A 56,693-nucleotide genomic window follows, 5' to 3' on the forward strand; every position below is an offset into this window, starting at 1 on the left:
AGAGAATAGTGCAACAATGAATGAGTGGAAGCCCAAAATCTCTGTAAATGTTTATGAAAATTAATAAAATATAATTATAGAAAAAAAAATTTCAAAATGTAGATCTCCGGCATTAGCCACACTATAAGCATACGCATGCAATCATAATCCAGACCAAGAGGTATTAGTTCATCAGCAATCCAAGAATATTCCTAGTGACCTCTTCCCTGCACTGTCTTAAGATTAACCCATCTCCGAACTCCTAAGACCATAAATTATTTTCCTCATCTTGAATTTGATTTAAGTGGAATCATATGGTATGCACATTTCTCTTGTCTTTCTGACATCTATGCTGTTTCCCATAAAGCCGCAGTACACTGATTTTCTTTGCTGCCTAGTATTCCTATGTGACAGTTGATAGACATATTTGCTGTTTCCTTTCTGGGGCTGTTATAAATAAGAACATTCTTATTTGATCCTCGCGTTAGATGCATTCCTCTTTGGCTCAGACCGAGGGGTTACATTTCTGAATCATAGTAGGTGCATGTCTCAGTAGATAGTGCCTAACCTGTTTTCCAAAGAGTTCTATCAATTTCCAGTCTCCTCTGTTCCTTAGCAACACTTGGTATTATTAGTCTTTCATTTTGGGTAAGTGTGATGGGTATGAGGGAGCCCTGGTGGCATGTTGGTTAAAGGGCTTAGCTGTAAATAGAAAGGTCACTGGTTCCATCACATCAGCTGCTCCTTGGGAAGAAAGATGGAGCAGTCTGTTTCCATAAAGATCAGTCTATTTCCATGGAGATCACAGCCTTGGAAACCCTATAAGACAAGCTTACTCTGTCCTGTCTCTCTAAAGTACCAAAGAGCAATGATGTCAGTCTGGAGACTAAGGTGCACCTGATACATGCCATGGTCTTTATAATCACTTGCTATGCATCAGAGAGCTGGACAGTGACTAGGGGTGATAGGAGAATTGATGCCTTTGAGCTGTGGTGTTGGAGAAGAGTATTGACTATCCCAGGGCCTGCTAAGAGAACGAACAAATTCATCCTGGAGAGGGTGAAGCCAGGCTGGTCTTTGGAGGCAAGGATTTTGAAGCTTTGTCTTACATACTTTAGACATGTTGCAAGGAGAGACCAATCCTTGGAGAGGGACATCATGCTTGGGAGGGTGGAGGGACAGAGCAGGAAAGGAAAACCCTTGATGAGATAAATTGATTCAGTGTCTGGGGTAATGGAGGTAGGTGTGTCAGAGACAATAAGATTGGCACCAGATAGAGCAGGATTTAGGGCTGTTGTACTTAGTGTTGCTAGGAGTTGCAGGCAACTCGATGGCATATGACAACAACAACAACAACAACAACAACGCTGTCCTGTTAGGTTGCTGTTTGTCAGAATGGACTTGATTCCACAACTGTTTTATGATTGGTGTATTTTAATACCTCCTAATGTATATGTCTTTTATTAATGAAGTTATTTCTTATTAATGAAATTGATTATGGTTTTTGGCAATTTAAATATTATATATGTCAATTCAATTCCATTCCAATTCTCTCACCCATTTTTCTACTGGAATGTCTATTTAGAATTCTTTTTTATTACCTTTCGAGTCTATATAAGTTACAAAGATCTTGCTTTTTTCATGCTACCTTTTAGGAGAAGAATTTTCATGTACTCTAATTCATTAATATTTTCTTTTTAAAATAAGTTTTTGTGTATATTTTTAAAATCAGGTTAAGGAAGTTTCCTTTTAATTCTCATTCCTAAAATTTGTATCAAACTGTTGACCTTAGGAGATTCTTTTTTGAGTGTTCTTTTTTCAGATGTGAAGCCAGTTGTGAATTGCTGATATAAATCTAATTTAGTGTTACGTATTGTCCTTTTTAATATATTGCTTAATTCAATTTTGCTGACATTTACATACAGCTAGATTCTGTTTCTCAATATTTTTTATAATTTTTTCTTTGTATTAATGAGATTGATCTAAAGCACTAATTTTGTACAATGTTTTTGAAAAATTTTGGTACTTGTCAAAGAACCAAGTGAAATTAGCTAGGGGGTATGTCCTCTTTTTTTTTTCTCTTGAATAGTCTGTGGAAGATTGAAATAACTCTTCTAAATATTTGATAAAAGTTATTGGCTAAACCATTATACCTAGAGTTTTCTGTGTGTAGAAAGAATATTTCAGATTCAATTTCTTTAGTACTTAACTGAGTGTACAAAATTTTTATTTCTTATTGTGCCACTTGGGAAATAAATAGTGGGAAATTTGGAAGTTTGGTAAGTTTGGAAGTATTTCTAGAATTTGGTCCATTCATCAAAAATTTAATTTTTTTTTGCATAATTAGTCAGATAATTTTGTTATTGTCTAATATTTGTAAGATCAGTGACAATGCCTTTTTATTTGTTTTTTTTATTTTTTATTGAGTTTGTTTGGTTTTGGTGTACCATTGAATCAGATCTGACTGGCACAAGAGGAGATTGCCCCTCCTTCAGGAGAGCATCTGGTGGATTTGAACTGTTTGCCTTCAGGATTGCAGCACAGCTTCTTGCCCCTAGACCACCAGAACTCTCTTTTTTATTGATATTTTAATGAAAGTTTATGAAGAACTTGATTTCCATTAATTCATTGTTGCACATTTTCCTCCCTGCCTCCTCAACCCCCCAGTTTGCTTTTCTCTTTGGAAAAAAAAATATTTCATTGTTATACAGTGTGTCCCCCCTCCCAGTCCACTTTACTATGCAGCTCTTATTCTGGACTCTTGTCATGCCAATAATACCTAATCATATATTCCTTTTATATAGTTCTCTATCTCGTCTGTTTAAATGCCATGTACATTATTTAGCCTCTCTTCCTTAATTTACCCCCAACCACCATGTCAGTCCTGTTTTATAACAGTGGTATTATGCAGTATTTGACCTTTTATGACTGAGATATTTCACTCAACATAATGTCTTCCAGGGTCACCCATTTTGTATAATATTTCATTAGTTCCTTGTTTTTCAATGCAGCATAGTATTCCATTGTGTGAATATACCACAGCTTCTCTATCCACTCATTTGTTGATGGGCATTTGTGTTGTTTCCAGCTTTTTGCTATTATGAACAAAGCAGCAATAAACATGGGTGTGCATATATCTGCTTGGAATTTCTGGGTCAAATAGTACTACTATTTGCAACTTTCTGAGAAAGCGCCATACAGCCTTCCATAGTGGTTGCACCACTTTACATTCCCACCAACAGTGAATAAGAGTTCCAGTTTCTCCACAACCTTGCCAGCATTTGCTGTTTGCTGCTGTGTTGAGTTTTGCTATTCTTAATGGGGTGAGCTGATATCTCATAGTTGTTTTGAGTTGCATCTCTCTTAGAGCTAGGGATTGTGAACATTTCTTCATGTGTTTGTTCACCATCTGAATCTTTTCTTTGGTGAAGTATAATTTCTGTTATTTTTCATCTTTGGTGAGGTATAATTTTTGTTATTTTTCATTTATGTTGTTGTTGTTAAGTGCCGTCGAGTCGCAGGCGACTCATAGCGACCCTATAAAGGAGAGTCCTCGACGCTTGGTTGCCTTTCATCCTTTATCCAGGTTCATAGGGTTTCTGGAGCCAAGCTGTTAAGGAAGTGGATGCCACCCCTGCTTCCAAGCTTGTTTTAATCGGGGAGCTCCACAACAACAACAACATTTTTTTTAATATTTTCTTTAAATTTATTTTATTTCATTATTTTTTGTGTGTACCGTCAAATCAGATCTGACTGTACAAGAGAAGATTGTTCCTCCTTCTCCAGCAGAGCATCTGGTGGATTTGAACCGCGCACCTCTGAGACTCTAGTTGCAGCTTCTTGCCACTAGGCCACCAGAGCTCACCAACAACAACATTTTCATTTATATTTTCTCTGAATCTCTTAGTCTCATTAGGGATTTATCATTGATATTAGACATAAATGATAATGATTTTGTTGACTATTGTGTGTTGATTATCTGTGAATTTCTTCTCTGTCTTTTTTTAATGATCTCCTCTCTTCTACGTTCTTTGGGTTTAAATTCATCTTGGTGGCCTAGTGAGAAGGAGTCGTGCTGCCAACCCAAAGACAAACAGTTCAAATCCACTAGTTACTGTACAGGATAAAGATGGTCAGTCTCCTCCCACGCAGTTTCCTGCCTCTTAAACCTGCCACAGCGTCAACTATGAGATGGTTCCAACTTGAAGGCACGCAGCAACTTCCTTTCCCAGCTGCCTCAGATTCATGTACTTTTAAGTCTTTCATCCTTTCTTTGTAGAAGTGAAAATAGATCATCGGGGGTATTTTTTCATTCATTTGGAATATGTGGCCAAAGAAAATTTTTGGTAGAGAACCAGGTGGCTAAAGACCACGTTATCCCATTTTAGAGTTAGCATAAAATGAAGTACATCCTGGACATGTATGTGGACAGAACAGGGCAGGTTGGTGTTTTGGTCAGCCACCTTACGTATCATTTCCATGAGTCAGAAATATGTGGCCCATGGACTGAGTTTGTTGACCGATGGTCTATTTTTGTCTGTCCCCAAGTTAAAAATTATTTTTACCTTTTTTAAAATAGGTTGTTAAAACAGAACCAAAATCCCTAAGAAGACTGTGTGACTCGGGTTTGCAGATCCCTGATTTGTACTAATGTTTAAATGATACTCATGTGATCAGGCAGTACCATGATAAATTTCAGATAATGGTCACTTTCCCGCACCAGGAGTCAAAAGGGCTTTCTAGTGCCACTTCTTCACCCTACACATCATCAGATTCATCCTTATTTCTCTTTACATGTATCTGTAGTGTTTCATTTTTTTTTTTGTGTTAAGGGCAGTAGTCTCTTTCTATCACTTGACATGTATTTGCTCTCTCCAAGTATTTCTTTCTCCTTGATCTTTCATGGGGCTTAATTTAAAAGTTGAAGGGGCTCTGGTACCAGCCTCCTGGCATCTTTGAGCATCAGCCCAGCCATGTGCTTTCCAGACTCACTTTTCTTTTCCTCATCCTTGCCAGGACTTTTGGCAGGATCCGTACCATGGAACATAGAAGCCAAACACCCAGTGATTTTTTCCCCCCAAAAAAAACCTTTTTCATTGAAAATTTGAGGTATGTTAGATCTGTGGATGCTAGAGTTTAAAATTCTAGACTAGAATTCCTAAGGAATGTATCCCTATCCTAACCATTGTTGCTCTAATATTGACCAATTCTGTTTTATTAGGGGAGAAAAACTGTATCTTGTGTTATTTCTTAACATGGTTTTGGGCACAGAAAGAATGATATCATAGGTAGCATACAACTTCTGACGTTAATCAGCCCAGCTGGTATCTGAGTCATTCTTTTCCATACTGTCATTAAGATTTGACTTGGATAATGTCATGGGGAATAGTAATCAACAATCCAATCTTTGTAATGTTTTCTTTATTTAGTTGTTTTTGTCATTGCTATAGGCTATCAAGTCAGAACTGATTCATAGCTAACACTCCAGTGGGTTTTCAGAAGCTGTGAATCACCTGGGAAGAGACTACCCATCTTTCTCTTGAGAAGCAACTGGTGGATTTGAACTGCTTATGTTTGGGTTGGAAGTTCAACTCCTTTACCCATTAGGCCACTGGAGCTAAAGGAAAGCAACAGGATTCCTAAGGTCCTCTCTGCACTCAAGATTTGTTCAGCTTATGGGTGCCATTCATATTGGTGAATATTGAATGGCTTGCATACCAATTGTTAGATAAGTCTGAGTATTATGCATGTTACAGAGTCTCTCTTCAACTGTGCAATCTAGTATAGTAAGGTTAAGCCAATCATGAAGGCTCTTTGATGCTTTTAGTAACTCTGGTAATGAAACTTGGCATTGTGGACCCCAGAAAGAAAAACAAAAATCAAGAAGGCTTCGTTCTTCGTCACTGGCAAAACAATATTGAGGTCCAAGTGTGGTAACAGGAGAATTAACGATTAACACTTTTCTTTTGCAAATGCAAGTATGTCATAGAGAGTCCTCTTTTCATAGTGTGTTTCATATTCTTTGAGTCTTTATCCTTTAGTCCCAGACGTGGGCTGAAATACAGAGCTAAGTAGGGATTACAGCAGAGGGTTACTCAGTCAGGTGCAGTGTGAGCAAACTTGCCAGCTTGAATGGGCTCGTTTGTAAATAGAGGTTTCTACTTCTTCAACTGAAATAATTTGAAATATGATTTGGGTCCAAAATAAAAATAAGAGCCACCTGTGAGGAACCAAACAGTTGTTTAGTGTGTTTGCCAAAAGTAGTTGAACATTTTGAAGATTATTCATTCTTTCCAAGTCTATTTCTTTAGCATCACATTAATTAAAAATCCAAGTGACTGCAGGAGGGAAATAGACCATAGTGCTTGTTGTACTATCCAAACTTTTACAAAGTTTACCCTGCGTGGTGCAGCCCACCCGTCCACATACATTAATTAGATGCTCCGGCATATCACTAAGCGTGAGTTGAATCTGAGGGGGGTGTGTATCCGCCTCTGGAACAGAGAGTTATCAGACAGCCAGTACCAGCCGCAGGAGCAATTTGTTTTGGAGGTAACAGAATTTCCTGTGTATAACTTTGTCTGTGTGCTTCTAGACTGCTACGTGGCAAAAAACTCTCAATAAATCTTCCCTTGATCCGTCCCCATGAGGTTGCACGGTATCCACTTGAGACCTGAAAACCAAGAGCCTGGGATCACTGTTGACTCCTTTCATTTGGCAAAGCGTTCTGTCATCCCCAGTTAACAGCTCCAATTAGAAATAATCCCGCCACCTCTTCAGCAGAGCCTCTCCGTGGGGGAGCTAAATCGTGCAGGGGTGAACATCCTGGGGAGTGAAAATGACCAATCATGATTCTTCAGCAATTAACAGCAGCATCAGATTCTCTTCCATTCATTATTGTGGTTTCAGCATCTTAAATAGCCATTCTTTTTTCTCATATTTGTCAGGCTTTTCCACTGATCTTCATCTTCAAGTACTTGATATGCTCTGGGTTTTAAAAATCTCCATGTGTGTCTGGATTGTTGAGGTTTTGATCAGGATGTAACTTCAAGACCAGTTTCCTGAAATCGTGTGCTGTTTCTCTTCAGATTGCAGTTTTGGATGTTGTTCTTGTTACTAGGTGCTGTTGAGTCGATTATGACTCACAGCGACCTTGAGAACAACAGATCTGAACTGTCCTGTCCTGTGCCACCCTGACCATCCTAGAGATATTTAAGCCCATTGTTGTATTAACTATGTCAGTTCATCTGGTTGAGGGTCTTTCCTTCACTCACTCTCCATCTTCCCAAGGAATAGCCTCTCCTAACAATATTCCCAAAGTATGTGAGACAAGGCTTTGTTATGTTTGCCCCCAAGGAGCATTCTGGCTGCATTTTTCCGAGACCTAGCTGTTTGTTCTTTTGGCAGTCCTTGAGATATTCAGTGCTCTTCTCCAGCCACAGCTCAAAGGCATCAGTTCTTCCATCATCTTTATTCATTGTCTAGATTTCACATAGCAAGTAGTTTGAAAAGACCATGGCCTGAATCGGGCACACTTCAAACTGACATCATTAGTCCTCAGTAATTTGGAGAGGTCCCCGATTACAGACTCCCAGTGCGGTACATTTCCTGATCTCCTGACTACTGATACCAAGAGTATTGATTGTGGATCTAAGTAGAATGAAATCATTGACAATTTCAGTCTTTTCTCCATCTATCATGATGTTACGTAGCGGTAAAGAGTTAACACCGCCAACCCAAAACAGGAAGTTCAAGTCCACTAGATGATGAAACAACTAAATGCTATGAAAAGTGTGGCTACAGATACCAGTCAGCTGAGAATCAGTATAAAATCATTACAAAACTAAAAAAATATTAGAATAATACACAGTAGACTGTATTTTACAATTTTTATAGATATTCAGTGTTCTTCTCCAGCCACAGCTCAAAGGCACCAGTTCTTCTGTTATCTTTATTCTTTGTCTAGATTTTTCCGATATTTCCTTATCGCCTCCTTGAGCTTTTGTTTCTGTTTTTGCATTTACTTTTCATTGCATTCTGTTGCATGAAACAGTTTTAAAGATTTTTTTCCCTGTTTCTTAACTTATTATTCTAAATTAGATATATCCAGATAGCTGGTGGAATTGGACAACTGGCTAAAGAATAACATTTTAAAATATCTAGGTTTTGCTTTCTCTCCAGAAATGTGGGTAAATGTCTCAATTAAGAGTCACTTTACCAAGACACTGTGTGAGGGAGCTCTGGTGGCCTACTGGTAAGAAACTGCACTGCAATCCAAAGGCACATGGTTTGAATCCACCAGCTGCTCCACAGAACAAGGATGGCCAGTCTCCTCTCATGTGATGTGCTGACTCTGAAAACCCACTGGAGGGTCAGCTGTGGGTCTGTTCCAACTCAGTGGGAAAGTGCAACAACCCTGGCAATGAGTGTGGGGCTTTGGCGAGGCTCTGTGCAAATGTTGATTCCTTTCGTCACTCTGAGTTTAGAACAGTCAGCTTTTTACTCTTCACCGTCAATGAGCAATAGTTAATAACCAACCAATAATGGCTCCAGTGTCGGGGGCTTTGCAAGCACAAATGAGAAATTATTACAATCCCATTGATTAAATCAGCCATTCGCTGGTTCTTGACAGTTTGGTGTGTTGGAGCTGCCGTTACACAGCAAAGAACCGATTCCCAGTGAAACAGTGTATTGTAGGTGACCCTATTTCGCTGGCCGAGCATGAGGTAATATAGACTGTGATTTCAAGTAGGTGAAAACTTCTTGAGGAAAACTGGTCATGTGGAGTTATGGCTTCCTGCCTTTGCTCCTTGTGAAAGGAGGCTGTGTTCTTGCTGGGAACACAGAGGTGTTCATTCTCAGCAGAACAACCCCTGGGGAACAACTGGCACTGTGCATTGTTTTGGGGGGAAAAGAAATGAATTCTTCTATGATATCGTAGAATACATTTTTATTTAAAAAATAATTAAGGGGTAATAGAGCACTTGAGCAACTTTTGATGGGTGTAACAATTGCCACTTAATTATATAAATAAGACTGAAGAGACAAACAGAGTGTTACGTGTATGTTGACCATGGTAAAAATTTGAGAAAAACCAATTGGATGTGACAGACTTGGGGCAGAAATGACCTGTCACACATGTGGAATGCCGCATTTCTTTTGTGTCTGGACTAAGTTTTACTAGAAAGAGACTACCCAGCTGCTTCATGATGAGGAAGTTACTAGTGTCCTTTCTCCCTCGTCAGGCTTCTAAGAATCCCCGTGTTAGGGAAGCCCTTGTTCAGGTTCAGAATGCTATATTTGGGGAGAGCCCACCTCATCTTGTGCTCGGCAGTGGAGAGCTGCAGATACTGGAGACAGCCATTCATCTGGGACGTTACCAGGCACTGCTAGTAAATGTTTTAGTTTCATAATTTTTTGTTGATACTTCTATTTCTCTCATTGGATTACATTGTTTAGAAAATATCTTTGTAGTTTCTTGGATAGAAGGTAGAATCCCAAAGATCAGAGGAAGATGCTTGAGAGAGAAGCCAGAGTTGACACAGAAGAATGTGGTCTCAGGATTGGAGGGAGACTCATCAACAACCTGCACTATGCAGCTGACACCATCTCACTCGCTATGAGTAGGGCTTGAAACACTTCCTGCAGAAGATCAAAGACTACATATCACCTTCAATATAGATTACATCTCATCGTAACATCAAGAAAACAAATTTTCACCACTAGACTGATAGGCAACATCAGGATATATGGAGAGAAGATTAAAACTGTCGATGAATTCATCTTACTTGGATCCATAGTCAACACACTTGGTACCAGCAGTCAAAAAAATAAAAATAAAAATTCCATTGGGAAAATTTACTGTCAGAAAGCTCTCCAAAGTACTTAAGGGCAGTGATGTCAGTTTAAAGACTAAGGTGCACCTAAGCCAAGCCATGGTCCTCTCAGTTGCTTGTTACGCATCTGAAATGTGGACAGTGACTAAGGATGACAGAAGAATAATAAATGCCTATGAATTGTGGTATTGGAGAAGAGGATTGAATAACCCATGGACTGCCAAGAGAACAAGCATATCTACCCTAGAGAGAGTGAAATCATGATGCTCCTTTGGAGGCAAGGATGGTGAAACTTTGACCCATATATGTTGGGCAAGTTGTTAGGAGGGCAAGTTCTTATAAAAGGACATCATGCTTGGAAGGGTGGAGGGTCTGCGTAAGAGAGGAAGTCCCTAAACAAAACAGATTGACATGGTGACTGTAAGAAGGGGCTGAAGTGTGTCAGAGATGGTGAGGGTGTGTGTCAGAGATGGTAAGGATGGCACAGGACAGGGAGGGTTCAGAGCAGTTGTTCACGGGGTTACTAAGAGTTGTACTCAATTCAACAACACCTAACAACAGCGCCTCTATTTTCACAGCCAGCGGCATAGCATTTTTAAATCAAAGTTAATCTCTCAGTCTTTCTCTCTCAGCTCTACTTCTCCTCCTCTCACCCTACCCCTCCCATTTCCCTGCTCTGGTAGCATAGTGTTTTATGTTTCAGATGGCTAACCAATAAATAGGTCAGTGGTTTGAATCTACCAGTCACTCTGTGGGAGGATGGTCAGCTCCTTCTGTAAAGATTTACAGCATCAGACAGGCAGTGAAGGATCACCAGAGGTTGGAATCTCCTCAGGAAAGACGGGTTGGTGCCATACATACACTGGGCTCACCTCTATACGCTAGGATAATCTCTCCGTCCCCAAACCCTAATTTAATCTCACCTGCAAAGTCCAGTGTAAGGAAACATGTGCAGAGTTTTCAGAAATTAGAATGTGAGTATCTTTAGGTCCTACCACAGATAGGGATTTTTGGTGTGTGTTTCTTAGAATATCATTGCCTTTTTCCCCCCAACAGTTGCCTTTTTTCCACGTTAAAAGCAAGTTCTCCTTCAAAGAGAAAGCATGGCTTCTCAGACTTTTCACCTCCTGTATTACTCAGGTATAAATGTAATACACTTAAGGGAGCTCTGGTGGCCTAGTGGCAAGAAGCTGCTCTGCAATTCCAGAGGTACACGGTTCGAATCCACCAGATGCTCTGCTGGAGAAGGAGGGGCAATCTCCTCCTGTACCAGTCAGATCTGATTTGACGGTACACTCACCAAAAATAATAAAATTTTTTTTAAATGTAACACACTTGTACTCATTTTAAGTCTTACTGGATCACCAAAATTCTGTGTCATTGGGCATCATGGGTGCTCTGCATGAAAGAAGCTACAAGGAACAGCCACAGATTACTCTGATTGCTCTTGTCCCTTCTGTTCATGTGTGCACACCACCGTTCCAATGGATCTTGCGTTGTTGTTGTTGTTGCTGTTATGTGCCATCGAGTCGCTTGCAACTCATAGCGACCCCATGTACAACAGCCCTAAACCCTGCTCTATCCTGTGCCAATCGCATTGCCTCTGACACATCCATCCCGATTACCCCAGTCACTGGATCAATCCACCTCATAGAGGGTCTTCCCCTCCTGCGCTGTCCCTCTACTCTACCAAGCATGATGTCCCTCTCCAAGGACCTGTCTCTCCTTACAACATATCCAAAACACAAACTCAAAGATAAACTCCAAGATGGTAAAAACAGAGGCTTAAGCCAAGCCTGGAGACCCTGTACATACAGCATCCCCATAAAGCTGGCTCTGACCTGTGGCCAGGTGGGTTCTTGCTGGGTATCTATGCTAGAAAAGAAAATTAAAGGTAGAAAAATTGCTGCAGTTCAAACAGTGCTGGACTAGTCAACTCTCCCTCCCCTTTTTATTATGACTTCAGTGAAACTTTATAAAAGTAGTTGGGTTTGCGTTCAACCACTCGTGCGTGTTTTGTTTATGCCGTTAACGAGAATACACACGGTAACTCCGCTCTTCTCACGTCCTCCTTCGGATTCTCGTTTTTGTGAATCCTTTCGCTCCTGCCCTTTCCTGCTTCCTGAGTGTTATCCCTGAGCAGATGCTCCCCTGGGACTTTTTCTGGCTTCGTTTCTCTGTAACGCAGCAGGCTCAGAACGCTGCACCGTGGTCTCACCAGTTAGAAGTCTTGCAAACAGGAAATCAGGACACAGTTCCTGTGTTATCGAGAGCTGCTATAGCAGACATACTATAGGTGGGTGGCTTTGACAGACAGAAGTGAACTTTCTCATAGTTTAGGAGGCTAGACATTTCTCCTTATTTCCTTGGGGAGCACATGTGGTACAACAGCTGTATTTCCCCCAATCTGTGGTTGCTCGCTCAATTTCTTCCTTTTTATATCTCAAAAGAGATTGGGTTAAGACACATCCTACACTGAGACTTGCTTGTCATTAAACTTGTCATTAACCCAAAACAACCATGAGGTAGCATCTCATCCCAGTCAGAATAGCAAAATTCAACAGAACAGCAAACATCAAATGCTGGTGAGGTTGTGGAGCAACTGGAACCCTTATTCCCTGTTAGTCGAAGTGTAAAATGGTGCAACCACTATGGAAAGCAGTATGGCACTTGCAAATAGAAATACCATTTGACCCAGAAATTCCATTACTGGGAATTTACCCTAAATAAACCATAACTGCCACCCAAGCAAATAGATGCACACCCATGTTTATTGCTCCTTTGTTCACAATAGTAAAGAGTTGGAAACAACCAAAGTGCCCATCAACAAGCGAATGGATAAAGAGACTGTGGTATATTCACACAATATAATATTATACAAACTGGGTGACCTTGGGAGACATTATACTGAGTGAAATATCTCAGTCACAAAAAGACAAATGTGGCATAGGGCCACTGTTACAAAACAGGATGGACACGGGGGCTCGGGGAAACTAAGAAAAGAGATCTTATTTTAAAAAAGTCTTATTCTCATTGTGAACTATATCTAAAAGTAAGACTTAAGAGTCACATTATGATTCTTTCAAAGTCAAACTCTCCCCAGTTACCGCTGGGGATCTGTCCACTGCCTGATATGACCTTGTCTTACTGTCACTGCTTAATAAATATTGGTCAGGAGCTTGGCTGGTTGTGGTATCTACATTTCCTTCAGTCCAATCTTCTCTAAATTGAAATGTCTCTCTCCAGCACACCACCTGTGCCTTCCTCTGAATATCAGGTTACATTCACTCAAGAGATGAAGGTAGGATGGAGAGAGAAAGTGACACTGCCTCCGGACACTTCTATTTAGTGACATGGCTAATTGGAGAGCTTTATGTGAGGGACTTGTGTGGCTCTGGTAACCCAGTGGGTAAGGAGTTGCACTGCCAACCCAAAGGCAGGCAGTTCAGATCCGCAAGCTGCTATGAGGGAGAAAGACAGGCAGTGTCTTCCCATGTGACTTATACCCTCTGAAGAGCTTCTGGAGGGTCAACCATGAGTTGATTCAGATGCGTAACAGTGTGGTTGCCTTTTGTTCACTTTTATGTTCTCTGATAGCTCTCAGACTACGGGTCTAATGAGCTTCCTTCCCCCTCTTCCCTTCCAGATGAGGCTGAGGCGCATATTGATTATGAAGAGAATTTCCCCGATGACCGATCGGTGTCATTCAGAGAGCTCATGGAGGATTCCCGGACCGAGGCAGACGTGGACAGCCGCCGGGGAGAAGCCGCTGTGGAGGCCCCCATGCAGGACCGGCTGGTCTCCATCTCCATGGAGAGCGGAAAGAAAGCCTTTGTCCCAACCATGGGCTTGTCCAGTGCTGTGAGCACTGTCCCCACCGACTTGACAGGATCGTGGCCAAAGAGGAAGTTCTTGTTCCAGTTCCCCACAGAGACCATCCACGAGGCCGAGTTGGAAGAGGAGGTGGACGATGACACCAAAAAGCAGCCTCCTGCTGGAGACAAGCACAGTGATGGGGAGCTGGGTCTGGGTGACCTGGAAACCCAGGTGGTCTACGGCAGCACGGAGGACCCCTCATCTGTAGGTAAGAACGACAGCAAGGCTGGGGAGCCCGTGGTGAGCAGCAGTGACGAGTCCTGGCTGGATGGCTACCCTGTGACTGACGGGGCCTTGGCGAAGATGGAGGCAGAAGAGACAGAGGATGGAGACAAGGGAGATGGGTCAGTGGGCCTGGATGAGGGTGTCCTGCTTCCGCCAGACCAGCCCGTTCTTGTGGAGGTCAAGAAGCCCAAGAGCACCATCTTCACGCCAAGTGGTGATATAACCATGGCCTATGGTTCAGTGCTTCCAACTCAAACGTTACACGGGGAAGCTTTGACTCTCAGACCCATGAATGTGTCCAAGACTGAGGCCTCCAGCAAGGATGGTGGTGATGTGACCACCTCAACTGTACCTTGGAGATTTGCCACAGACACGTCTCCCGAGGCCACCATACACCTTGAACCTACCGACTCTACCTTGGACCCAGTAACCACCACTGTCCAACAGAAGCCTCACCTTGTCCCCACGTCTACCACGGTGGTCACCCAGCCAGCCACAGAAACCACTGCTTCTGACGTCCAGGACAGCTTCCCATACCTGCTGTCTGAGGACTTCTTGGGACAGGAAGGCCCAGAACCGGGTGCAGGGGAGAAGCTCCATCCGAGCCTGGAGCCATGCGTGGGGGACGAGTGTCCCAACTACAGCAGAGGACCTGTGATCGCCACCATTGTCACCGTCCTGTGCCTGCTACTGCTCCTGACCACTGTGGGGGCCGTGTGGGGCTACCGTAGATGCCAGCATAAGAGCTCTGTGTACAAACTGAACGTTGGCCAGCGGCAGACTGGGCACTACCACCAGCAGATCGAGATGGAGAAGGTCTAGCCAGCGTTGGAAAGTGCCGTCCCAAAGCCGCTTGGGTGGAAGACCAGATAGACCATGACACGTCACACTGACAACCACATCATGGAACACGTGGAGCGGAGCACATTTTTCTTTTTCTGCCCCCTCCCGTCTTTGTCTTACACTGAGAATCTCTCCAGAAGAACCAGGCAGCGCAGGAAGGCTGTCATCACACAGCTGGTGACTCCACGGCCATTCTGCCCTGGGATTTATTGAATGACTCCCAGACCCATGCTTGGGCCTTCATTCCAGCAGGAGGTCAAAGCGACTTCTGTTTTCTCATAATGATGATTATCTTTTTCTTTTTTTAAAAAAAAAAAATTAATTACCTGCGCTGAGTTTTTAAAAGTGTGATAAACTGAGCAAAATCTGAAAGGAATGTTATTTAAGAGACAGATGGTTCTTTATTTAGAGTTGGGTGTGGATAAGTGATGGGTTGTTTTCTTTTCAAATTTGTGGTGTAGCTGAGAGCAAGTGAGCGGAGACACAGTCGGACGCATCCAGGCTTCTTTTTACGTTTCCCCACCAAGACTGCAAAGACTGGAAGAATGATGTTTTGTTGGGGGCAGGTGAGGAATGAAGAGACCCACATCCACCTCTGTTCCCTCCGTCGTGTGGGACAGCCCACTGCTTTTTAGAAACCAGGTTAGCTTTGTACAAATAGGCCCCATTTCCTCTCGGAAGCGGTGGCCTCCTTGTCCTTGACCAGCCTGTGCCTAGGAGTGTCTTGACATTTTTGCCAGGAGCAACAAAAGTCAGTCCTTGGTTTTCTCTCTCAAAATTAACCATTTCTCTGGACTCCAGTAAGAGGGAATGGCATGGGAGAAAAATTTGGAGAGGGCCAAAGACTTGACTATCAAGCCCGGCTTCCTACTTGATGGAAAAGCAGGGGGTCTGATAAGAACAGGATGTGTTCTGTGCTCTTGTGTTATTTACTCTAGTTTGGAAAGTGGGAGCTCTGTGGAAAGGGGTCTGTCCACATGAATGAGGCACCTGCTGTATACAGTCTACATTACCTTATGGTGACCCAGCAGATTGTAACATGAGTGTCAGAGTGTGCTCCCCAGTCCAGCAGTATCAACATCACTGAGGCCTTGTTGGCGATGTAAATTATGGAGTAAATTATGCCCCAGACTCATGAAGCAGAGTCCTGCTCTGTGACCAGTCCCTCCAGGTATTCAGATGCACACTCGGGTTCGAGAACAATGGCTTATGAGACCCTAAGAGTGAGCTTTGATGCAAACTGAAGATGTAGAAACACAGAAGGTGAGTAAGAACCCATAGTTTGCTGTTCTGTGCCATCAAGCATAGGTTTGTGTGCCCAAGTCAGCATTAGTCACTGCCCAAATGCCATCTCCACTGGTCTCCTGCATGTTGGCACAGAAATAAAATATGGCAGAGCCTTTCAGTATGAGTCATTGTCGAAATAGTTTTCCATGGTAAAAAGAGATGAGGGCAATTTATTTATTTCAAGGAGTCCTAGGTCTTTGTGTAGCATGAGAGAAATCCTGATTTTCTTTTTTTCTAACCATAAGCGAAAAGATTTCTCACAACTTACTTGAGGCACTTTTTTGGGGTGCAGGTATTGGGCTGCTTAGTTCTAGAGTTAGTAGAACATAATCAGAGTCCTTTGTCGACATAACTGGGCAAAACAATGGCCCGAGGCACCAACTGGACAACCCACAAGTCAGATGAAATCGAGGGCAGTGAGAAGAAACCGCTTTCTGCATGGAGCCAAAGCAAAACACAAGGGACTACAGAACAAAAGGCAGCTTCTGTTATCTATTTATAAATTAGGTCCTTTTCTAACCTAACTTTTCTATTTTAATTGTATAAAATAACCTCTCTCTCAACAATGGGATTGTGTCCATCACACACTTGTAATAACCCTGCAACACTGAATTTATACAAATCTTGTAAATGGGTAATATTACTATAAATGCATTATTAATACGGTTGCAGCAAACATATTAACCCGTGTAAATGTGTTGTTTTGTAGACCTAGACTGCAAAATAACCCAACACATCACTGTGTAAGTGTTCACTGATTTGGTGTCACCTAAATTAATGCAGCAGCATCTGCAAGTGCACGTCGAAGAGGAATAAAGGCCCTGCTGGCCGAGATGTCTGTCCCTCTGCTTTAAGACTGGTCAGCAGTCCATGCTCATGCCAGTTGGGAGGGTTCCATTAATGCAAAGCTTCCGAGGTATTTAAAATAAAGAATTCTTTCAAATAAACCGTTGCTAAATGTATTTTATTTTTACCTTACATTGCCTTGATTTAGGAAGGAAAACTCTTTGCAGATCTTGAGAATTATGTTTGAATACTTCCTGCTTCTAAGTCTCTCAACCAAGGGACCTCCTGCTGCAGATCTTCAGAGACGTCTAGAGAACTCCTGGGAGCCTGAGGCCCCATCTCCTTTCCTCCCTCTTCCTCACTCTGCTAGAAGCAGCCTCTCTTCTCACCCCACTAGGGGCCACTCCACTACAGGCAAGCGCCTCAAGCCTGCAGCTCAAGATGTGGTCCTTAGGCATCTCCGGACGGCTTGTTAGAAAGGCAGCCTCTCGGGCCCCACCCAAGAGAGGCTGTATCTCAGTTGCCATTTAACAAGATGTCCAAGTGGTTGATATGCATGAGAAAGCTTAAGAAATATTGGCCTTATGGAGCTCGGGGGTGGGGGTGGGGGGCTAGTGGCAAGAAGCTGCACTGCAATCCCAGAGATATGCCGTTCGAATCCACCAGATGCTCTGCTGGAGAAGGACTGGCAATCTCCTGTACCAGTCAGATCTGATTTGACGGTAAGCACGGTGTTGTTGTTAAGTGCCGTCGAGTCGCAGGTGACTCATAATGACGCTATGAAGGAGAGCCCTCGACGCTGTAAGCACATTAAGTAGTATTTTTTAAACATTTATTATTTTGTGTGTGTGTACCGTCAAATCAGATCTGACTGGTACAGGAGGAGAGTGTCCCTCCATCTTCAGCAGAGCATCTGGTGGATTCATGTAATAATTTTTTTTAAGAGAGAGAGAGAAAAAAAAAAAGAAAAAGAAGGAAAGAGAAAGAAAGAAGGAAGGAAGGAAGGAAAGAGAAAGAGAAAGAAAGAAGAGAAAGAAAGGAAGGAAAGAAAGAAGAAAGAAAGAAAGGAAGGAAAGAAAGAAAGAAAAAGAAAGAGAGAAAGGAAAGAAGGAAGGAAGGAAGGAAGGAAGGAAAGCAAGGCCTTAGACCAGAACTGATTGCCTACCATCTCTTAACTGGTGGGGCCCTCAAAGGAACCATTGAGGAGGGTTACAGGAAGGCACCGTCTACAGTGTGTGATGTAGACTGGGTACAGGGGACCATCATGGACAGTGCAGCTGGTAGGAAACCAGTGAGAATTTCAGGAACACCAAGGGCACTGCTGGCCAAGGAGAGTCCAGCTGTGGTCAGGAGGCAACAGGGATGGGAATGCCCGCACCTCCTGTCACCCTGCAGTCTCTTGCCTGCTCATCCTAGTATCTCAGTCTCTAAATCCAACCAGAACCCCGAGGGTTAAGCAGGCAGTGTAGATGCCGGCAGTCAGGCTCCTGGGGTACAGGGCAGGGCGGGGAATGATCTGAAGGGACAACAGGAGAAATCCAACCTGGAAACCATCAGTTCCAATCCCATCATCAGTTCCAATCCCATCCGCCTTATGTCCCCATTTACTTTCATGACCTTTGGAGGTTCATACATCTCAAACCACTCAATGGAGTAAATTACCCTTGTGCCCTCCCCAAACCCTCTTCACAGGTAAACCAGTCGACCAGCTGCTCAATGGTCATAACCAGGAAATGGCCCTTTGCCTATTGGGAGTGCTCTTACCTGAGAGATTACACCTACCCTAAGCCCCCTCATGCAGCCATGACTGGTAGACCATACATACAACAGGCCAGTATCTTGCCTCAAGGTACGTGTCATTGGCCCACCTCATGCCATGAAATCTGACTGAAATGTCTCTCAGCTGAGACCACATTTTTGGTGACTTGCATCGTAGCCCTTCTGTGATCACTCCATCGTGGCCACAAGGCTTCGCTTCAGGACATCTGGATGCCAGACACCCCATTCACACTCACTTGATCTCCGTGGGCTCCGTTCCTTCTCAACCCAAACTTTTTCCAGGGCGTCCTGCGGAATGCCTAGGCTGACATCAATACAACTCCATGTGTCCCCCGCCTCTTCTTCAAACAACTTCTGTTTGGGCTCTGTAACATGGGCCACTTAGTTTTTGTACTGACTGATGGTTCATTCTTTCCTCTCCTTGCTGTGACATGTAGACAACACAGCAGCCACTGGCAGTCAAGCCTGAAGATGCTTTGGGTCCTTTTTGAAATTGGTAAATATTGTGTCAGACCTTGACCTTGGCAGCAAGGGGCCAGCTCATCAGGCCCTAAACAAACCCTGAGCTCTAGATGTTTTCCATAGATGTATGAGAAATACAGGTGGGATCCCATAGCTCCTCTATGCAAGCCTTCCAGGGAGAGGAATGGGCTTCCTTTGCCTGGGAAGACCATATGGCTTGTAGGGACCACCCCGGCCTAAGTACTAAGATCCAAGAGTCCCTTTGTTAAGGATTTCTGTCTCACTAAGTGTCAGAAATTTCACACGTTTTGCAAAACATCAGGATGCATGCATATACTTAAATACACCCAGCTGATGGCAAGAGTTGTTATGTGCAATCGAATTCTTGCAACTCATAACGACACTATGTACAAGAGCCCTAAATGCTGCTCTATCCTGTGACAACCTCGCCATCTCTGACACATTCATTCCCACCACCCCAATCACAGAATTGATCCATCTCGAGGGTCTTCCTCTCCTGCGCCGTCCCTCCACTCTCCCAAACATGATGTCCCTCTCCAAGGACCAGTCCCTCCTTGCAACATAGGTCAGACAAAGCCTCAAAGTCCTTGACTCCAGGGAACATTCGGGCTTCACCTTCTCCAGGACAAGCCTGTTTGTTTTCCTAGCAGTCCACGGTATATTCAACACTCGTCTCCAGCACCACAGCTCAAAGGCATCAATTCTCTATCATCCCTAGTCACTGTCCAACTCTCTGATCATAACATGTAATTGCAAAGACTACAGCCTGGATCAGGCACACAGAAAGAGTAGAGAATAAACAAAATCAAGTTTTTAATACAGTTGAAAAAAAGAAAACTTGTTTTCAATCATTTTCCAGATTCCAGTTTGTCAGAACGAGGTTGTACATGCTGCCTTAATGCCAGGATTGAGGGGACAGGTGCGTGGGAGGAAAACATCGTTTAGCGTTTGGTCTAATACCAGTCCCTGGAAAAAGACGTCATGCTGGGAAAGGCGGAGGGCCAGAGAAAGAGAGGAAGTCCCTCAAGCAGCTGGACGGAGACGGTGACTGTAACAATGGGCTCCAGCTTGTCAGAGGTGGTGAGGCCGGCCCAGGACAGGGCAATGTTCAGGTCTATAGGTCAAAGCATTGATTTGGTAGCTGGGACCTAACACCTACCACCCTTGTTGTTGTTGTTGTTGTTGTTAAGTGCCGTCGAGTCACAGGCCACCACCCTTAATGGGGTGAAAACCCTGGAATCTATGTACCTATTGGCCACATTGGTTGATTCCTTGTGATTCCAAGAGGACACTGACCCGATTCCTTGCACACCGGGGTATCTGTTGGGAGGCAGTGTTGCTGGTGTCACCAAGTCTATTTGAATCTCCGGGGCCCCAGGAGCACAGAATGGAGCACAGTCTTCTGAAGGGGCGCTCTGGAAGTGGGGTCCTCAGGGAGCTGCACTGCTAACCTCCACTGCAGTGACTCGAACCCCCCAGCAGGTTCCTATAGTTTGGAGACCCAAGAGTCTGTTCCTACTAGAGGAAAGAGTCGTATAGGGCTTTCAAGGTGGTGACCTTTCAGAGCATATCACCAGGCCTCCCTTCTGAGATGCCCCTGGGGAGATTTGAACAACCAACCTTTGTACTATTAGTGGAGTACTTAGCCACCCAGACACTCCAACAGGCCAGGGTCAGGTGCTCAGACCTCCTTCCATGGCCAGTGTAGACGGAAAAGCGTTCCAGGGCGGCACATGACCACAGCTGCCCCTGAGTCCACTCCCAGGGCCAACCTGGGTCAGTCAAGGCGAGAGCATGAGGGTCAGAGCGTCCTGTGAGAGATGCCACCGGGAACAGGCATGGGGAACAGCCTTGCCCCTGGCTTCGGGCACAGGAAGTCCACTGCACAAAACCTTTGACTGCGGTTTATTTAAGGCTCCTTTCTCCTTCCTCCTCCCTGGTACATAGTTTAAACTCACCACACTAGGTCATTCAAGCGTAGAGTCACCAGAAAAAAGAAGTCGCTGTTTGGGGGATGGCACATGATCAAGAGTTCAGACAGCTGTGGTGAGAGTTACTGATGGGGTTTTCTCAGCCCCTCGCTACAAACTGTGCTGCAGTTCCTTGTTCAAACACTATTAAATGAAAATGTTTTCTCTGGCGCCGCGCCACCTTCTCCCCACAGTTTAAGTATTGATTTAAAAAAAAAAAAAGAAGTGAAGTCGCGTAGGTTTCCAGCTCACATTTTAAACTTAGAAACGTTATTTCCATCAATGTTGGCAAAAACTGTCCACTGTTGATCCCACTGGAAGTCATAATAAACGCTTTTCCACTGACAATCTAACAAGTTGTTTTCTGTTCCCCATCAGGTTTGGTTCAATAGCATTGCTGTGCTCTCCAGAGCTCCTTCAGGGAGGACTCCTGAACACACATGCTTCCCAAGGTGGCCTTGTGGCCAGGACTCCCAGTGGCACCCCCTTCCGGGCACCAGAGGTTGGTGGCAGTCGTTAAAAGGTTGGTCTTGTTTTTCAACAAAACAAAATCCACCAAACAACAGAAAGACCTTAGTGTTGGAAATACTGGGATGTGCTACACTTCACTCAATTCTAAAGTTTAAAAAAAGTCACTTGACGTGGAGTAAGAACCAACGCGTGGCTGGCCTTCCAGTAGATTTTCAGAGGCTGTAAATCGCACAGGAGGAGATTGTCCATCTTTCTGCCATGGATTCGAACCAACCACCATGGATGCCTAACGAACAAGCAGATCATGTCTCGGGAAGAGCGCAGCCAGTGTTCCCTGGAGGAAAGGATGGCGAAGCTTCGTCTCATACTTTGGAGTACGGCTGGGCAAGGCTACTCCTTGGAAAAGGTCATCATGCTGGGGAATGTGGGAGGTCAGTAACGGAGAGAGAGAGACCCCCAATGAGGGGGACTGACACAGTGACCTCAGCAATGTGCTCCGGTGTGTCAGACATGATGAGGACGGCACAGACTACAGCAGGATTCAGGAAAGCTGTTCACAGCGTCGCTTGGAGTAGCGCTGGACTTGATGGTACCCAGCCACCACCACCACCACCTTGGGGTTGCCAGTGCAATGCAGTCCCGTTCAAACACATGCATCTGTACATCAACAGTGGTCAGAGGGTGTGCTCCCCTCCCCTGATTTGGGGGTGTAGGGCAGCCTCCCTGGGACCAACCAGCCTGAGGAAACAGAGCAGCCAACATTGGGTGCCATTCAGGTGGTCTAAGGTCAAAGAGCACATCTGGAATCTTCCACAAAGCACACAAACCTGCTTGTTTTTTCAAAAGACAAGCCAGACTGATGTGGAACCTATGGAAGTTTAATCCAAGAATCTTCGAGGCTCTTCCAAGAAACACACTCCGAGGGGTGTTGGGTTGAAGTTGTTGAGTGCAGCCTGCAACTGAGGTTTCATGGCAGGTTTGCAACAGCGGCTCACTTTTTTTTTTTTAATAATTTTGGTTTTATTCTAAATTTTTTTTTAAAAAAAAAAGTATGATGGAATTACTTGGTTCCACAATCTGCATTGTACTAAAAACAGTGACCTCATCGTCACCAAGCTCTCCTCTCCAGTGGGAAGGTACTCTCCAATCTCCAGTGACAAAAAGATTTCTGAGAATGGGTGGGGGCTCTTCTCTGCCCCCCCCGTCTTCCCACATGCTCATGTGGAACACCATCACCCATAAAATTCAAAGACTCAAAGCAAGGGGGCCCCGTGTGACCCCTGCAGAGGACACAAGAGGAATAAGGATGTGGCCCATCCCGGGTCCCTGTGGGGTCTCCTTTCATTTCCTCAGGCAGCTGGGAGCTACGTGGTGTGTACAATCTACAGACTCGGGAATCTGAGGGCAGGACACCCACTCTCCGGGCTCCCCTCTATTTACCATGCTCCCTGTGGCCCTCTTCCCTACAGACTTCAAAGGAAATTTTGGGTGGAGTGCAGCGTGCGGTGAGGGAAAGTCCAGAACCTCACCTTGGGGGGGCCAGGCCACATTCCTAGCAGGAAGTCATGTCAGATCGGACTCAGGGCTGGGCGGCTGGAAGTGGGGCTGCTGTGAACATAAGCGTGCCATCACGAGGCCAAGAACAGCAGCAACTTCTCAGCCACACAGCCCCCTGGGAGCAGAGATTCTGCTTACGGGGCCAGACGCAAGCTGAGAGAACAGGATGGGTTATTATCCTGGGTCAGGGCCGAAGCAGAACCTGGGTAGGGACCATCTGTCCAGGTGGAAGGGTGCTCTCAAAAGGGGGTTAGGGAGGAGTATGAGGAGGGTGCATCTGCCTTCCCAGAAGGTGGAAGGAACAGTGTGGGGCGGGGGGGCTATAAAAGCAAAAATACATGAGACTTCCACCCCAATAAACACCGCACTAACCACCCAAAGCCCTTTTCTCCTTGGGGACTGCTCAAGGTCAAATGTTCATCTTCCCATGACAGCGGCGCCCGTCTCCCAGATCCCATGCCAGGCTTCTCCTGCCTCCGCCCCAAATAGACACAGTGTCTTTCTGGAGGATGAAATAAAGGTGAGCAAATCTCACGTTTGGCATCAGGACCCACATTTCCCCCGGGTTTCTCTGAGCTCAATGGCCGGTCCTTCTCCACCTTTCTAGCTGGTTTCTCATTTCCCAGAGAGCTCCAGAGCTCGGTCCTTGGCTTTTCTTGGGCTTCTCAATACACACACCTTGCTGGAGCTGCCTTATGGTTTTAAGTACCATTTACACACTGGTTCCAGGAGTGGGTACCATGGTGCTACTGCCCGATCCTCTCCAGCGCCAGACATGGGCACCCTCGCCATTCCACAGTGGACCGCAGTAACGTGCGTGGCGGCTGTCAACAACGCACAGCATCCACTCTGTAGAGAACAGCCCTCAGCTGACCAAATGATTTGCCTTCAGAGGTTTAACCTACCCACCCACCTACCCCCCCTGACATCCCAGGGTCTGTTCCTCGAAAGCTTCTCTCAGCCCACAATTATCGCCATGTGTAGCCTCAGGGTTTGCTAGGGAACATGACCTGAGAAAACTCAAAGGGGAAAAACACCCTTTCCTTTTTCAGTCAGAGCTTCTCATCCCAACCTGAGTGCCGGCCTTGCTTCCCGTTCCTTCCTCACCCACCTTTCCCCATCTTCACAGTGCCAGTACACGTCACCTCCATCCCTGAACTTATTCAGGCCAGAAAACTAGACTTCAGTGTTAGCGCTTCTCTTTCTCACAATCACCATATCCACTCTGTCAGCAGATTCTACTGGCTGTGTTGTCAAAGATGGACCTAGAATCTGGTCACTGCTCACAACCTACATTGTTACTGCACACAGGTCCATGCCAACAAGCCCTCCCTGCCTGCCCCTGACTGGAATCCCTGTGTACATGCTTACTCACAGTCTGTTTTTCCTAACACAGACGCCCAGGCAGAGAGAGAGAGAGATTCTTGTTAAATGTAAGTCCACCCGGGGACTCCTCTCCTCAAACCTCCTAGGGTTCCCACCCAAAGGTACCTCCCAGTCTACAGAGCAACTGAAAAAAAAAAAGTGGTGAAACCACTGTGAAACTGCTTCTTGGAGGTCAGGAAGTAGACATACGCCCAGGCGTACTCTGCTCAGTGGGGATTCAGTCCCTGCCAGGGATTATGTATTTGAAGAGGCTCCTTTTTGATAGGGAGCTCTGGTGGCCTGTGGATAGGAGGCTGCACTGCCAATGCAAAGGCATGTGGTTCAAACCCCCAAGCTGCTCCACGGGGAAAAGATGAACAAGCTCTTTCCGTGCCGTCTACAGACTCAGAAAACCTGCTACAAGGTCAGCTGTGAGTTGGTTCCACTTCTACAGCAATGAGTGAGGGTGTGAGTTTGATTAGGTAAGAAGACCTTATGGTGTTGAGAGAAAGATGTCAGGTATCACCAAAAGCAGAACTGCTGATGTGGTCAAAAAAAGTCGTGAAAACTGTCCGCTCTACAATAGTGTGTAAGCATGAGTGAGCTTGTTCTTACCTTGGTTATGGGGAATGGGACGTGGCCCCACTACACTCAGGCACAAAAGAAAGGTCTTACTCTGGCCTTACGTCAGACCTGTACGCCGTCGTCTCTGTTCCCACTCCATATCCCGGCACCTCTCTAACCTCATCTCCTTCCACCTGCCCCCTTTCTCAGTCCATCTCTGGCCTCCTGTTCCCCGGCCACACAGAATGCTCTCACTTTACAGCACGGCACATGTCATTCCCTCCACTGGGAAAATCCTTCCTGAGGCCACTTTCCCTCAGTTCTCTGCTTCAGTGTCACCCCCTCGGCCACCCCATTTATGCTGTGGTCACCTTACAATGTGGGGACTATAATGAAAAACCATTTTGCTCTAAACTTTTACTCAAAACACAACATTGTTCTTGTGTGCTGTCGGTCGGAACCAACCCATAGCTGACTCATCTGAAGCACAATTGTTGTTGTTGATTGTCGTTGAGTTGTGCTCAACTCATAGCAACTCCATGAACAAAACACCTGAGGCCTTTCTATAACTACAGTTTCTCCAAACTCTATGGAGTTTCTAGAGGCATGTGGCTTAGGAAGTGGATGCCACTCCTGCTTCCCAACCTGTCTTAAAACTGGGAGCCCCACCAAATATTGTCCAACATGGGCAGGCATCATGGCATTTGAGGCCCCAATGGTACAAGGTTCAGCATCACAGCAAACTCGGATTACCTCAGCACAGCAAATTGACAGAAGCACAATAAAAAGTTAAAAAAAAAAAGCCAAAAAAAACCCCCCTGTCTCATCATTTCCAAAACTCCTTATCAACTTCCATTCTTTATTTTTCCCCACAGCAATTATCACCATCAGGAACCCTGGACATTATTTATTCTTGTTTATTTGTTGTCAGTCTCTCCTTGAAGAATATAAGCTCAATGATGATGGGTACTTTTGTCTAATATTTCATGTAGTGTTTCCAGGGCACAGTTCAAGGCCTAGCAAACAGTAGTTGTTCAATAAATATTTATTGAAAGACTAAACTAGGCACCCTCTGGTTTTCTTCCATTTGCAACTCTGAGCATTATAGTTAAGCCAAGTCTCCAAGTGAGAACAACCAAGCACTGTAAGACTGGAGATGCAAAGGTGTTGAGCCAAGCCATTTTTCGGCACTTTATACTGTCTACCCATCATGCTTTTCTACGGGTACCAGGATGAGGAAGACAAGTGAAGGCCATCATGCGGCTTGGAGATGCTTAGCTCTGCTCCTCCGCCATCTTTCCTGACGAAGGGACAGGAAAAGGGAGCCTATAATCTGCAGGAGAAGAAAGCTCAAAGTAGGTTTTCACAACTATCAACTTTTAGGAGTGTCTCCTTACTTAAAAAATAATACTGATTTTTCAGGAGAGAAAACAAGACAAAATAGCAATCCGTGGGTGCCAGAAAGATGAGAAACGCTGGTAATATGGGGAAGGCAGGTGTGAAGCTGGCGGGAGAGGTGCAAACACTGGAAAGGGCAGGCAGGAAGACAGGCAGACAGGTGTGAACATAGGTATGGCAGGCTGACCTTGGGTTACAGGAATGACAGAGATGGGACTTCCCTTTCCCTTCACAGACTGACAGGAAGGCTTTGAGGTATCAACAACCTGGGGGAGTGGGAACAAAGGCAAAGTGTCTTCCGTTCCCTGAACATTAAGGGCAGGTCACTTTGGTTACTGTGGGCTAGCTGGTCTCCTCCATCTCCAAGAGGTCATCCACGTATTCCACAACCTCTCCCTGTAAGAGACAAAACCACACCTCTGTTAAGCAGCCTTCGCCACTTTAGGTGAGATGCTGAATACTGTTTCCAAGATGAAGGAAGAATACGGCAGTTGCCCCACCACCCCCAAGCTTGACCACTTCCTGAGAAACTTGTAACCCCTAAGCCGGTCATATCAAAGACCAGACCAGACAATGGATCCGGATAAGCATCTGTGCTTGGTTAAAAATAGCTAAAACCAGGGGAGCTCTGGTGGCCTAGTGGCAAGGAGCTGCAACTGTAATCCCAGAGGTGCACGGTTCGAATCCACCAGATGCTCTGCCGGAGAAGGAGGGACAATCTCCTCCTGTACCAGTCAGATCTGATTTGACGGTACATTCACACAAAAATAATAAAAAAAATAGCTAAAACCTAACTTAATTAACATGCCAAGTTCCGAGAAGTACCATCTTAGAACTCCCCAGGTCCCCTATAAAAAGGAAACCCCCCAAACTTCTCATAGGACATTTCGATCCCATTTGCTGCCATGCGGCCGGGTCACTTGCTGTCCCTCTCAGACCACGCAATAAAGGACTGTCTGTTTCTTGGGACCAATGTCTTTCTTTATTTCTCTCCCTTGCACCTTCACACTCTTTTTTTTTATCTAACACAAGGAGCAGTCTTCACTGCCTTCTCAGACCAGCGCAAGCCTGTTTTGTCGCTTCTCAGAGGACCTGACTTCTCCCTTGGAGCGGACCTTAGCTTCCAACCACGTGGACATGGCCTCATGCTCTGTGACCCCAGAGGGCCTGCATGAAGCCAGCAGCAGACCAGCCACCCCTTGAAAGACTCCACTTAGCATCCCTTCTTTTTTCTGTCCTCCTCACTACTGCCCCTTAGTGGTATCTCACAGAACCACAATTTCTCTGGTCCCTTTTCTGCCTTGACCACCAGATTATGAGTTCTTCAAAGACCAGGATCTGCATTTATTTTTTGTCCTCAGAGCCTGACATACAGAAGGTGCTCGACAGACATGCAGAAGGATAAGTAGCTAAGTGCATGCATGGATTTTGCTGAAGCATTCACTCCATGTCAAGGAGGGACTAAGACCCATCTGCCCACCACTGGGACCAGAAGCCCACTTGCTTCCCTCTCTGTAACAAGTCTTGACAGGCTCAACCTTCGATGTGAAGGAGTTGAGGCCATGTTCCAATTTCTATGTGTTGATCTTTCTCCCAAAGTCCACCCACCTGGCCACCAGCTGATGACACCATTCCCTTGACCTCAGAGAACAAAGGAATCAATCACCAAATTCCACTCTTCCTCCTCCCCTGAGGGTCAGGAAGCATGGGCCCGCCCCAAACAATGGTGACCCCTCTCCTGCTATAAAACTCGGCCTTCCTCATTGCTGTCACTATCCCAGGCTGGACTCCTTTGTTTCATTTTAGTTTTTGTTTGATATTATAGGCTGAGTTCCTTCTGATGTTTTAACACAAAGCCTCATAAAATCTGAGAGTAGTTGGTAAAGAGTCATGCTGCCAGCCCAAAGTCAAGAGGTTTGAATCTACCAACTCCTCCTCAGGACAAACAGGAAGAGTCTCCTGCCCTGTGATTTACAGCCTCTGGAGGGCTCACTGTAAGTTGGTTCCAACATAATGGGAATGAGTTTGAGGCTTTTGATCCTAAAAATACAACTGGTAAGTATTTTTGTTTTGTTTTGTTTTTGAGGGGTTTTTTGAAAGCAAGAGAAAGAAACTGAGGTTTATTAGACTATGAATGGGTCAGGACAGACTGACCCGGTAAGTGGTTTTAATGAACAGAAAATTATCATCTCATATTTTAAGACTGTAGAAGTCTACATTTAGGGTACCAGCTCTAAGGCAAGCTTTCTCTCTCTGATACAGTGACTGGGATAATCGGGATGGGAGTGTCAGAGACAGTGTGATTGGCACAGGACAGAGCAGAGTTTAGGGCTGTTGTACATAGGGTCACCATGAGTCGCAAGCAACTCGATGGCACATAACAACAAACAACAATTCTTTTTTAGGTGTGTACCGTCAAATTGGATCTGACTGGTACAGGAGGAGACTGACCCTCCTTCTCCAGCAAAACATTTGGTGGATTCGAACCGTGTAGCTCTGGGATTGTAGTGCCGCTTCTTGCCACTAGGCCACCAGAGCTCCCTAAGCTTTCTCTCTTGGCTCTGAGGGAAGGCCCTTGTTTCTCCGGAGCTCCTGCTCTCAGATATTCATGTGGGGGGGCATTTCTCTTTTCCATCTTTGTTTCCATCTTTTTACTTGTTTAATCTATTTTCTAGCTCAAAGCACATCCTCCACTAAATCCTGCAGTCATTACCATAAGGAAAACAATCCATTCTCAAGGGGATTATAACCATAGGCATCAATGTTAGGACTTAGCAGCAAATATTTTCTATCAGACCTCGCTGCCATAAAGTTGATTCCAACTCCTACCAACACAGGTTCCAATGGCTTATGGACGCTGAGAATCTTAGCGGGAGGAGGCTGCCCATCTTTTTCCCAACGAGTGGCCTTTAGTTAACAGGACAACTCCTGATAGGCTACCTCACTGGGACCCCTTAGCAAGTATTTTAAGGGAATATAATTCAATCCATAAACAGAAAATAAAGAACATTTTGCAAATATCAACAGCCAAACAGTACTGGTGCTTTGTTGGAAAGTTATATTTATGCCCTCTAAGGAATTCAAGGCTTTAACTAAGGCTTTTAAGTGTGCTGGTGACTGCCTTCACTTGGAAATTATTATGTGCCATCATTTCTAAGAAAATAGCTCATTCTTTATAGGTGGATTACTTCTTTCACTCTTCAAAAATCCTCCTTTACTCACATAATGAGCTAAACCACTCCAGAGCCTTCAATAAAGGGCTTTTTATCTTGAGAGTGTCAAGTCCAAGAATCCCAGGAATGCTAAAGCCTGGAGTGAGGTCTGATCCACTTGAGTGACAATTTTTAACCAGTTAAATGGTTTTAGCCAGTCTCCCTCAACCTGGCTGCATCTGTTTACTTGTCTATGACATGAGCGAGCTTTACTGAACTGGAACCATCATCTTAGTTTTTAATACATTATCTGTGTGCAGCAGAAACCTTCAAAAGATTCAGAGCCTTCCACCCACCTCTGGGAATTTATCCTAAGGAAATGATCAGAGACGGGGATGTGAATCTGATCATTGTTATGATATTTATAAGTGCCCTGGTCTGTAGTGTGTTATTTGTTGGGCTGCCAACCCAAAGGTCGACAGTTTGAACCCAACAGCTGCTTCTTAGGAAACTCTGGTGGGTTAGTAGTAAAAAGCGGTGCTGCCAATCTAAAGGTACATGGTTCGAATCCACTAGCTCCTCCATAGGAGAAAGATGGGCAATCTCCTCCCACGAAATGTAGGAGCCTCTGAAAATCTTCCGGAGGGTCAGACATGAGCCAGTTCTGACTGGACGGTACACAGCAGCAACACAAAAGCCACATCTTGGGAGGAAGGTGAGGCTGTCTTCTCTCACTAAATCTTACAGCCTCAGAAACCAGGTGGACAGTCACCATAAGTCAGGGTCTACCAGACGGCAGCAGGCTTGGACTCAGGTGGTTATCTACAGGTGTGCTGGTAACACTAGAGTGAAACACTCTGCTGTAACCAAAAGGTGTTTTGAATTTATCAGCTGTTCTGTGGCAAAAAAGTGGGGCCGTCTGCCTCCATAATCATCTACTGCCTTGAAAACCATAGTAGACAGTTGTACTCTGACCTATATTAATCTGTAAAAATCAACTGTAGTAAGGGAGCTCTGGTGGCCTAGAGGCAAGAAGCTGCACTGCAATCCCAGAGGTGTATGGTTCTGATCCACCAGATGCTCTGCTGCAGAAGGAGGGACAACTCTCCTCCTGTTGACCGGTCAGATTTGATTTTATGGTACATGCCCACACACAAAAAATAATAAAATAAAAAAAATTAAAAGCTTTGAAAGCTACCATTAAGAATATGAATATAAAATGGCAACTCACAGTGGGAAAAAATACTGGCAAATAATATATTTGTTTCAATATAGCTGATAGAATACATAAAAACAATATATAGAAAACACACTATAAATATTTCTAAAACATATTGTAATCAAATATATAAAAGCTCATATGACTCCATAGTCATATGAGTCAACAGGCTGAAAGATAATTCACCCAGTTAAAATGTGGGTAGAAAAACTGAATTACTATTAATGGGTATAGGATTTCTTTTTGGGCAAATAACAATATTCTAAAACAAGACAGTGGGGATAAAAGTGGTAACATTTTTTGAGTATACTAAAAACCACTGAATTGTGCAATGTTGTTGTTAGGTGCTGTCGAGTAGATTACAACTTACGACCCTATGAACAATGGGTCTGAACCCTGTCTCATCCTGAGCCATCCACAAACTTCCTGACACGCTGGAGCCCATTGCGGCAGTCACTGTGTCAGTTCATCTAGCTGAGGGTCGCCCTCTCTTTCACCGACCTTCCACCTTTCCAAGCATGATGTCCCTCTCCAAGCAATAGCCTCTCCTAGCAAAGTATCCTAGATGAAGAATTGTACATAGAGTACCCATATTCTGGTATGTGAATAATATCTCAACAAAAGTTTAAAGAAATTAAGAGAAACTACTCATATCATGACGTTAAGTTGGAAAGCCATGCTACCATATAATTATATTTGAGTTTTTAATTCGTATATTTGAACTATATAAAGGAAAAAAATGAAAAGGACATATATCAAAATGTTAACAGTCCCTTGCCTCTGATTATTGAGAATTAAGTGCCCTCATCCTAATTTTTTTCTTCGTACCGTTATGTTACTATTTATCACTGTTATCTTCCCACCCTCATTTTTTAAAATTTTTTTTTTCTATTTTCTCCAAACCATAGTGTCAGCTTTGAGAGTATGTAGCAGTTCCACAGGTTTGGAAGCAGGAGTGGCATCCACTTCCTAAACAACACGCCTCTGGAAACTCTATGAACTTTGATAAATGTCGATAGTTGTAGAGGGGCTTCAGGCCTTTTGTTCATTGGGTCGCTATGAGTCGTGCTGGACTCAAAGGCAATCAACAACAACAACAAAAGCGGTTCCTCGTTCATTCTTCCCTCTGAGAAATGACCCCTCCAATATATCAGAGGTCCTATCTCAGGCTCGTCTTCAAAGGGACCCAGCCTAAGACACAGGGCACATGTGGCCCTTCCCAATCCATGGAGCAATTCCATATGCAACAAGTATCATGACTCCCATTTCACAGATAAAAAACTGAGGCTCAGCGACAAATGAATGACCAATGATAGGTCCATCTCACGTAGAATCCTGCACAAACTTCGCTAAATATCCCTTTAGCGGTTCCCATCTCAAACTCACTCAGTACTGTGGAGCCAGAACCAACTCAGAGCTGACCCTCCAGTGGGTTTTCAGAGGCTGTAAAGAGCATTGGAGGACACTGCCCACCTTTCTCCTATGGTGCAGCTGGTGGATTTGAACCACTCACCTTGGGATTAACAGCACTCCTTCCTCACCCAGGCCTGGAGGCTCTGAGTTAATGGCTCACATGACTTTTCTGTCTCCCAAGCTCCTCAACAAGAAAGAGGTCAGGTTGGAACAGGCAAGCTCCCAGCTCTCTTCCAACTCCAATATCTGGCACGTCCTTAGTTTTCTCAGAAAGCTTTCCTCATTTTGCTCCAAGTACTGTCCCTGATGACATGACCTCTCTGTGACTAGGCTGTCCCACCACAAATAGTACCTGCAGAACCAGTTAAGGCTCCTTTTTCTAAATGTCAACTGAATGGCATGTAATCACCAGTTTTAAGAAATTCCAAAAGAAATGATAAAATGACTTAGGTGTAAGGACCTGAAAAATCCCTAAAACCAGTAATCGACTAATACGTAAAAATTGGGAGTAAGGCAGAGAGAGTCAGGGAAGGCGCTCAGTGACTTCAGAGGGCTGACTTATCGAATATTCACTGTGTTTTTACAGACTTAAAAGATGTGGCTGCAAGGCCTGTGACGAATTCCTGGAGCGTGGGGCTGAACTCCGTCAGGAAATGTGCTATTTGAGCCCTTTTCCTAGAAAGCCCTTCCTTCTGGGCCAGCGTTCTGCCTTTCATTAAAACACCCACACAAACCCTGCTTCTCAAGGTCCCCTTCTGTTTCTTATTTGCAGGGACAACTTGACCTTTCAGTGATTTCAGCGAGGATGTGAGTAATATTTTCTCTCAGCCAGACGCGTGCTGAGCATGAAAACTTACCTCATCGTCATCCATTAGATTTTCCTTCGCAAAGTCGTACAGCTCTTTCTGGAGTGTGGTCACGTTAAAGAACTGAACGGCTTCCTGTTCCGACACAAGCAGAGAACATTTTCTATGAAGTTATTAAGTCCTAAAGTTAGGCCTCCCAACATTTTAAAGTACAACGGTCCCAATTCAGCTTTCCTCCATAATCTATATTCAAATCTTAGCTCAGCACCTATGTGCGGAGAGTCGGAGAGAACATCAACCAAAAACTGAATTTTAAAAAGGACAGAACACGTGGGTGATTATTAATAAAAAGACAGTTACAAGTGACGAAGGGGATGTGGAGAAATTGGGACCTTCATCCACTGCTGGGGGTGGTGGTGTTACGTGCTATGAACTGACTCACGATGGGTCCTCCAGCTGGTTTTCAGAGGCTGTATATTGCCCGGAAGATTGTCCACCTTCCTCCCATGAAGCAGCAAGTAGATCTGAATCACCTGCCTTTGGGCTGACAGCACAGCTCCTTACCCGCTAGGCAACCAGGACTCCTTTGCCAGTGGGAAAGTAAAATGATGCCGTAATTCCAAAAAGAGTTACTGAGCCCTAGGGCATTCTGGTGGCCTAGTGACAAGAAGCTGCACTGCAATCCCAGAGGCCCACGGTTTGAATCCACCAGATGCTGTGCTGGAGAAGGAGGGACAATCTCCTCCTGTACCAGTCAGATCCGATTTGACAGTACATACCAAAAAATAATTTAAAAAACATAAATAGGGGAGTTCTGGTAGCCTAGTGGCAAGAAGCTGCACTGCAATCCCAGGGGTACACGGTTCGAATCCACCAGATGCTCTGCTGGAAAATGAAGGACAATCTCCTCCTGTACCAGTCAGATCTGATTTGACGGTACACACACACACAAACATTTAAAAAAAAATAGTTACCGAGCCCCAGGGGCCATTCTAGGTGAAGGGGAGGTGGCCGCAAATTAAAACAAAGTCCCCGAGAGCACAGAGAACGTGACAGATGAATAAATGAATATACAATATAATGTCAGGTGGTCGCAATGTCATCAAACTCATATCAGAGAAAGGGAAGGGGGGAGGGGAGAATAGCAGGCGGTTTTCCAGGAAAGGTGGTCAGGGGAGGTCTTCCCTGCAGAGGTGAAACTGACCTGGAGGAAGAGGGGAACCAGACATACAAAAAAACTGGCAAAGGTGGCTCAGGAAGAGGGACAGCAAGCAGGAAGGTCCTCAACCGGATCGGAGGACCAGCAGCAGGCCGGCGTGGCCAGGGGAGACGCGGGAGGTGTGGCCCAGGCGGCGAAGTAGAAGGGTCCTGTAGGCTACGAGTAGGACCTGGTGAGGTGTAAGCTGTTAGTCTGGGGCACACGGAGCACATGGTGTGACCATGCTTTAGAGTCAATTCCGACTGCTCACTATCTGGGTAAGTACAGGGCACATCGTATGTGCTTAATAAATGTTTAACAAGAGTCTCAGTGACTTTCAGCCGCACCACTGGACGCACAGAGACCAGAGACCAGCACAGTTCTCTCACAGGCCCATGGTCCAGAGTGCCTGGCAGCCCATTAAAAGTTAAACACGAAGTCACCAGATGACCCAGCAACTGCACTCCAAGGTGTGTGTGTGTGTATATATATACTTTAAAAAAACCCCAAAAGAGTATGTCCAAATGAAAATTTGTACATGAATGTTTATGGCAGAGCCATCAAAAGGGGGAGGCAACTCAAATGTCAATTATCAGGTGAAAGGCTAATCTTATGATCCCATTTCTAGGAAAGATCCAGAAGAAACAAACCCACAGATAGAAGGTAGATCAGTGTTGACCAAGGAAATCGGGCATCTCTCTGTAGCCACGCTGTTGTTGGCTTACACAGTCAAGTTGGTGGTGATCCCTAGCTGACCCTCCAGGGGGTTTTCAGAGGCAAGAAACTATATGGCAGGAAATTGCTCATCTTTCTCTCTCAGAGCAGCTGATGGATTCGAACCGAGTTTCTCTGGGATTGCAGCACAGCTTCTGACCGCTACGCCACCAGAGCTCCCCTCTGTGGCTATGAAAGGTTCTACAATGAGACAGTGGACCGCACGGGGCCACATGACTCCTGGGGGGAGGGGTCTTCCTTGACTAGCTAACAATATGGTTACTTCAATCTGTTATCTCATAAAGAGTTGAGAAAAATTAATGCGATAGTGGAGATCGTTGAAGAATGCTTTTATTATACACGTGAATGAATATCTGACATATTTGGGGCATGTTACTAGGAGGGACCAGACCTTGGAGAAAGACATCCTGCTCGGTAAATAGAAGGTCTGCAAATAAGGGGAAGACCCTGAACGAGATGGACTGATGGTAGTTACAACAGTGGGCTGAAGCAAGCAGCCACTGTGGAGACGCACAAGACCGGCCAGGGCTTCATTCTGATGTCCATGGCGTTTTATTAAGAAAGAAACAATCAATTCAGTGAGAAAAAAAGGGGGTGAGAGAGAGAGAAAGCAGAACAGCCAAGTGCCCCACCAGCAACGAAAGGCAAAAATCAACCTAAGATCTTCTGAAAGTAGTTCATCATTAACAGGGTTCTCTGACATTGCACGCAAAGCTGTGTGTTTGTCCATCAAGTAGGATTTCATTCAATGCTGGTGCATCCCTCAAAAGGGATGAAACTCCCCCCAAGGAATGTCAGCAAAGAACACGAGGGAGGCAATCAGCACGTGACATGGAAAAAATGTGTATAAAGCCACGTTAGGAAGACAAGCCAAGTGGCAAAACAGAACATGATTATATGATTCTTTTTTGTATTAGCAAACAAATGCAGGCTGTATGCACGAGTATATATGCAACAAGGGATGAGTTGAGGAGAGAATTCCATGAAGTGAAACATTTCTGTAATGTTTGCAAATATTTTAGAGCTTCTAGTTATTTAGAGACTAAAACAATAATACGTTAAAAAGTAAAAAAAAAAAAAGTGCTGGGAGCAAGGATGTCAGTTTAAAGACAGGTGCACCAGATCCATAACGTGGTGTTTTCAGTTGATCCTACACATCTGAAAGCCAGAGAGTGAATAAAGAAGACTGAAGAATTGATGCCTTTTTGAGTCGCGGTGCTGGAGAAGAGTACCGGTTAGCCCACGGACGGCCAACGGAATAAACAGATATGTCTTGAAGGAAGGGTAACCAGGGTGCTCCCGAGAGGCCAGATGAAGCTTAGTCTCACACATTGTGGACGTGCTGTCAAGAGGGGCCAGTCCTTGGAAAAACACATCATGCCTGGAAAGGTGGAGGGTCAGAGAAAGAGAGGAAGACCCTTAACAAGATAGATCGAGACAGTGCCTATCACTGTGGGTTAGAGTAGATCAGAGATGGTGAAGTTGGCACAGGACAGGCCAAGATTCAGATCTGTTGTTCCAAGAGTGGCTTTGAGTCTTAGTCAACTCGATGGCACCTACCAACAACATGTTACAGGGGAGGTGAGGAAAGCTACAGAAGAAAGGAGCTTTCCATCATCTGAGGAAAAGCTCACTCTCTCTGCACGCATGCACGGCAGCCTGGCAGAAGCGAGGCTGAAAAGGCGAGGAGGGAGAGGTGCCACTCACCGGCCGGGGCTGGAAATGCTCCTCAGAGAGGCCCCACTTGTCCCGGTGGTACTGGTAATACACCAGGTTCTGCCGCATGACCTTGTCGTCCTGGTCAAAGAGCAGGTAGCTGACAGCACAGGGGGCTGCGTTCTTCAGGTCATTCACTGGTCAGGGAGAAAGGGGGACAGGAAATCAGCACAGCCCACCACGCCTTCTGAGAGGTGCAGCTTTCTAGAGAAAGCTCTTGGATGGGCCTCTGCTGGGCAGCCCCTCCCACAGGGCCGTCCAGAAGGAAGGAGCTCTGTGAGCGCAGGGCGCAGGTGGGTGCCATGGGGGCTGGGACTGCCTCTAGCACACAGGTATCCCTTGTTAAGCAGACGTCTTTGTAGACATGTCTGCACAAATAGAATCAACGTAAATGAAAGGCTGCATATAACAGTATATGTGCAGGGGGAAAAAAACCAAAACAAAAAATCCACCAAGAAATGTATGTCTACACAGGATCTCTGGTTCCAGGGATCGGAGCTGGTCTCTCAGCCCTGCACTCCGACGAAGGCTGGGCCCCAACGCCAGGACTCAGGGGTTCAGTTCATCTGGCCGGCTGGGGAGGATGTGCCTCGCCGAATGTACTGTCTACAGTTGGCTTGTACACCTGGGTCTCCTTTTATCAAGCCAGTCTCCAACTGCAGACAGGCCTCTACAGCTAAACCACCAAGGTGAGTGATAATTACTCATGGTGACTGGGTCCCTGAGGCTTCAGGGCAAGACAGTGCCCATCTTTGTCCCCTCAAGTGACTGCTAGATTCCAACCACTGACCTTTTGTTTGGCAGACTATACCAACAGATGGGAGGTCTGGTGGCTTAGTGGCGAGGAGTTCGGTTGTCACCTAAAGACGTGAGATTCGAATCCACCAGTTGCCCCCTGCAGGAGAAAGATACCCAATCTCCTCCTGTGTGATTTACTGCCTCCGAAAACCTGCTGGAGGGTCAGTTATGGGTCAGTTCCAACTCCACAGTACATGACAACAACAACAAAGATGGTACCCACTCTGTGCTGGAGAAGGCCGGAGAAGCCACTGATCTTGACATCTCCTGGAGTCTGGGGTACCTACCTTCAGCACCCTGACCTAGTGTTGCCCCACGTAACCTAAAACACCTTCAGCACTGAGTTCTGAGGAGGTTGGGGGTGCTGGTGAAAGGGAAATGAGTAATGAGGTACAGAGCCCCTGGGAATTTATTTTTTTTTACCAAAACACTCCGACTGCCCCATTCCTAGGATATATCGTGGCACATTCCACTCCAACTTAACCGCAAAGCCACCACTGCCAAGTTCATTCCAACTCACAGTGACCCCCGAGGGCAGGCAGAGACTGTCCCATTGGGTTTCCAATGCGATGAGCCTTCTCAGAAGTGGACTGTCACAGCTTTATCACGAGGAGTGGGTGGTGGGTTTAAACAGCCAACCTTATGGCTAGTAATCAAGAGCTTTAATGACTGTGCCACTAGGGTGCCCGTTTACAACCCAGGAACACAGCTTTTTGCCAAAAAGCTCCAATGGGCAGGAGCGACCAATGCTCGTGTATGAATAAGTCATGCCACCCAGCGGCCGTTTTCTGTAATGACAATTTTTAAATTCAGGTTTCACTTAATAGTCACCAGGCCTGCCAGAGATACTGAGGGTTGGAGATAAATAAATGGTGATGCCTGGGCAGGCTGTTAGGAATTAAATGTTATAGACTGGATTGCGTCCTTCCCGAGTGCGTGTTATAAATCCTAACCTTTAGGCCTGGGGTTATAATGTCATTGGGGAACAGGTCTTCTTGGTTATGAGTCAGTATTAGTGTTGGGTGGGTTTTGAGTCAAACCTTTTGAAATATTAAAAAACTTAAACATAATGCCATCCAGTCAGAACTGACTTTCAGCCAAGCCCCCCCGGGATTTCTGGGGCTCTAAGTCTCTGCCCATCTTTATCCCTCGGAGCCTCTGCTGGATTTGAACCCAGACAGGCGCAATCTGGGTGAGCAGCACAGTCCCCAAGGGACTATACCATTAGAGCTCTGTCATTTAAAACAACAAAACGAATTAAAGTTACGCTTAGTAAGCAGGGTTTGTAGATTTTCTTTCTTTTTTTTTTAGAAGTTGGACAGACATTAAAGTGAGGTCTGGCAGGCTAGTGGGTAAAGGGTTGCACTGTCAATGCAAAGGCAGGCAGTTCAAATCCACCAGGTGCTCCACAGGGGAAAGATGGGCCATCTCCTCCTCCCATGTGCTTTACAGCTTCTGAAAACCTTTTAGAGGGTCATTTAGGAGTCACTTCTGACTTGAGGGCCCGATAACAATATGTTGTTGTTGTTGTTGTTGTTATGTGCCATCAAGTCTCTTGCGACTCATAGCGACCCTATGTACAACAGCTCTAAACTCTGCTCTGTCCTGTGCCAATCACACCGTCTCTGACACACCCATCCCGATTACCCCCATCACTGAATCAATCTACCTCATAGAGGGCCTTCCCCTTCTGCACTGTCCCTCCACCCTACCAAGCATGATGTCCTTCTCCAAGGACCTGTCCCTCCTTGCAACATGTCCAAAGTAGTTAGACGGAGCCTTAGAATCCTTGCCTCCAAGGGGCAGCCCGGTTTGACCCTTTCCAGGATGAATCTGTTTGTTTTCCTATCAGTCCACGGTACCCTCAATACTTTTCTCCAGCACCAAAGCTCAAAGGCACCAATTCTCCTTCTATCCTCCTTAGTCACTGTCCAACTCTCTAATGCATAACAAGTGATTGCAAAGACCATGGCCTGTATCAGGAGCACCTTAGTCTCCAGAGAGACACCATTGCTCTTGAGTACTTTAGAGAGGTCCCTAACAGCAGACTTTCCCATCGCAATACGTCTTTTAATTTCCTGGCTACTGGTGCCAAGAGTGTTGACTGTGGAGCCGAGCAAACTGAAACTGTGAACAATCTCAATCTCTTCACCATCCATCCTGATGCTGCCAATTGGTCCAGTGGTGAGAATCTTTGTCTTCTTGACACTGAGCCTCAATCCATATTGGATAACAATATAGGGACTTAAAATAATTTACTCAACTTTGATCTAAGTTTTAAAGTTAATCAAGAGACTGGAAATGAGACCTGAGATAACATTTCTTCATCTACTAGAAGGACACTCAGACGGCAGCAGCCACAGAACTGGTGTCTGGGCTGTGAGACAGGAACTCTGGTAACCACAGCTCTGGGGGTCTGTGTCCCATCTCACCACCCTATGGCCTACAGACTCCAGAACTCCTTGAGGCGTAAAACAGCAGAGGTGGCGGGGGGTGAGGTTGTTGTTAGATGCTGTCGAGTATGACTCATAGCTGGCCTATGAACAAAAGATCTGAACCCTGTTCTGTCCTGCGCATCCTCACCTCCTGACACACAAGAGCCCATTGCAGCAGTCACCGTGTCATTCCACTTGGTTGAGGGTCTTCCTCTCCTTGGTTGACACCTCTGAGCTGTGGTGTTGGAGAAGAACACTGAACATCCTATGGACAGCCAAGAGAATGAACAGATACACCTTGGAGAAGGTGCAGCCAGAGTGCTCTCTGGAGGCAGGAAGATGAGGCTTCACCTCACATAGTTAGGACATGTTGCTAGGAGGAGAAGGACATGATGCCGGGAAGGGTGGATTGGGGAAGGGGTGGTAAACTGCTAAACTACATAAAAATCACAAGGAATTAAACTGCCAAGGTGCCAGTGTGGGACTGTCTGTCATGTAGTAAATCAAGTAACTCATCCTTTGCAGCCAAAGCCTTCAATTTTGCAGGGCCCTATAAATTCTAGGCTCTTTGTGCTAACAAGCTCATTCTGGAGCTGGCTGACGGCTGTGTGTTAAAGAGGTAGGTTTACAGTGGGATGTACTTCATATCATCATCTTATTAGAAGGCCCAGCGTGTCACCTGTAGTTCCCTTGTGGGTGTGGTTCATAGGCCTGAGATCATATAGAGAGGAATGCTCTGGGAAGGTTCCAACATATCTAACCTGTATCTAACTGCATCTAACCTGGTCCCGCTGCTCTATGAACCGGAGCCTACAGCTGCCCAGCCCACCATCAATGACCTCTGCGACCAGGTGGCTGGCCTGAACCAGCCACCATAGCTTCTCCAGCCTCAGCCACTTTTTGTAAATCAGCTTGATTCATGGATTTGGGGCTTGCTAGCCTCCACGACTGAGTGAACCATTTCTCTGACAGTCTGTGAGTTTCTGTTAGACGTCATGGCAAACGAAGGAACCTAGAACATGCAGACGGAGCAAGAGGGCAAAGAGCAGGAACAAGGCTGATGTTAGGGCAGATGGGGCGGTCCAGCGGTGAGTGAAAACTGGACATTTTCAATCTGCCTCAGAGGAGCTAGTTGAATACTAATCCTTTTCAAAGCCATTATTCAGGCTCTCTCCTAAGCATTTCACATCTTGAATTCATTTGATCCTCTCAACAATCCCACACAGATGGGACAATGCCACTGTTGCTGAGTACCATCAAGTCGGAACCGACCCGAGCAGACCCTCCTGTGGGTTTTCAGAGGCAGTAAATCACATGGGAAGAGACGATTCATCCTTCTCCTGCAGAGCAGCTGGTGGATTCGAACCACATACTTTATGAAGTCTACCACAATCCAGGTGAGGAGCCTAAAGCACAGAGCAGTGAGCGAGTGGCAAATCGGGAAGTCAAACCCAGGCGGTAGTGGCAGGGTTTGTGACCTCGGTCACCTGACCTTTGTGCAAGACACGGGCACCCAGGCTCTCAGCAGCACCACGACGGACTCCCAGGAACCCCCGAGCAAAGGGCTATTAACCTACTGGAGAGATGGACAGACTGAGGCTTAGAACTGCGTACCTCGCACACAAGGTCTCCCAGAAGTACTTACATTTATAGTAAGCAAACTGCAAGTAATGATACATGGTGGCCACGAACTTCTCCACGGGGTAGCCTCCCACCACGGGGGTGAGATTTTCTTCACACTGGATCTTGCATCCCAGGACCTCCACGTAATGATCTGAAAGCAAACACAGAAACACACACACACACACACCCCGACACACAGACACAGACACACACACACTGTTAGACCAGTATATTCAGCACCTTCATCGTGTGTCCCCTCTGATGCCGAGTAAAGAGGGAGCTCTGGTGGCCCAGCAGGTAAAGAGTTAGACTGTCAATCCCAAATCAGGCAGTGGTACAGAATTGGAATTTGTTTCAAAATAACAAGAAAGGTGGAAGTAGGCAGGGATTAAATGAAACCCAAGAAGCTATAAATTGTCAATTATGAAGCTACTTCACAGGTATGTGAGAACTGGTTACAATCTTCTATTTTAGTATAGGTTTGCAATTTTCCATAGAAAAGCTTTTTAAACAACAAGTTAAAAAACTAGCAATTCCTGCATTCAATAAGTTTAAATGAACTTTACACAGCAGGATACCTCTGAGGCTTTAAGTAAGGAAGTGCTGACACTTTGAAAGAGACAGGGACGGGGTTGGGGGAAGTGAGAGAGAGAGAGACAGAAAGAGTAAGAGACCCAGAGAGAGAGAGAACGGGAGGAAGAGAGAAAGGACGGAAGAAAACAGCCCATTCCCACGGCACCCTCTCCTGCCAATACAGCTCCAGTGTCACTATTCTCCAAACCATTTTGAGAACTCTCCTATCAGCGACTGGTTCCCTGTTTTCCGCACTGACCATGTCCACTACAGAGCACCTTAGAGGGATCTAGGCACAATGTGGGTGATGATAAACATCCTTCCTAATGTTTTCAAAACTTCCTATAATAAGCACACATTATTTATATCCAGAAAAAATGTTTTTCCAAATAACTGCTTTAACGATGACTCACACATGTAAGGTTTCTCAATTCCACCTTGTACCTGCATGGCAAGATTTCCCTAATCCAACTCATCTCAGTAAAGTGAGCCACTGAGTTGCCCTGGGGCCCATTTTCCTTCTTCCAGAATATAAGCAAACAGGGCGGATTTCTCTCCACCTTCCAGCCTGTACTTGAGAGTTACCCTCAGCTACTTTACCAGAATCCTCTGTTGAGTCAAAGGCTTAGTCAGCTACCCCCAGTTACCCGTTAATATTTAAGCTCAAAATTCCTCAGAGGCCCCTTCAGTCACCTCAAAGGCATATAGGGAGACAGCAAACTTCCAAGAAGGCAGATTCCAGAAATTCCATGTGCCCCACCACCAACCTGCTATGGAGAGATAGAAATCCTTAAAGTCCTTGATCTCCCGGGAGCCTTCACAGGCTGCCAGACACCCGTAGTAGGCTTTGAAGAAGTCCGGCAGGGCCAACTCCATGTCGGTGACGGAAGTTCTCCAGTTCTCGCCATTGTAGGCCCGCACGGCTCGGATAAACAGGCTCTGAAATACAGGCAGCAGGTGAGGATGGTTCAGGCCATGGAGGGATGTGGACACGGGCTGGCCAGAGGGCTCCAGGCCGTCCCCCAGCACCTTATTCGTTCTGAAGAAATCACATCAGTTCTTACTCGACCATGAAGCTAAATGCTGACCGACTCTCTGGCTAGATTCTCCTACCCCCACAGTGGGCACATTTGTTATTTAATTCCCAATGTAGATGGCCCTGGTGGCACAGTCCACAGGGAGTCATGCTGCCAACCCGAAGTCCACCCTTCTCTTGTGATTTGACTCCAGCAGCAGCTCTGAAGGAGAAAAATGGACAATCTCATCCCCAGCCCGTGAGATTTACAGCCTTGAAAAATGGAATAAAGGCTCAGCTGACTCAACAGTAATGAATCTGGGTTTTGTACTTTAAAATGAAGGTGGTATTTGATAACAAAATAAAATTTGAATCAAAGAAAAGGCAAATCTATAGAAACTGGTGTGCCCGATACGGGCCATGGTCTTTGCAATCACTTGTTATGCGTCAGAGAGCCGAACAAGGACTAGGGAGGACAGAAGGAGAATTGATGCCTTTGAGCTGTGGTGCTGGAGAAAACTACTGAATATCCATGGACTGGCAAAAGAACAAACGGGTTCGTCTTAGAGAAAGTGCAGCCAGAGTGCTCCTTGGAGGCAAAGATGACAAAGCTTCGCCTCACACACTTTGGGTGTGTTCCTCGGAGAGGCTGTTCCTTGGAGAGGGACATTATGCTTGGAAGGGTGAGTGAAAAGAGAGAAGCGATAGACTGACACCGTGACTGAAGCAATGTCAGAGACGATGAGGATGGCACAGGAGAGGACAGGGTTTCAGATCTGCTGCTCATAAGGTCGTTTTGAGTCACATGTGAATCACTACAACTACAACAACAACAACAAATTATTTTTTCTCTGGTAATGCAGTGGTTTGAAGCATTGGTAGTTAATTGAAAGAGCGGCAGTTCACGCCCACCAGCCACCAGGTAGAAGACAAATGCGACGCAGTGATGTAGTTTATTTCCGTATAGCTTCACATCCTTGGAAATCAGGCAGGGCAGGTCTACTCTACCTTGGTGAGTCACTGCGCGGGCTAACTCCACTCTTTCCAATGGAGGGTTACCAGGAGTCAGAACTGACTCATACAATTCTGTTCAGTGGGTCTCAGATCATAACCTGAGGACTGTGGGATATAACTCGAGTCTCTTCTGTGTTATCAAAGAGAGCAAAGACGCAGAGATGTGCACACGTGGGAGAGGACAGAAGCCACACGAAGGCTTTCCACAAACCAAAGAACCAATAGGAACTCCCTGCAAGGAAGGAATGAACACAGCCAGGACCCTGATTTAACTTTCAGACACACAAACAGTGAAGAAACATCCTTTGGTTCTGTAAGACACCTACTTGTATCACTTTGTTACAGCAGCACGAGGTAACTAAGATGCTGGTCATCTGGGAACGATTTCCAAAACGCCTCTTTATTTCTCCATCTTAGAGCTGAATGATCAAATGATCCTATCTCTAACATACAGCAGTGAAAGGAATGGTAGCTTTGAAATTACCATGGAATGTAAAGACTTGTTCTTAAGTGAATACATGTATTCAAAGCCAAGCACTTCTTCAATCATTGCCATGATACTCATAACACATCACAAAAATCACTAATGGGTCTTAGATGTCAACAGCTAACTAAGATAGACCTTCTTTAACAACTCGCATGCCGATGCATCGTTGTGTAAGAATCTGAACATACCTCGTACGACTTGCTTTCTAAGTCTTTAATGTGGTCCTCTGCGTCGGGCAGGCTCTTGTAATACGCCATGTTCCTCTTCATCATCTCGTCATCAGGGTGCTTCAGGAGAAAGGTGTGCGCAGCGGCGATGGCCTTCGGGAAATTATTTGCCTGAGTACAAAGAAGAAAGAGGAAAGTCATCCAATGAGTGCTGAATAGTGGCTTTTGGAAAACAAGTATCTATCCAGATCTTTAGGAATTCTGCACTGATACACAATGTTTCCAGCTGGGGGTTCAATGACACTCCAGGGTTCTTTAAGAATGACATCCAGGCGAGCTCTGGCGCTCAACTGGAAAGAAGCTGCACTGCAATCCCAGAGGAGAATGGTTCAAATCCACCAGATGCTCTGCTGGAGAAGGAGGGACAATCTCCTCCTGTACCAGTCAGATCAGAATTGATGGTTGTTGTTGTTATGTGCTGTCGAGTCATTTGCGACTCATAGCGACCCTATGCACAACAGCCCTAAACCCTGCTCTATCCTGCGCCAACCGCACTGCACACACAAAAAATAATAAAAGATGTAAAAAAAAAAAAAAAGAATGACATTCAGGGTCCCTTAAGAATGATCCAGAAACCCTGGATGTGTGCTCTTCCCCGGAAGGTGACTGTTAGGATAGTAGGATAGCATCTCTGTGAATTTCCCAGTCACCCCTCCACTGTCTCCACCTGCTCTGTGCTCATGGAGGTGGGTCTGTAACAATAGCCAGCCTCGCTCTCCGGCTCCCTATTGGATTCACCATCGAGGAGCCCCAGAAGAAGACAGAAGGAAGGCATGAGAGTTAAGGTAGGTGACTTAGCCTCCTGAGTCCCTTACAGTCCAGTCCCCTCAGAATGCTGGTCCCTTACCTACAGTCACAGCTCTTCTTGACATGGCCTTCTCCATACTGTCTCTTTCTTCCCAGAGCCATCAGCTGATTCCAGCTCATAACACAGAGCTGAACTACCCACAGGGTTCCCAAGGGTGGAAATCTTTACAAAGTTTGGGGTTTAAATGACCACCTTTTTGGTTAACAGTCTAATCCTTTAACCTGTGCACCACTTTTTGTATTTCCAGTATTTCTCTCCCATGCCCCTTCTGGCCTCGGAGGTGATCATACCCCACTGCTGAGGGTTGTAGGGTTTTATTGATATAATTTCTCACCCTCCCTGGAGAACTGGGTTTTGTTTCCTGGTCAATGAACCGCAAGGGCAGCCACCACTCAGTGGGGCCTGGAGCACTGCTATGATGGTAAACAGGTTTCAGCGGAACTTCTAGACTAAGACAAGACTAGGGGGAAAGGCCAGGTGATCCACTTCAGAAAAGCTTTTAAAAACTCAAATTCATTCTGCTGGAGAAGGAGGAACAATGTCCTCCTGTATCAGTCAGATCTGATTTCACGATACACACACAAAAAGTAATAAAATTTAAAAAAAACCTCAAATTCAATGTCGTCGAGTCAGAACAGTCAGAGCTGACCCTCCAGCAGATTGCCAGAGATTGTAAATCACACAGGAAGAAATGACCCATCTTTCTCCCAACAAGTGGCTGGTGGATTTGAACCTCGAAAGGTACCACATTTGGGTTAACAGTGCAATTCCTCTCCCCAGGAGGCCACCAAAAAACCAGCCAATGAAAATGCTGATGAGCACAGTAATCCCTCCAGAGTGCATGAGGTCATCATGCATCAGGAGCTGACACAATGGCCAACAACACACCCATCGCTACCTGTCCTGGGTACCACCCCACCACGCACGGATGCCCCATACCCTCCACACCTTCTATTCAGCTTCCTTCAAATTACTGCATGTGACTGCTCACATGTTTCTCCCGGAACCTGAACCAATGCATTAACGTTTACCCAACTCCTTCACAGAACCTTCTCACGCTTTTTCTGCTCAAATTCTTGAGACAATTCTCACCAGCTTCTCACTTACATTTTCACTGAGCAAACATTTGCTGGGAGCCTCTCCTATGTTAGCCACTGTTCTCCAAAGTGGGTCTGCACTGCAGGTCTAGAACTGACCTCACCCCTATAGCTCCATTTCCAGTCAAACAATAGGCAGGTCTACAAGGTGAATGGAATTCTGATGTCAGTGGGTAAGGAATGCCACTGTTCCACAGGAGAAAGGTGGGAAATTTACTCCCGTGTGATTTACAGTCTCTGAAAACCTGCCAGAGGGTCTGTTATGAGTAGGTTCTAACACAACAGCACATTACAATGTCAGGTGAAAACTAGAGAGTGACACACTCCTTAGAACAATCAAACATGTGAGCTCAATGGTCACCATGTGCCCAAGGCGAAGGCTCACAAGCCAGGAAGGACTGGAGAGGAGGAGGGGTAAGAAAGGGGAGCACCCAGGGGGTGCTGTTCCCCTGTGGGGACCGCCATCAATGGCATGAAAGAAAACAGAATTATTGAATGGAAAACTGATCTGTGCTGTAAACCTTCACCTGAATCACAATAAAGTCAAAAAGAAAGATGGGAATAATAGAAAAATTATCAAAAAAGAAAGAGAATGAGTCAGTAGCAAGCAAAAAACTTCCAAGGTAAACAGCATCTCTGCCCTTCCTCATGGATCAAATGTTCCAGGAAGGTCTCCCTCCTTCGCGACAATCTGAATTTATATCTGTCTTTTACACTCCAGCCATGAAATATCTTCTTACTTTTCACACAGTACTGTATCTCAACTAATGTATCTACCCCTTGAATGTTTTGTTGTTATTGTGTACCACAGAGTCAGAACTGACCCATAGCTGACTCTCCAGTAGATTTTAAGAGGTACTTAAATTGTACAGGAGGAGATTGTCCATCTTTCTCCTCCAGAGCAACTGGTAGATCTGAACCACATGCCTTCAGGACTGCAGCACAGTTTCTTAGCAACTAGGCCACCAGAGCTCCCTATTCCCCTTGAATAATTGTGCATTATTTATGACCACATTCCTGGTGTCTGGAACAGGACTCAGCACAAAGAAAGACACCCTAAGTATTGATGATTTCAATAGACTGCACTGATCGCATAATAGTTTGAAAAAGGAACTGATATTTTCCTTACTTTTCCTTTGCCCATGGTCTCTATTTCCCATTTGGGCGGCAGCCCTGGTTTGATGGTTTACAGCCACCCAGAGAAGGCATCAGGTCAGAACACAGAAATTTCTTCTCTCACAAAAGCCCTGTTCTCTTCAGAAAGCTTAGCAGATTTAAAGAGCTGGGGATGTTAAACGAGGGAGCTGCCGGAAGAAGCTGGCTGGTGTGGAAGATGAAGCAGGAGAAAGAGGGCCTTCCCAGACTGGAATGCGGCCTCCACTGGAGTGTGGAGGAGGAGCAAGTGCGTGAGCCCTGTCCAGCTCAGATCATAAGGAATTTGATATAGAGCTGGCACCTGCTCCCTCTCTGGGCTGTGGCAAAGACGAGCCTTTCATGGAAGACAGCAGTGAGGCTGTGATGTGAAACCTAACATAGGCGGGTGACCCAGGGCCTTTGGTAGACTCAGGAGCCACACATCAAAGGCATTTCAATCCCTGGGTGGTACAAATGCTTAATGCACTCAGATGCTAAGCACAAAGCAGCAAGGACAAGTCCACTCAGAGGCACGTTGACACAAAGTCCTAATCCTTTAAAAATAACCAGTCACTGAAAACCACTATGAAGTGCAGTTCTGCCTGACCCTCAGGGACACCAGGGATCAGGGGTGACTGGTTGGTGACTGGTGGGTACCTGGCTGGGTATTGGTGTTCTAGGTCACATAGCTAAGTCTCCTTGCTCCACCAGGACATTTCACACCTGTCTTCTCCAGTCTTGTGCTCAATTCTGGCATTGTTAAAACATCTTTAAAATAATGGTCTGCCTGGGTCCTGGGAGTGCGGCTGAATCAGAATGGCAAGGTAACACAGGTCCATGTGTTACTAACACCAAGCTGTGGCACCAGCCCCAGGCATTGTCCTCCAGCCTCCAGATACCACGAGGATGTACACACTGGTGTCACTTCGCCCACCTATATATGCTGGTGATGTTTCAACCTATTTATTTTGTTGTTGTTGTTAAGTGCCATGGAGTCAAGGAGGACTCACAGTAACCCTAAGGAAAAAAAGATCTGAACCCTATTCTAGAACTATCGTTGATTCTCTAGTGTTCATAGGGTTTTCAAAGGCTTGTTATTTAAGAAATTACTTTGTTGTAAGGTCTCGTCAAATTGAGTACAATTCACAGTGACCAATGTAGTATTTCCTTGCTTTGTTTTGACAACCGCATGGTTTAAAATTAGGAAAGGAGTGTGCCAGGGATGCATTCTGTCTCCATACCTTTTCAATCTATACGCAGAACAGATCATTCCGGAGGCTGGATTTATGAAGAGCAATGTGGCATCAGGATTGAAAGAAGACTCATCAATAACCTGTATTATACAGATGGTACAACCTCGCTCACCCAAATTAAAGAGGACCCGACGTGTTTGCTGCAAAAGGTCAAGGGCTACAGTCTTCAACATGGATTGAAGCGCAACATCAAGTAAACAAAGATTCACATGGGGAGCTCTGGTGGCCTAGTGTCAAGGAGCTGCAACTACAATCCCAGAGGCGCATGGTTCGAATCCACCAGATGCTCTGCCGGGGAAGGAGGGATAATCTCCTCCTGTACCAGTCAGATCTGATTTGACGGTACACGCACACAAAAATTAAAAAAAAAAAAAGAAAGAAAACAAAGATTCTCACCACTGAGCCAACTGGCAGCATCATGATAGATGGAGAAGAGATTGAGACGGTTAATAATTTCAGCTCCATGTAAATACTCTCAACACCAGACAAGTTGCATTAGGAAAATATGTTGTCAGGGACATCTCCAGAGTGCTAAAGAGTAATGATGTCAGTCTAGAGAAAAAATAAACTCCTGTTCTTTAAAGTCACCCATTTTTTTTCTACCTCAGCTATGGTGGACTAGGTACTAAGACATTTGTCCCAAGGAGACCCAAAAATACTGAGGCAGATGATATTTCACTGACTGGAAGCATGTGATCCTCGTGAGACCTATAAAGAGTTTTGAAAGAAGCTGTATTCATGCTTTTCTGAGGCTACGATGGTAAAAAAGAAAGCTCATGTCTTCTCGTCTCATTGAGTCAAACGCCCTTCTTCTCCCTAAAGCGCTAATTTCTAATTCATATGTATATAAAGAATTCAAACTTCCTACTATCTTCAGGTTTAAAAATAAAATGTGCCCTCCTCTTTCCTCCTCCCTTTAATTATGTGATCCAAACTTAGTTCAGACTGTTATTTGTCTAAAGCTGCAAATGCACACACACGCACACCAAGAGAATAAAACAAGGCAATTTCTAGCTTAATAAAACAGTGTTCGTATGAAGCAGCAATCATTTTTGTTTGTCCTGGGATTGTATTACTATCCTCTGGTTTTATTTTAGATCCTTTTAGTGCCAGCCAGGTTAGTCACACAACTGATACATAACCAAGCAAGCACGGAAATAACAAGGAGTCTTCTACTGCCAGTTTGGTGGTGGTGTAATGCTGACGCGTGGCTCAGTCTGGGTGAAAATATGAAAAACAGATTTTATAATCCAATGACTCAAAGCAAGGTTTTAAAAACCAAAAACTACTTGAGAGGCTGGGATATGCCATAGATCTATTTTTATTGTCCATACATCTATTTTTTTATAGTCATTAAAAGTCAAGGCAATTTATTTATTACATTTTTTTTCCAATAACAGAAAGCAGAAACTGGTTTTGAAAGGGTTTTCTTGGTGAACCCCCCTGTGAAGATTTGCAAAGAGAAAGCCTCTTAAGTCAACAAAACAGAGAATTCAGCATATTCTCAAACCTTCCTGGTCCCCACAGTAAAGACTCTCAGGACAGGGAATTGCACGCCACTTATGGCTATTTTTAGCCAGCAATCAGAGAACAGTTCCTAGATGAATGACCAGCCCTGACACGGTCCACACATTCGGCTCCATTGAGCCTGGGAGTGTCCACTCAATTTGTCCCCATGCCTCCCTAACCAAAATGTCCTACTCTGTGACAGGGACTAGCTGCTTTCTCAGCTTCTTCCTACTCTGTCAGCTCAAGTCCCTCTTGCTTGAGTCAAGTGGATTTTATGACACATATGAAAGAAAAAAACCAAACCAACCCCTCACTTGCCAGAGTCAGAATCCACCTAGAGCTGACTCTCCAGAATGGGAGAAGGCTGCCCATTTTTCTCTCTTGGAGCAGCTGGTGGATTTGAACCACCTGCCTTTGAACTGGCAGCACAACAAAGTCACCAGAGCTCCCTTATATACTAAAGAGCTTGCCCTCATATAACAGGTAACAGTGATTGATCACTTCCTAAAAGCTAGGTAGGTGCAAGGAGTTCTATGGGCGTTATTTCCTGTCTTAAAGGAACCTTTTAAGAAGATTATTTTCATCTCTATTTAAGTTGTTGTTGAGTACTACTAGTCCAGTACCTTGCAATATCAAGAAAACAAAATTCCTCGCCATTGGACCAACAGAAAACATCATGATGGATGGAGAAAAGACTGATACGGTCAACGACTTCATCTTACTTGGATCCACAGTCAGCAACACCTTGGTTCTAACACTCGGGAAATCAGGAGACGTTTTGCCCTGGGAAAGCCTATAGTCAGGGGCCTCTCCAAACTACTGAGATGTAATGACGTCTCCCAGAGAGTTCTGGTGGCCTAGCAGTTAAAAGCTGCACTGCAATCCTGAAGGCAAGCAGTTCAAATCCACTAGCTGCTCTGAGGCAGAAAGATGAGAACCTTCCTACTGTGAGATTAAACTGCCTCTGAAAACTCGCTGGAGGATCAGCTTTGTGGGATCAGTACAAAACAATAACAACACTCTATTTAAGACATTATGCTGAGTGAAATATCTCAGTCACAAAAGGACAAATATTGCATAGGACCACTGTTGTAAAATGGGACTGACATCAGGGTTGAGGGAAGACAGAAAAGAAGGGGAGGAATGATGTACACTGCATGAAACAGATGAGGGAGAGATCTGCTTAAAAGGGATATAGTATTCTTTTTTTATTATTTTTTTCCTTTTCTTTATTGTTTGTGTGTGTGTGTGTGTGTGTGTGTGTACCATCAAATCAGATCTGACTGGTACAGGAGGAAATTGTCCCTCCTTCCCCGGCAGAGCATCTGGTGGATTCGAACCATGCGCCTCTGGGATTGTAGTTGCAGCTCCTTGCCACTAGGCCACCAGAGGGATATAGTATTCTTGTCATTACAGAATTCCAAAGTGAAGGCGGCATAGTGGAGTCAACTTGGAGGATGGGATTGCAAAACAGTGAGAGTTTTTCTTTTTCTTTTCAAGGAGAAGAGTGATTTGGGGGAGACGGTGAGCTGGGAGAAAAGTGAAACAACGAATGACTGGAAACCCTAACTTTCATTAAAATTAATGGCAAAAAAAGGGGGGCCTAGAAAGTGGGCGGGACATGGGGGCGTGGCTTCAGAACATGGGCGGGCACTGGGCGACTTCCGTGTCTGGGCGTGGCTTTGAGTCGTGGGCGGGGCATGACCTGAAGACGTAGCCTGGGGCGGGACCTGACCCGAGGACATAGCCTAGGTATGCCTGGGGTCTGACCTGAAAATGCAGCCTGGACGGAGGTGGGGGAGACGCGGGTGGGAGGTGGGGGTCTGTGGGCACCTGGGACAGGGTCTTGGGTTGCAGAGGCGGCTGCCTGGAGGCGGGGCCTGAGCTGAGGCGGCACCCTGGGGGCGGGGTCTGAGGAGGTGGCTGCCTGAGGGCGGGGTCTGTAGACGCAGGGGACGGGACCACGGGTGGTGGGGCGGGGCCTGTGGACGCCAGGGGCGGAGCGGGGACGGGCCTGCGCAGAGGACGCAGCCCAGGGCGGGGCCTGGCCCAGGGACGTCGTCCGGGGGAGGGGCCTGTGCGCAGGACGCAGACGGAGGGCGGGGCCTGAGCTGAGGCGGCTGCCTGAGGGCGGGGTCTGTGGACGCCGGGACGGGACCGCGGGTTCTGGGGCGGGGCCTGTGGATGCAGGGGTCTGGGAAGTGGGCGTGGCTATCGCGCAGGACTCAGCCCGGGGCGGGGCCTAACGCGGGACCTCCTCCGGGTCGGGTCCTGGCCCGGGGACGTCGTCCGGGGGCGGGGCCGCGCGGGGCGGGGCTGACTTGCCTTGAAGTAGGCGAACTGCAGGAACTTGTAGGGTTCGCGGCGCTGGAAGTCGGCCAGGACCTCGCGGCTGGGCTGCGACTGGCGGAAGGCGGGCAGCCCCTGCTTGCAGCGCTTGAGGCAGTGCGCGCGGCGGAGCAGGTCTCCGAAGAGCCGCAGCTCGGGGTAGCGGGCGAGGCCGGCAGCGGGCGCGGGCGCGGGCGGCGCGCTGCAGTTGAGGTGGCAGAAGGCCTCGCTGTCGCGCAGCAGGCGGTGCAGCCGCAGGCTGACCTCCAGGTAGCCCACGCTCTCGGCCCAGTGCTCGGCGCTGTACTGGTCCAGCGCGTGGCGGTAGGCCGACTCGAGCGGCATCAGCTCGTCGCGCGGGAAGCTGCGGAAGCTGTAGCGCTCGTACTGCGCGTGCCCGGCGCGCGGCGCCCAGACCGCGCACACGAGCGCCAGCAGCGCCACGGCCCCGCGCTGCGTCCCCATAGCGCCGGCGGAAGGAAGGACGGATGAGGACGAGAGGAAGGAGGACGGAGAGGAAGGAGGGGGACGATCGGGAGGCGGGGACGCCGGCCTCGGCCCGCCCCGTCCGGCCGCAGCTCCCCACCCAGCCGGGGGTCCCGGCCGCCAGCGGCGGGGGAGTGCCCGGAGGAGGCGCGCTGGCCTTCCTGCACTGACGTGTGCATTTAAGGGTCCCCTGTCCATGCAATCCGAGATGACGATCTGCACGCTAGTTGAGGCCCTGATGGGTCCTTGGGGGAGCCCTGGTGGCCTAAGTGCTGCCCAACCCAGAGACGTGTTCAAATGAATTTAACACTCAACCCAGCTGCTCCCGGAGACGAAGATGGCAGTTTCGTCCCTTGTGAGTTGTTGTGTATCATCGAGTCGGAACCGACCCATAGACGTCCCTCTTGCGGGTTTGCGGAGGAAGTTAATCTCACGGGACATAGCCCATCCCGCAGAATAACTGATGAACTCGAACCGCTCGACTTCAGGATTGCAGCACGGCTTCTTCCCACTGGGCCACCAGAGCTCCAGCCCAGTGGAGGGCCAGCTATGAGACGCTTCTGAGTTTTTACTTCGACTTTAGAATCACTCGTAGGACTTGTAGAAAAGCAGATTCCTGGATCATTCCCCAGAGGTTTTTTTATTCTGGGGCCTGTGAATTTGAACAGCTGGTACAGCCTGTTGCATCATTTAGAAATCTCCATTTCTAAGCGGATTCTACACTTGAATGACTCTGGCATCGAATTTACACTATAGTGAGAATCACAGTGCATCCTTATAATTACTAAGGATGTCAGAAGCACTTTATAAACAGTTTGTCACATTAAGGACACCCAATGTCTCCGTCTTCAGAATATGCTTTAGAGTCTTGGGTTTGTACATAATACGGAGTGTTAAATACTGTTATTTTTTTTAAAACTCTTTTTAAATGACTTTTGGAAAAGTTAAAAGACTTGGTCAAAGAACTCCCATATATTCAAAGCTCCCATATGTTGTTGTTATGTGCCGTGGAGTTGCTTGCGACTCATAGCGACCCTATGTACAACCGCCCTAAACTCAGCTCTATCCTGTGCCAATATCACTGTCTCCGACACACGCATCATGATTACCCCAGTCACAGAATCAATCCACCTAATAGAGAGCCTTCCCCTCCTGCGCCTGCCCTCCACCCTCCCAAGCATGATGTCCTCCAAGGACCGGTCTCTCCTTACAACATGACCAAAGTATGTCAGAGGAAGCCCCAGAATCCTTGCCTCCAAGGAGCAGCCCAGTTTGACCCTTTCCAGGGTAAATCTATTTGTTTTCTTAGCAGTCCATGGTACCCTCAATACTCTTCTCCAACTCTTCTCAAAGGCATCAATTCTCCTTCTGTCCTCCCTAGTCATTGTCCAACTCTGATGCATAACAAGTGATTGCAAAGACCATGGCCTGTATCAGACGCACTTTAGTCTCCAGAGAGACACCATTGCTCTTCAGTAGACTTCGCAATACATCTTTTAATTTCCTGGATGCTGGTGCCAAGAGTGTTGACTGTGGAGCCAAGGAAACTGAAGCTGTGAACAATCTCAATCTCTTCACCATCCATCCTGATGCTGCCAGTTGGTCCAGTCGTGAGAATCTTTGTCTTCTTGACATTGAGCCGCAATCCATACTGAAGGCTGCAGTCTTTGAACCTCTGCAGCAAGCGCTTCAGGTCCTCCTCAGTTTCAGCAAGCAGGGTTGTGTCATCTGCATATCGCAGATTGTTGATAGATCTTCCACCAATCCTGATGCTGCATTTCTCCTCATAGAGCCCAGCCTCCCAGATGATCTGTTCTGCATACAGGTTGAAAAGGTATGGAGACAGAACACGTCCCTGGCGTACACTCTTCCCAATTTTGAACCATGCAGTGTTTCCTTGCTTTCTTCTGACGACTGCCTCTTGGTCCAAGTATAGGTTTCACATTAACACGATCAAGTGTTAATATAGCTCTCATATAGTCATGCTAATGTTAAAACAATCACTTGTGGTGTGTCAGAGAGTTGGACAACGACTAAGGAAGATAGAAGGAGAATTGATGCCTTTGAGTTGTGGTGCTGGAGAAAGAGTATTGAATGTACCCTGGACTGCCAAGAAAACAAACAGATTCATCCTGGAGAGGGTTAAACCAGGCTGCTCCTTGGAGGCAAGGATTCTGAGTCTTCGTCTGACATACTTTGGACATGTTGTAAGGAGAGACTGGTCCTTGGAGATGGACATCATGCTTGGGAGGGTGGAGGTGACACCGCAGGAGGGAAAGGCCCTCTAGGAGGTGGATTGATTTGGTGACTGGGGTAATCGGGATGAGTGTGTCGGAGACAATGAGATTGGCACAGGACAGAACAGAGTTTAGGGCTGTTGTACATAGGGTCACTATGAGTCGCAAGCAACTCGATACCACATAACCACAACGTTAAAGCGTGTCACATGGCATTCTATAATTCTCCTTCCCCAACATTTAGGAGTACTTTCTATGGGTAGCAAACATCAAGCCCCCTTAAACATCTCAGTATGCATGTCCTAAGAGTGTAACCACACAGCAGTTAAACAGCTGTTTGGGAAAGGTGACATTGCTGGACTTTGATTTACATATTCTCTATTGGAATTCTATCTAGTCTGGCTCTTAGCCAGCGGAGATTAGCAGCTGCAGGACTACTTGGCTGTGTTTCTCTGCCAGCCTAACTCTTAGCCAGCATCTCTCACACAGCGAACCCACTACCGTCACTTCCGGCTTATAGCATCCCTTCATCATGTTTCTGAGGCTGTAACTCACTACAAGATTGCCCAAGTTTCTCCTTTGGTGCAGCTGGTGAACTCAAACTGTTGGTTTTCCGTTTATTCACATATAATAAATACAAAATGCAGTTCAGCTGCTGATACATCTCGAATCTTATCAGTTAACAGCCTTCCTCCTCAGACCAAAGTTCAGTCAACCTCATGAGATTGCAGCTCTGCCTTGTTATCAGACGAAAGGGTCAAATCACTAAATTGTGTGCTGCTTATCCAGAAATAGAAACCACTTTTAACAAATTCCCTTAGTTGTTTGAAACAGGAAGTTTATAAAAATGGATTGTATCCCAGCATATCTCAGGTAGACATGCAAATTCTCAGCAGGGTTTAAATGAAATGAACCTATTTTAAGCCCTGCATGAATCAGAAATGCTGGCTCACTAGGAACAACAAATTGCTTAGAGGACATGATGGGCTAGTGGGTAAGGAGTTGCGCTGC

General features: G+C 45.9%; 2 protein-coding genes across 2 annotated transcripts in view; one reads left to right on the forward strand and one right to left on the reverse strand.

Annotated features, from left to right (window-relative positions):
* The window catches only part of SUSD5 (sushi domain containing 5), an 80,976-nt gene extending 66,238 nt beyond the window's left edge, over positions 1 to 14,738 (forward strand). The window contains exon 7 of the mRNA XM_006890661.1: positions 13,462 to 14,738. Within this exon, the coding sequence (XP_006890723.1) occupies positions 13,462 to 14,738 (1,277 nt within the window). The remainder of the gene's footprint in view (positions 1 to 13,461) is intronic.
* An 11,838-nt stretch (positions 14,739 to 26,576) lies between these two features.
* CRTAP (cartilage associated protein) lies at positions 26,577 to 53,506 on the reverse strand. The gene is made up of 7 exons (XM_006890614.1): positions 52,957 to 53,506; positions 44,792 to 44,941; positions 42,855 to 43,026; positions 41,537 to 41,665; positions 36,650 to 36,795; positions 33,061 to 33,144; positions 26,577 to 26,815 (listed from the first exon to the last, which is right to left on the reverse strand). The coding sequence occupies exons 1-7, from the start codon at positions 53,422 to 53,424 to the stop codon at positions 26,762 to 26,764; spliced, it is 1,203 nt and encodes a 400-aa protein (XP_006890676.1). The 5' UTR covers positions 53,425 to 53,506; the 3' UTR covers positions 26,577 to 26,761.
* Between the last annotated feature and the right edge of the window lie 3,187 nt (positions 53,507 to 56,693).

The sequence above is a fragment of the Elephantulus edwardii genome, unplaced genomic scaffold, assembly GCF_000299155.1.
Source record: "Elephantulus edwardii isolate Elephantulus edwardi_28Jun2011 unplaced genomic scaffold, EleEdw1.0 scaffold00091, whole genome shotgun sequence".
NCBI lineage: Eukaryota > Metazoa > Chordata > Mammalia > Macroscelidea > Macroscelididae > Elephantulus > Elephantulus edwardii.

Bases quoted from the DNA above. Each gene is read 5' to 3' on its own strand.
- CRTAP (XM_006890614.1), bottom strand. From the start codon at position 53,424: ATGGGGACGCAGCGCGGGGCCGTGGCGCTGCTGGCGCTCGTGTGCGCG. The intron at 44,942-52,956 runs GCAAGTCAGCCC...CTTTGTACTCAG, and splicing joins TGCAGTTCGCCTACTTCAAG to GCAAATAATTTCCCGAAGGC. The intron at 43,027-44,791 runs GTATGTTCAGAT...CCTGTATTTCAG, and splicing joins TAGAAAGCAAGTCGTACGAG to AGCCTGTTTATCCGAGCCGT.